General features: G+C 41.5%; 1 protein-coding gene across 1 annotated transcript; it reads right to left on the minus strand.

Annotated features, from left to right (window-relative positions):
• Nucleotides 1-8,912: 8,912 nt before the first annotated feature.
• On the minus strand, nucleotides 8,913-54,770 carry LOC308332164 (uncharacterized protein). The gene is made up of 49 exons (XM_080787837.1): nucleotides 54,552-54,770; nucleotides 54,332-54,403; nucleotides 53,549-53,573; nucleotides 52,164-52,181; nucleotides 49,986-50,030; nucleotides 49,422-49,555; nucleotides 49,201-49,329; nucleotides 48,402-48,459; nucleotides 48,073-48,120; nucleotides 47,901-47,969; nucleotides 46,738-46,877; nucleotides 45,413-45,541; nucleotides 44,970-45,027; nucleotides 43,543-43,623; nucleotides 42,181-42,297; nucleotides 32,421-32,510; nucleotides 32,253-32,290; nucleotides 31,685-31,753; nucleotides 31,551-31,578; nucleotides 31,430-31,453; nucleotides 30,981-31,052; nucleotides 30,642-30,781; nucleotides 29,957-30,076; nucleotides 29,039-29,093; nucleotides 28,434-28,481; nucleotides 28,280-28,339; nucleotides 27,254-27,387; nucleotides 26,985-27,092; nucleotides 26,833-26,881; nucleotides 25,402-25,479; nucleotides 24,477-25,115; nucleotides 23,425-23,730; nucleotides 21,504-21,640; nucleotides 20,679-20,774; nucleotides 18,400-20,032; nucleotides 18,055-18,179; nucleotides 17,821-17,919; nucleotides 16,886-16,946; nucleotides 16,233-16,370; nucleotides 14,748-15,551; nucleotides 14,551-14,616; nucleotides 13,823-13,974; nucleotides 13,394-13,516; nucleotides 12,959-13,016; nucleotides 12,740-12,817; nucleotides 12,567-12,644; nucleotides 12,376-12,465; nucleotides 11,697-11,753; nucleotides 8,913-11,114 (listed from the first exon to the last, which is right to left on the minus strand). The coding sequence occupies exons 1-49, from the start codon at nucleotides 54,576-54,578 to the stop codon at nucleotides 9,589-9,591; spliced, it is 8,529 nt and encodes a 2,842-aa protein (XP_080643963.1). The 5' UTR covers nucleotides 54,579-54,770; the 3' UTR covers nucleotides 8,913-9,588.
• Nucleotides 54,771-57,735: the final 2,965 nt, after the last annotated feature.

The raw sequence follows: 57,735 nt of genomic DNA on the forward strand, positions 1-57,735 counted from the left end.
AAATGACGAAATGACAAAAACGAAAGGTTATAGCCCATGTTTTTTGAAATTTTGAAAAAAAAAGTTAGCCTCGTTTCTCATCATTTTGGACCATAGGCTATAGCCCATATCGTACGGCATACTATAGCGCGCCGTTTTTCATCATTTTTGAAGATTTGAAAAAAATGACAAAATGACAAAAACGAAAGGTTATAGCCCATGTTTTTTGAAATTTTGAAAAAAAAAGTTAGCCTCGTTTCTCATCATTTTGGACCATGGGCTATAGCCCATATCGTACGGCATTCTATAGCGCGCCGTTTTTCATCATTTTTAAAGATTTGAAAAAAATTACGAAATGACAAAAACGAAAGGTTATAGCCCATGTTTTTTGAAATTTTGAAAAAAAAAGTTAGCCTCGTTTCTCATCATTTTGGACCATGGGCTATAGCCCATATCGTACGGCATACTATAGCGCGCCGTTTTTCATCATTTTTGAAGATTTGAAAAAAATGACGAAATGACAAAAACGAAAGGTTATAGCCCATGTTTTTTGAAATTTTGAAAAAAAAAGTTAGCCTCGTTTCTCATCATTTTGGACCATGGGCTATAGCCCATATCGTACGGCATACTATAGCACGCCGTTTTTCATCATTTTTGAAGATTTGAAAAAAATGACGAAATGACAAAAACGAAAGGTTATAGCCCATGTTTTTTGAAATTTTGAAAAAAAAAGTTAGCCTCGTTTCTCATCATTTTGGACCATGGGCTATAGCCCAAATCGTACGGCATACTATAGCGCGCCGTTTTTCATCATTTTTGAAGATTTGAAAAAAATGACGAAATGACAAAAACGAAAGGTTATAGCCCATGTTTTTTGAAATTTTGGAAAAAAAAGTTAGCCTCGTTTCTCATCATTTTGGACCATGGGCTATAGCCCATATCGTACGGCATACTATAGCGCGCCGTTTTTCATCATTTTTGAAGATTTGAAAAAAATGACAAAATGACAAAAACGAAAGGTTATAGCCCATGTTTTTTGAAATTTTGAAAAAAAAAGTTAGCCTCGTTTCTCATCATTTTGGACCATGGGCTATAGCCCATATCGTACGGCATACTATAGCGCGCCGTTTTTCATCATTTTTGAAGATTTGAAAAAAATGACAAAATGACAAAAACGAAAGGTTATAGCCCATGTTTTTTGAAATTTTGAAAAAAAAAGTTAGCCTCGTTTCTCATCATTTTGGACCATGGGCTATAGCCCATATCGTACGGCATACTATAGCACGCCGTTTTTCATCATTTTTGAAGATTTGAAAAAAATGACGAAATGACAAAAACGAAAGGTTATAGCCCATGTTTTTTGAAATTTTGAAAAAAAAAGTTAGCCTCGTTTCTCATCATTTTGGACCATGGGCTATAGCCCATATCGTACGGCATACTATAGCGCGCCGTTTTTCATCATTTTTGAAGATTTGAAAAAAATGACGAAATGACAAAAACGAAAGGTTATAGCCCATGTTTTTTGAAATTTTGAAAAAAAAAGTTAGCCTCGTTTCTCATCATTTTGGACCATAGGCTATAGCCCATATCGTACGGCATACTATAGCGCGCCGTTTTTCATCATTTTTGAAGATTTGAAAAAAATGACAAAATGACAAAAACGAAAGGTTATAGCCCATGTTTTTTGAAATTTTGAAAAAAAAAGTTAGCCTCGTTTCTCATCATTTTGGACCATGGGCTATAGCCCATATCGTACGGCATTCTATAGCGCGCCGTTTTTCATCATTTTTAAAGATTTGAAAAAAATTACGAAATGACAAAAACGAAAGGTTATAGCCCATGTTTTTTGAAAATTTGAAAAAAAAAGTTAGCCTCGTTTCTCATCATTTTGGACCATGGGCTATAGCCCATATCGTACGGCATACTATAGCGCGCCGTTTTTCATCATTTTTGAAGATTTGAAAAAAATGACGAAATGACAAAAACGAAAGGTTATAGCCCATGTTTTTTGAAATTTTGAAAAAAAAAGTTAGCCTCGTTTCTCATCATTTTGGACCATGGGCTATAGCCCATATCGTACGGCATACTATAGCACGCCGTTTTTCATCATTTTTGAAGATTTGAAAAAAATGACGAAATGACAAAAACGAAAGGTTATAGCCCATGTTTTTTGAAATTTTGAAAAAAAAAGTTAGCCTCGTTTCTCATCATTTTGGACCATGGGCTATAGCCCATATCGTACGGCATACTATAGCGCGCCGTTTTTCATCATTTTTGAAGATTTGAAAAAAATGACGAAATGACAAAAACGAAAGGTTATAGCCCATGTTTTTTGAAATTTTGGAAAAAAAAGTTAGCCTCGTTTCTCATCATTTTGGACCATGGGCTATAGCCCATATCGTACGGCATACTATAGCGCGCCGTTTTTCATCATTTTTGAAGATTTGAAAAAAATGACAAAATGACAAAAACGAAAGGTTATAGCCCATGTTTTTTGAAATTTTGAAAAAAAAAGTTAGCCTCGTTTCTCATCATTTTGGACCATGGGCTATAGCCCATATCGTACGGCATACTATAGCGCGCCGTTTTTCATCATTTTTGAAGATTTGAAAAAAATGACAAAATGACAAAAACGAAAGGTTATAGCCCATGTTTTTTGAAATTTTGAAAAAAAAAGTTAGCCTCGTTTCTCATCATTTTGGACCATGGGCTATAGCCCATATCGTACGGCATTCTATAGCGCGCCCTTTTTTCATCATTTTTAAAGATTTGAAAAAAATGACGAAATGACAAAAACGAAAGGTTATAGCCCATGTTTTTTGAAATTTTGAAAAAAAAAGTTAGCCTTGTTTCTCATCATTTTGGACCATGGGCTATAGCCCATATCGTACGGCATACTATAGCGCGCCGTTTTTCATCATTTTTGAAGATTTGAAAAAAATGACGAAATGACAAAAACGAAAGGTTATAGCCCATGTTTTTTGAAATTTTGAAAAAAAAAGTTAGCCTCGTTTCTCATCATTTTGGACCATGGGCTATAGCCCATATCGTACGGCATACTATAGCGCGCCGTTTTTCATCATTTTTGAAGATTTGAAAAAAATGACGAAATGACAAAAACGATGGGTTATAGCCCATGTTTTTTGAAATTTTGAAAAAAAAAGTTAGCCTCGTTTCTCATCATTTTGGACCATGGGCTATAGCCCATATCGTACGGCATACTATAGCGCGCCGTTTTTCATCATTTTTGAAGATTTGAAAAAAATGACAAAATGACAAAAACGAAAGGTTATAGCCCATGTTTTTTGAAATTTTGAAAAAAAAAGTTAGCCTCGTTTCTCATCATTTTGGACCATGGGCTATAGCCCATATCGTACGGCATACTATAGCGCGCCGTTTTTCATCATTTTTGAAGATTTGAAAAAAATGACGAAATGACAAAAACGAAAGGTTATAGCCCATGTTTTTTGAAATTTTGAAAAAAAAAGTTAGCCTCGTTTCTCATCATTTTGGACCATGGGCTATAGCCCATATCGTACGGCATACTATAGCGCGCCGTTTTTCATCATTTTTGAAGATTTGAAAAAAATGACAAAATGACAAAAACGAAAGGTTATAGCCCATGTTTTTTGAAATTTTGAAAAAAAATGTTAGCCTCGTTTCTCATCATTTTGGACCATGGGCTATAGCCCATATCGTACGGCATTCTATAGCGCGCCGTTTTTCATCATTTTTAAAGATTTGAAAAAAATGACGAAATGACAAAAACGAAAGGTTATAGCCCATGTTTTTTGAAATTTTGGAAAAAAAAGTTAGCCTCGTTTCTCATCATTTTGGACCATGGGCTATAGCCCATATCGTACGGCATACTATAGCGCGCCGTTTTTCATCATTTTTGAAGATTTGAAAAAAATGACAAAATGACAAAAACGAAAGGTTATAGCCCATGTTTTTTGAAATTTTGAAAAAAAAAGTTTGCCTCGTTTCTCATCATTTTGGACCATAGGCTATAGCCCATATCGTACGGCATACTATAGCGCGCCGTTTTTCATCATTTTTGAAGATTTGAAAAAAATGACAAAATGACAAAAACGAAAGGTTATAGCCCATGTTTTTTGAAATTTTGAAAAGAAAAGTTAGCCTCGTTTCTCATCATTTTGGACCATGGGCTATAGCCCATATCGTACGGCATACTATAGCGCGCCGTTTTCATCATTTTTGAAGATTTGAAAAAAATGACGAAATGACAAAAACGATGGGTTATAGCCCATGTTTTTTGAAATTTTGAAAAAAAAAGTTAGCCTCGTTTCTCATCATTTTGGACCATGGGCTATAGCCCATATCGTACGGCATACTATAGCGCGCCGTTTTTCATCATTTTTGAAGATTTGAAAAAAATGACAAAATGACAAAAACGAAAGGTTATAGCCCATGTTTTTTGAAATTTTGAAAAAAAAAGTTAGCCTCGTTTCTCATCATTTTGGACCATGGGCTATAGCCCATATCGTACGGCATACTATAGCGCGCCGTTTTTCATCATTTTTGAAGATTTGAAAAAAATGACGAAATGACAAAAACGAAAGGTTATAGCCCATGTTTTTTGAAATTTTGAAAAAAAAAGTTAGCCTCGTTTCTCATCATTTTGGACCATGGGCTATAGCCCATATCGTACGGCATCCTATAGCGCGCCGTTTTTCATCATTTTTGAAGATTTGAAAAAAATGACAAAATGACAAAAACGAAAGGTTATAGCCCATGTTTTTTGAAATTTTGAAAAAAAAAGTTAGCCTCGTTTCTCATCATTTTGGACCATGGGCTATAGCCCATATCGTACGGCATACTATAGCGCGCCGTTTTTCATCATTTTTGAAGATTTGAAAAAAATGACAAAATGACAAAAACGAAAGGTTATAGCCCATGTTTTTTGAAATTTTGAAAAAAAATGTTAGCCTCGTTTCTCATCATTTTGGACCATGGGCTATAGCCCATATCGTACGGCATTCTATAGCGCGCCGTTTTTCATCATTTTTAAAGATTTGAAAAAAATTACGAAATGACAAAAACGAAAGGTTATAGCCCATGTTTTTTGAAATTTTGGAAAAAAAAGTTAGCCTCGTTTCTCATCATTTTGGACCATGGGCTATAGCCCATATCGTACGGCATACTATAGCGCGCCGTTTTTCATCATTTTTGAAGATTTGAAAAAAATGACGAAATGACAAAAACGAAAGGTTATAGCCCATGTTTTTTGAAATTTTGAAAAAAAAAGTTAGCCTCGTTTCTCATTATTTTGGACCATGGGCTATAGCCCATATCGTACGGCATACTATAGCGCGCCGTTTTTCATCATTTTTGAAGATTTGAAAAAAATGACGAAATGACAAAAACGAAAGGTTATATCCCATGTTTTTTGAAATTTTGAAAAAAAAAGTTAGCCTCGTTTCTCATCATTTTGGACCATGGGCTATAGCCCATATCGTACGGCATACTATAGCGCGCCGTTTTTCATCATTTTTGAAGATTTGAAAAAAATGACGAAATGACAAAAACGAAAGGTTATAGCCCATGTTTTTTGAAATTTTGAAAAAAAAAGTTAGCCTCGTTTCTCATCATTTTCGACCATAGGCTATAGCCCATATCGTACGGCATACTATAGCGCGCCGTTTTTCATCATTTTTGAAGATTTGAAAAAAATGACAAAATGACAAAAACGAAAGGTTATAGCCCATGTTTTTTGAAATTTTGAAAAAAAAAGTTTGCCTCGTTTCTCATCATTTTGGACCATAGGCTATAGCCCATATCGTACGGCATACTATAGCGCGCCGTTTTTCATCATTTTTGAAGATTTGAAAAAAATGACAAAATGACAAAAACGAAAGGTTATAGCCCATGTTTTTTGAAATTTTGAAAAAAAAAGTTAGCCTCGTTTCTCATCATTTTGGACCATGGGCTATAGCCCATATCGTACGGCATACTATAGCGCGCCGTTTTTCATCATTTTTGAAGATTTGAAAAAAATGACGAAATGACAAAAACGATGGGTTATAGCCCATGTTTTTTGAAATTTTGAAAAAAAAAGTTAGCCTCGTTTCTCATCATTTTGGACCATGGGCTATAGCCCATATCGTACGGCATACTATAGCGCGCCGTTTTTCATCATTTTTGAAGATTTGAAAAAAATGACAAAATGACAAAAACGAAAGGTTATAGCCCATGTTTTTTGAAATTTTGAAAAAAAAAGTTAGCCTCGTTTCTCATCATTTTGGACCATGGGCTATAGCCCATATCGTACGGCATACTATAGCGCGCCGTTTTTCATCATTTTTGAAGATTTGAAAAAAATGACGAAATGACAAAAACGAAAGGTTATAGCCCATGTTTTTTGAAATTTTGAAAAAAAAAGTTAGCCTCGTTTCTCATCATTTTGGACCATGGGCTATAGCCCATATCGTACGGCATACTATAGCGCGCCGTTTTTCATCATTTTTGAAGATTTGAAAAAAATGACGAAATGACAAAAACGAAAGGTTATAGCCCATGTTTTTTGAAATTTTGAAAAAAAAAGTTAGCCTCGTTTCTCATCATTTTGGACCATGGGCTATAGCCCATATCGTACGGCATACTATAGCGCGCCGTTTTTCATCATTTTTGAAGATTTGAAAAAAATGACAAAATGACAAAAACGAAAGGTTATAGCCCATGTTTTTTGAAATTTTGAAAAAAAATGTTAGCCTCGTTTCTCATCATTTTGGACCATGGGCTATAGCCCATATCGTACGGCATTCTATAGCGCGCCGTTTTTCATCATTTTTAAAGATTTGAAAAAAATTACGAAATGACAAAAACGAAAGGTTATAGCCCATGTTTTTTGAAATTTTGGAAAAAAAAGTTAGCCTCGTTTCTCATCATTTTGGACCATGGGCTATAGCCCATATCGTACGGCATACTATAGCGCGCCGTTTTTCATCATTTTTGAAGATTTGAAAAAAATGACGAAATGACAAAAACGAAAGGTTATAGCCCATGTTTTTTGAAATTTTGAAAAAAAAAGTTAGCCTCGTTTCTCATCATTTTGGACCATGGGCTATAGCCCATATCGTACGGCATACTATAGCGCGCCGTTTTTCATCATTTTTGAAGATTTGAAAAAAATGACGAAATGACAAAAACGAAAGGTTATAGCCCATGTTTTTTGAAATTTTGAAAAAAAAAGTTAGCCTCGTTTCTCATCATTTTGGACCATGGGCTATAGCCCATATCGTACGGCATTCTATAGCGCGCCGTTTTTCATCATTTTTAAAGATTTGAAAAAAATTACGAAATGACAAAAACGAAAGGTTATAGCCCATGTTTTTTGAAATTTTGAAAAAAAAAGTTAGCCTCGTTTCTCATCATTTTGGACCATGGGCTATAGCCCATATCGTACGGCATACTATAGCGCACAGTTTTTCATCATTTTTGAGGATTTAAAAAAAAAAAAAAAAAAAATTCCGCAATTTCCACAATTTCCGCAATTTCTATTTCCGCAATTACCATTTCCGCAATTTCCGCAATTCCGCAATTTGACAAAACAAATCACATGTCTTACTTTTTTCTTTTTAGTAGCAGGGCAAAATACACCATATACACAAATGTACACAATCTCTCAAATTTAGCCGATATAATAGATATATAGGCATAAAAATAAGCTAGAACATATCCAGACATGTGCAAGTGTTGGATTGTACATCAAAGATGATCCTTTTGAAAGTTCTCAAAGGAACTTTCAAAGCCAGTTTTAGTCTGGACTGTAGGTCATTCCACGACCAAGGGCCAAAGAAGGCCAGAAATGTTTTGCCCCCCCTCAGATTTAAATGCTGGTACTACACACCGGTCCGCAGCCAAGCATTTGACCTGAGGTTTAGGCCGTTTTAGACCAGGTCGGATTTGGATGAAATATAAGACGGCAAGTCACCCAGAATGGCTTTATAAATGAAGATATGCCAATGCTGAAGCCTGCGAGCTGCCAATGAGAACCAACCGACTGCAGCATACAACGTGCAGTGATGTGTTCTGAAAGGTGCATTTGTTATGAATCTTAAGTAAGTAAGTTGTCAGCGACGACCAGTCTGCTCTCTGCTGTACTTTTTTCTTCTTCCTGTGACTGCTTGGAGATGCATGATGACTCAGGATCTTTCGTTTTTAGTCTATGGTTATTTTTTTTTATGTATACTATTACGTTTGCAGAATGGGTACATTTCACATGAAAGCACAACTCAATACAAAGACAGTTACTGTGGACGATAAAGCATTAAGCAGAAGCACACTGAAAAAGCATTATGCTCGTTTACAACAGCGCGTCGACCAAGGTCGCCCTCAAGTGGACAAAAGCAGCAAGAGGCGAAACACCATATAGCTTCTAACTGGCGTTAAAGTTGTTTGTTTATTTTCCCCCGACTTAAAATTACTTTCATTTTAGAGGGTTAATGAAATTATATTTTAAAATAGGATTTAATAGCTTTAAAATATCTATACGGTTTAAAGATCACAACCCAAATACCAATTACCCATTGGAATAACTTGAAATGGCACTCTAACCCATGCATCCCTCTTTGGCAGGACACTGCCAAAGACATCAAGAGCTGCATCGGTCACAAAGACGTCCGACACTAACATACGTGGATGTACTCAAAATTCTCAAGAATGATGCAGGAGCACAAAGTACCAATGGACTGGAGAATATGTATGGAGAACCGGTATTAACTGGAAGCGAGGATGGAGGGCTCATCTGAGGACGACCTATAGAGACTCCTACGGTACCTGAGACAGCTGTGTAGGTAATGTAAGCAAAGCCACACATCTGGCCCTCATCAAGTCAGCTTCCATACAATGTGGCCTTCACGAGTAGAACTCAACATTTCGCTTGCACAACAGAAGGGACAACTAAAAAAGCATTAAGGTAGACAATTATACTGCATTTATTCAGAAAAATACAAAAAAAGAAACTAAAAGCTTCACATTATACATTCAAAGATCCTATATGTATAATGTATAGATTATTTAAAAATAAATACCAAAACGATCTATATTATTTTGAAAACTTTTAGTCGTAACCTCGTGATACTTTCTGGCTCAATAAAAAAAAACAAAGCATGTCTCTTTTAAAAAACTGTCGAGGGAATCGAGATGCTGAGGCAACCTCTGACCCAGATTAGCTTAAAAACGTCAAAACATGCATCAATTATACTGTACTGTACATTGGAACATTAATACATTTTTTTATAACAAACATCTTTCTTAAACAAAACAAAGCTTCTTTTTTTAACTCAGCTTCTTCAATGTACAACTTCAGTGAAACATAAGTGGCTTAAGGAAACATGACTGACCTCCGGTAAACAGACACCAACAACAAATTATTAAGAGTCATCATGTCCTTCCCTTACTGTCCTCAATTAATACTGAGTGCAGGACATCTGTTCTTCATTAACCTGAGTGGACTGGTGATGCCAACCTCCTGGACATCGCCAAAAACAAACAAAAACACCTGAGAAACAACAAGAGGTACTAAAGCATAGTGAATCAACTGTGGCTGTAGAACAGTAAATGCCAAAGCACCATAGTGATTGAACATTATTGATGCTGCTGTTGTCTATGCATGATAAGCCAGGCTTCTGCAGTTAGATTTGTGCCTCCAGGAATCGCCTCCTGTCCTGCTCCCTGCTGAGGTGGGGTCTGCATTGGGTAAAATCCTCCAGTAGAGCCATCACTGTAGTTTACATACTGTGAGGACACAGAGTGCTGTCCTGGAAGTTGGTGAATACCTGCAGGTCCAGTTCCGTACGGATACCCATGTGTGAAATAAGGGTTCTGGGGCCCAGTTCCATATGGATATCCATGTGTGAAATAAGGGTTGTAGGTGACTTGACTATAAGGATAAAGTGGTGTGCCATAGCCTGCAGCTGGTAGAGAGTCAGTGGGACTTACCGTTGATACGGTGGGCTGATTGATTCTGTAATCAGAACCAGTAAATTGCTGGCTAGTGGGGTTTGGGTTCACCACAGTCATGGGACTGCCCATGTATGGACCGACCCCGATATTAAAAGGAGAGGCCATGGTGTTATATGCACTAGTAGCCAGAGCTGGAGCAGCGTTTGAATGAATGACTGTGGTTGAAGTGGCACTGGGTTCACCCACACTCATGCCCAGATTGGAGTCCAGTCGTGGGTTGGAGGCAACAGGAAAGTCTTCACCTACAGGGTTGGCTGCTCTGTAGTGGCTTTCCAGAGACTGGACATCATCCATATCATATTCGGCAGCTCTTCTTCCTGGCATGAACTGCCGGTTCTCGTAGTTCCAGACGTCGTCGTCGTCTGCAGGCTTCGGGGCTGCACGTTTACACGAGTTGCGCAGGTTGACATTGGAGTCCAATTGCACCCTGGGCTTCACACGACCTACAATTGCATTTTCGGGGATTTCTTGACTGGAGACATCCCGCCCCGATTGCTTGGTTCGCAACAAAGATGGAAAGTGTTTAAACTTGTTCATGTCGACGATGGATGTTATGGGTTCAATAGAGGGCAGATCTTTGTTAGCTGGAGGGGACAGCGGGTCGGTGGTTACAGAGGTCAACTGTAGTGATGGCGAGGCTTGTTTAGCCTCGGACACGGTGGATGGTGTGGACTGAAGGACGTGCTGTTTAGCCAGTAATGAATCTATGAACCAAGGTGTGGTTGACGGCTCAGTAGATGCAGCTGGATGTGTTGGAGGGCATTCAAGGTTGAAGTTAGAGGACGCTATTGTTTTAAGTGAGTTCAAGACCAGCTCTAATTTTTGCTCAGGCTGCATTTTTAAAGACTCACAGCGCTGCACTAACTGAGAAACCACAGTTGTAGGGACCGATGTGGTTTCTACATTCACTCTGGTCTCATGGATTTGGGGAGAGGGGCTCTGGCTGGGTTCTACTTTCACTCTGGTGTCTTGGTATTGGGGAGAGGGACAGTGGCTGGCAGGCGACAGGACGTTAGAATAAGAACCTGAAGGACCGTCACACTTGCCACCACCATTGGGAGACATTGAAATTCTTCTCCGTTTGACCGTCCCTGCGTCACCAATCCATGACACGCAATCCAAACCATGTTCCAATGGTCTTCCAATTTCTGGGGAGAAAAGTAAAAAGGACATATGTTATGTAACCACATTTTGAGACTAAAGGAGGAAGCAGCTGCTTGATGAAGACCTGAGAGGATAATCTCATCATCTTGCTCTAAATGGACACCCAGCTGCAGATCAAGAGTGTGACTACGAAACGGGCCTCTCCACGGAGCACGATGTGAATTGCTACTATATTATACTACTATATACTATCTAACACTATTGTTATGTCATATTACATTATTATATACTATCCAACACTATTTATTAATTATTTCTACTACTTGTATTTGCTTGTATCTCCCTCTGTCTCTCATTCTCTCTGTCTTTCCCCCCTGACACAGTCGATGCAGATGGCCGTCCACCCTAGAGTCTGGGTCTGCTTGATGTTTCTTCCAGTTAAGGGGGAGATTTACGTTGCTACTACAAACTCCTGCTTATCACCTAGAAGGCTATACCTTTATTGTTTTCGTTTTTTTCTTTATTAAAGTACGTTCCTTCCTTTTCTTTATGTAAAGCGATTTTGGGTACTTAGAAAAGTGATATATAAATCTGAGCTATTATTATTATTATAATAATACATTTACCTGTATATCCGGAGCTGTGGGTGTGGTCTTCCTGTTTCACCTCCTGTTTAATGGGGACTGGAAACAGCAGAGAGACAATTAGACATGATTGGTCTAATAATATATTCAACATTCTATGTGTTGGGAGCATAGACTGTAAAAAATATGGACAAAGCGTTCCGCGGGTCTAACATGAACATAAAATGAAGCCTGTCAGTCCTTGCAATGGACGTCGCCATCTTTCTAGATCCGTTTGGGCCCAGCTGGCCCATTGGCTGGCCCAGACAACGAGGCGGGACTTCCCCCCTTCTTCTTCGTTGGTTTTTATTTTGACTCGAGTGGGTGGGGGATCCCGTTCATAGACTGTAACGGTAGCCACGCCCCTCAGAACATGCGCGACTTTATGGTCATTTTTTTTATAAATGGGACCATAATTTTCCAAAAAGAATATTATGACATTATAAATGAGACTTTAAACTAGTGACTGGAAGCAAAAAGTATTCATGACCATGTTTATTAAGGTAATACAGTCTAGGTGAAGTTGGGCCCAAATACATGGACTTCTATGGGGCTATGGGTTTTTTTGAGCCCAATGACAGCGCCACAACAGGCCATTATATGAACTTTCATTTCCTTAGTGGCTTCACAAAATATCTGTCTGACTGCCGCCCTGGTTGGGAGTCATGTTGACCTCACAAACCTGTTATGTTTGAGTTGTGAGTGTTCAGGGTTGTGAGACACTGTTGTGTCTCAGTCAGACTCCTTTTTGAAGGATTGTTGTCTGCCGCGTCTAAATGTGGAAAAAACAATCATTATGAACTCCAACATGGGTTACTACATAATGGGACATAGTGTATCTGTATTTTGTGTGTGATGTTGGTCCTTGTATACCTTTATCTCTGCTCTTGTTTGCCTCTGTTGACCTGGATGACTCCTCTGTGTGAGGAGGGTCTTGTGAACTCTGCTGGTCTGTTCAACAGAAGGCAGAACAACGACATGTCCATCTCATTCTAACATTGTTTTAGTGGAACATAAAGCTTGTCTGTAGATGGAGAGGTTCTCACCTGGTGGTTGTTGGTCAGCAGGTGGACAGGAGGAGGTCACATTCTGTTGTCTCAAGATGTCCTCCAGTATGTGGATGCCTATAGACAACAATCAAGCCACTACAGTTACAACAGCACACATTCAAGGACCACAGCTGTGAATAGACATGGATATGTAATGACACCGATATGAAGCATAAAGTTGCTGGGGACAGGAAAAAAGGTGAAGAACTACTGTACCTTCACTGTATGGAGCCACTCGCACTCGATGAAATGACATCTTGTCAAGCAGTATAACCTTGTCAAGAGAAAGTTAAACAAAAACATTATACATCAAATTATTTATTTAGGAATGTGACAAAATCAAACAAAAACAAATCTCATGAATTCAAGGCTTCATTGGGTGTGTAACTAATAGAAAATAAGTCTCCTGTAAGGCCAGACTCGACTGAGTTTTAAAACTCACACGGCACATGCTACAGATAAATCACATATTTTCTTCTCTCTATTCTCATGATTAGAAAATAAAGAGAGTTGTCCGTGGTTGCCTCTGGGCGTTCATTTCAGCAGAACATAATGAAGAGAAACGTTTCCCCTCTTCTTCTGAATTCAGGGACATTTAAAAGTTCAGGCGGCTTTTTAGCAAATAACGATCTTTCCAAACTAAATGATTACCTCAGCATCCATTTGGTAAAACTCTTCCCGTTTGGCGACTGCGTTGACGGCCAGCTCAAAGCCGTCCTCGTCCATATTCAACCGATCCCTTATCCCAGCCATTATAGGAGGGAAATTCTCCCACTAAACAACAAACATAGAAGACATTTCAGACTGTAGCTCAACACTGCCACTGCTATATTTGGATATGAAAAGAAATATGCTTATCGGCATATTGGTTAATTTGAATAATAATAAATAAATAAATTTTAAGATTTCGCCGTGCTTCCTGTCAGGCCTCATATGCGTTGACATGCACACGCCGTTGCATTTCAATTATTTGATCATGGGGGGGTAAGGTTAATTTTAGCACATGTCACAATCATAAGAGTTCCTCTGTGTAGTTGGTAAAAATGACAATACGTGAGAAGTACCGGAGAGGCCACTGACCATATAGTTGCGCTGGTGATCAATGCTGATGATGTGTCCACAGATATGTTTCAGTTGGACAGTCGCTTTGCAGCTACGACACATGTAGAATGGGAAGAGCTTCTCACTCTTAGATATCTCTCCACACTGGCACTCCACTACCGACCTCAGACCTGGGATACACAGACACAGACACAGACACAGACACAGACACAGACACAGACACACACACAATGACAACATGCTTCTTTGCTTTACTATTTTAGTAATCTGAAATAGTTTAGTCTTAGTTCAGTTTTAGACGACTAAATCTTAGTCTTTTAGTCGTAGTTTTAGTCAACAAAATTAACACTGCGAGTCAGGTGGCAAAATGCCATTTCTTCTTGCAAATGCTCTGGCAATGAGCAATCCATATTGGCATAATGTGGAGTTGGTTTGTATTTCTGCTTAATTTTGTTTTGTAAAACTCCCTCGATCTCCACCTTTATAATTTACATAACTCTTTCACCTGCAGCTGAAGTCGCAGTGGAAGCATCATATTTCCAACCCATGACGTTCTATGACTCTTGTGCGAGCATTACATACGCTAAAGATAACAATATCTGTAATAGTCATCTAATATCGAAAAAGACACTAGTGTGTAACATCTCCATCAAGGCTGCCAAATGATGTGAATGACTAGCCACTGCCTTTGCTGGATATTTCACAAAGGATATTTAAGTTGTGCATGAAGTCAAAGAAACACTCACCTATGACTCTCTCTCTCTCTGCTTCCGACAGCTTCACATATACGAAACTGGACACGCGGCTTTTCACTGTGAGTGACAGACCAAATAGACCAAAAGATACAAACAAATACACACACACACAGAAATGAAAACATAAAACCTCATGAAATAATTCTAATTGTTTAGAAAATAAAGATGTCGACTCAATTCACACATACCTGCTGAATTGCTTTGGGACAGCGGTTGCAAAAAAGGCTGCTGGTGTCCACTGTCTGTTTCCAAGAACGGCCGTCTGTTTGGACGTTCCAGTGGCTGCTGTGTCTCCTCTAGTTTGATGCTTCTGCTCTGCCTCTGTGCCGTGTCCTGTGGTTGTACACCAGGCTGTTGAGGTTCTTTCTGAGTCGTACCAGAGTACTGAGGAGCCCAGGGTTGTGTGGCAGAACCCAGAGGAGCCTGGTGCCATGTACCAGGGTCTGGAGGAGCCTCCTGCTGTTCCCTGAAAGTCTGAGGAACCCCTTGTGGCTGGATAGAGTCCGCAGGAGCCACTGGCTGTGGCCCGGTGTCACGAGGAGTGACTGGCTGTGTCCTGCTGTCCTCAGGGGCTACTGGTTGTGTTCTGCTGTCTTCAGGGGCTACTGGTTGTGTTCTGGACTGTGTTATGATGTCGTGAAGAGCCACTGGCAGTGTGCTGATGTCCTGAAGAGCCACTGGCCTTGTACTGATGTCCTGAAGAGCCACTGGCTGTGTGCTGATGGCCTGAAGAGCCACTGGATGTGTCCTGCTGTCCTCAAGGGCTACTGGTTGTGTTCTAGACTGCATTCTGATGTCGTGAAGAGCCACTGGCTGTGTGCTGATGTCCTGAAGAGCCACTGGATGTGTCCTGGTGTCATGAGAACTCTCTAGCTGAACATCACAGCTCTGTGGACCTTCTGGCTGGGTGTCAGGGCCCAGGGGTAAGGCATGCACGGGTGAGGATGGTGAGCAAGTGCCCAAAGGATCTGGTCTTTGAGTTGTTTTATTACCTATGGATGGAGGGAAGGAATGGAAGTGATAGTTTGTGGATGAGTGCAAATAAATGGAAATGCTTTGTAACGTGTGCACTGCGCAGGATGCTTGATCCCTGCATGCGTGAATGTATTGCACAATCTATGTAAAGCACCTTGGATGAAGGCGCTATATAAATGCACCATTTATTTTACACCATATCGCACGCAATTCTGAAGGGATGTCTGTCATTCAAACACTCTCTGTATTCTTCAAAGTCTGCTTTTTAATCCGTTGTGCTAATTGTTATCATCCGCCAATAATCAAATTGCAAAACTTTAAATGTAGCCTACATTTACTTCTCTCGCTTTAGCTCTGTTTCTCTTTCTCGCTCTTCGACTCTCTGTGTGTTTCTCAAAGCCGGAGAGATAGATAGAGAGAGAGAGAGAGAGAGAGAGATAGAAAGTGCACCCACTGGTTTGTACAATCTGCGACAAACTGACTAATAGAGGGTATGCACATGCATAAAGTGAGTGTCAAATGAGTTTTAACGTCATTTAACGTTTAATTCCATCAGATTTCTGTTTGGATGTATGGGCTGCCACTCAGTAGGTGTCCCTGCATAACTTCGGGGTATGATGATCGATGATGTCACGCGCATTGTCTTGTTCTGTGCAAGTGATGTTTTAGGAAACAGTGAGGATGGTTGGTGCATTTACCATCAGGGTGATGTGAAGGTTCATGTACACCAGTTGACATGTCCTGGTGTTTCAGGCTCTCTGGTTGAGGATGAGTTGCAGAAGGTGAATCCTGTGACCCTCTCTGCTGTCTCAGGAGGGCTTTTATTCTATCCAGGGCTGAAGGAGAAAAAACACAATCATGTACAAAATATTTAAAAAACACAGCTCTGTGCCGTACACTGTGTCGCACATCAAGGTTATTTATTTTATAAAACTAAACAGGAACTGCGTATCATTTCTGGTGCAGACCCTTATAAAACAGCATCTCACTGCCATTATTGTGTCTTTATCGCACTAGCCATTAAAAAGTGCGATTCCCTACCCTCCCTCAAAAGAGGCCGTAAAAGAGCACCCATCTGCAACAGGACCTAGACAGTAGACACGTCTTCAATGTTTGCCAAAATAAATGACTGGAAAAATACCTTTATCGCTCCTAGTATTGAATTGATGTTGTATTAGTATTATTTATAGTATTGCATGCTTAATATCGTCTTGATGAATTGAATACATAGGACCACAATGTGTTATCCTTTTAGCATTGATTGCATAACTGTACCTCTTTAAAAAAAGTATTGAATCAATCCCTAGATGATATATAGATATCAAGATGGTGTCACCGTGCTGGGATTTACCTTCTGGTACGTCTGCTTTAATCAGCTCTTCATACTCCCCTTTACTATTCATTATCACCGCCTATGCAAAGATAACAGAGACAATCGTATTAAAACAATAAGGCTGTGTGTGTGTGTGTGTGTGTGTGTGTGTGTGTGTGTGTGTGTGTGCGCAATGGACCACAATGGAAACAAGCCACTGGAGCCTTTTCCGTAGCATAACCTTTGACTGTACTACCTGTAGCCTACTGTTAATAATCATGTTAATAAAGTAATCAATCAATCACTCAATCAATCACTTAATCGATCAATCAATGTCTAGAGTGGATACTCTGTAGAAGGGTGATGTTCCGGAACCCCATAGAGAGAGTTCCTGGGGTTCCTTCAGCCAAATGGGGAGTAGTAGTATTTAAACTACAGTTCAATTCACTTGAAATGATCACAACGCAAACATTGCAACAGTGACTATTCTCGCAATATGTTTCAATATCGTACACTATGAATCTATTCCTCGTGTACAATTATGACATTCAGACAGATTTAGTGTGACAGTGGACCCGGCCTCCTCACAGAGCACGATCATGGACTGCTATCATATTATTAGACCACTACACTATATCTTAATATTCTTATACATTATATATTATTATTATTATTATCTGACAACATTGCTATACCATATTATATTATCTTACACTATTACATTCATTATTATTGCTACTACTTGTATTTGCCTGTATCTCTTTCCCTGTCTATCTTTCTTCTATTTTCTTTCTTTTTCTATTCCGCCCCGCCTCCCCCGATGGTCGCCCACCCTAGAGTCGGGTTCTGCCTGACGTTTCTTCCTATAGGTTTTTCGTTACAACTGTCAAAATAATAATGCTTGAAAAATATGGACTAATGAAAATCAGTTTTGGGTACATGACAAAGTTTGTAAAACATCTGGTGTGAGTCACCTGTGGCATGTTGACTATCTCTTGCTTAGCCAAGTCTGTGACAATCGTCTGCAGCTCCGAGTCTGATAGATCTGAGGTCAACTCTGGACACTTCATTCTCTAAATGCAGAGCACACGGCCGGTTAACATGTAGTAAACCACTCCTAAATGCATCATTCATGTACAGTTTACATGCAGAAAACTAACTGGTTTCATAAAACTGTGCAGCATAATATTGATGTTTAAATCACTCACCACGTAGTTTGACTGATGCATGATGCATGCCCTGTGTTGTCTGTAGCCAGTCGGCTTGGTCTTGCACAGTAGACAGAACAACGTGGACCTTTTCTCATGCGTGACCGTAACCATGAACATCACACCTGGAGAGGTTCGCAAGCAAGCACACATTGTTCCAATTAGATAACGCAGAGACAGTAAGTAACTACAGAATTAACAAGTTGTGTGACGTTGTTGTGGGCTTGTAGGTGTAATTTTGAGATTTGGTAAAAGAGTAAAAAAATTGTGGGAAAAGTCATGCCAATAATGACATGCCCAAAATATGGATGGCAGTGTTAAAGTGGTTTGAAAAGTAATACGGACCCACTGCGGTTCCATATGTTTTGGAATCGAATCTCATGCTGGATTCTGACGTTTCCGAAGAAGGGCTGCTCCCACAAGTAGATGCAGGGGACACGGCTCTGTAGAGTGAGAGTAGAGGGTGTGTGTCTCTCTTCCGTGTTGCATCATGACTATTTGACCTCGCATAGGTCTGTATTTGGTCAGTCTTGGAGCCATCTTCATTGGCTTGACAGGTAGTTGAGGTTGTATGGGTTTTGGTGGCAGTCACAGATGACTCTGCAACTTGGTGGTTGGTTGCCATTTTCTGAGCGGTTTCAGAAGGTTTGTAGGTGACTTTGTGTTTAGGGGTAGCAACGGCATCACAGGTCAGTGCGACAGATGGACTGTAGGTAGTGGCAGCTTTACCAGAAGTTCCAGTAGATGAAGAGGGTTTGGGGATGGTTGCAGTGGATGTGGACACTTTGGCGATGGCTGGAGTTGTACTGTTGACTGTTGCACTTGGTTTAGAGGTGGTCTTAGATGTAGGTTTGGAGATGGTTGTGGCGGATTCAGACATGGCTGGAGTTGCACTGGAGATGGTTGCAGTGGGTTTGGAGTTGGCTGTGGTTCTCGAGGTGGCTGGAGTTGCACTGGAGGTAGTCTGGGTCAGGTGTGACTTGGCTCCAGTAGAATTGGAGATGGTGGATGTTGCACTGGACATGGTCGCAGCATGAGACTGGCCTGCAGGTGTAGATGTGGTTGCCGTAGTTTTGGAACTGATGGCATGTTTTGAATTGGTTGCAAGCATATTGGAGGTTATAGTAACTTGTTGGTTGGTTGCAGTTGTCAAAGTGGATGCGGACGTTTTGGAGGGGACTTCGTCTTTGGGGGTAGCTGCAGCATCAAAGGCCTCTGCGACAGTCGGGCTGGAGGTGGTGGTGGAGGAGGCAGCTTCATCTGAAGCTACGGTAGATTTGGCAATGTCTGCGGTGGATTTATCTGGAGTTACACCAGAGATGTGAGCAGTGGGTTTGGAATTGTCTGTTGTTCTTGAGACGGTTGGAGTTGCATTGGAGGTCGTCTGGGTCAGGTGTGACTTGGCTCCAGTAGAATTGGATATGCCAGATGTTGTACTGGAGATGGTTGCAGCTTGAGGTGGGGTTACAGGTTTGGATGTGGTTGCAGTTGTCTTGGAACTGTTGGTTGGTGCCGAGTTGGTTGCGAGCACATTGGAGGCTATCGTAAGTTGTTGGTTGGTTGCTGTTGTATCACAGGCCTGTGCGACAGTTAGGGTGGAGGTGTTGGAAGGTTTTTCTGAAGCAGTCGTAGCTTTGCACAACACAACTCCCATAGATGTAGAAGGTTTGGAGATGGTTTGCAGGTCAAGTTTTGATTTGGCTGCACGCACGTTGGAGGTTGTCGTCGTTTTACCACCAGTGTGTGTGGTGGCTGTGACAACGTTGCTTTTGGAAATAGTCTTGGCTGTATCTTCAACAGCTGCCAAGCTGTTGGACAGTTTTGTTAATTCAGCCACAGTCCTTGATATGTTATTTATTTTGAGGTCTTCATTCGTTTTAAGAGAAGGACTCATAGTTTTGCTTGTGCCATCTGCTGTCCTATGGTATTTGGCAGTAGCTTTCAGGGATTGGCTTGTGGACGACCCCACCACAGTCACCTTTAAAACAGCACACAGTATTATGTTAATATTAAGTGACCAGTTGTTTAACATCTTTGAAATGGCTAAGCAAAAGTTAGAACAATTAGCTTTTCTTTTTTCTTTATTGCTCTGTAAAGCAATAAAAACTCTATAGAGCGTCACAGTCCCGCCCCCTTTCATGACCACGCCAGGCCCAGGAAATGAATCCCAATGCATTTTTCCCATAGACATTTCAAAACGTATTTATTTAAAGACCTTTTAAGCGTCGTACGAAGCCAACTCTTGTCGTGACAAATCATGACAACACACACAATATTTTGGACCAAACAAATAATTACAAAGAAGAAAAACAACAAAAAGTGTTTTTCTACTTTCTAATTCTTTGTTTGGCCCGAAAAATTGTGTTTGTACTTTGTTGTCATGAGTTGTCACGACAAGAGTTGGCTTTGTCCGCGGCGTAAACGTCTTTAAATAAATACTTTCTGAAAAGTCTATGAGGAAAATGAACGCGATTTATTTATTTTCCGGGTTTCTCGAGGGGGAGGGACTGTGAAGCTCTATTTAGGTCATCTCTATGTTATCATAGGATGGAAACGTTCAAAGAAATTCAAATTTATTGGTGGTTAATCTAAGAAGATAAAAACGATAAAAACGAAAAGATTACCTTCAATCTTCCCCAGCCCTCATCTCTCTCCACCTGTTGGGCCAGGTCTCGCACACTGCATGGCCAATCTTTGACCATATGAGGAAGCACCTTTTTCTGCAAAGAAAACAAAAAAATCAAACATGTATTAAGTCAGAGTTCTGTTTGAATCCGTCTCTCTAACTATATGAGCGAAGTGTTTGCTATGAGTTCCACCTTCATGCAGAAAGCATGAAATGCAGTTACTGTCACACTCTACAGTTAACCCATTGACGCCTGGTGCAACGTATACGTTGTTCTACCCTTGATGCCGGCCGTGCTCTCTGTGTCTCATCAGCTATTGCTATACATGTAGCAACATAACTATTTAAAAAAAAATCATCAGAATTTGAAGGTTTTCAGAAACCTTAGGTCAGGCCCTAGAAGGCGTTCCCAGATTCGGCCTCAGGCATCAATGGGTTAAGTATATGTAGTAACAACGGAACATCATAATTCTTGGACAGGTCTATGTCGGGTCAAGTCCAGACACACCGTAGAATACAATGAACAAAGGCGGCACATGCTGCTTATAAGTAGAATACAAATACAAAAAAGCTCACTCAATGCTTTTGCTCCATTGCATAATCAGATAATGCACTGTATCCTGAGCACCTCCTCATGTTTCCATCAGTAGAACATATACAGTACAGCAAACATGGCACGTTTAAACCGATTTATACTCCATCGTTCGATAGTGTTATGAGCTTTTAGAATGGTTATTTTCAGCACACAACACCATTGTATATAAGTACAAATGAATCATTAGTACATAAGGTTTCCTTTGCCACCACAGGCTCACACACTTACAATGTAGTTGTAGCGGTGTTTGGCAGATATGATGTGAGACATGTGCTGGACACCGACGAGGTCTCCGGAACAACAGCGAAAATAGCTGGGCTTGTTGACCTCCGGCGGCCACCGGAACTCTGTCATCATGCTCAGACCTGGAGGACAGTGACACAGAACAGTCACGTAGTGAACAACACGGAGAGTAGAAGATAACTGTGCTTTTATTGGTAGAGACTAGTGTTAGACTGACAGTAAATGGGGAGAGCGAGATGGGGAGTGACACACAGCAAAGGTTGTCAGGATCGGGAGTGGAACCTGGGACACGCTGTCGGGCGGCATCAGCGGCCTCGGTGGCCAAATGGCCACGCCAGCCGTCTGAGGCCTTTTAGTCCCATTTTAGGACTGAAATATCTGAAATTGTCTTAGTCTAGTCTTAGTCCACTAAATAGCAACATATTTTTTGTTTTAGTCTTTTAGCAGAAAGAATCAATAATAAGCAGAATTGGTAACCTGACTGTAGAAAGTAACAGTACAGTAAAGAACCTGGAGGTTATTATTGATTCTGAATTGAATTTTAATTCACACATTAATCATGTTACCAAGATTGCCTTTTTTCACCTTAGAAATATTGCACGAATCAGAGCCTATTTGTCCTTGGACGATGCAAAAACGCTAATCCATGCCTTTGTTTTTTCTCTGCTTGACTACTGCAATGCACTTTTTTCAGGACTGCCTAAGAAAACAACTGACAGATTACAACTTGTCCAAAATGCAGCAGCCAGAGTTTTAACTAGAACTAAGATGAGAGAACATATTACTCCAGTTTTGGCATCACTGCACTGGCTTCCGGTTGTTTTTAGGATTGATTTTAAAATTATTTTACTTGTCTATAAAGCTCTCAATGGTCTCGCACCTTCCTACCTACATGACTGCCTGCCTAAATATGTCCCAAACCGACCCCTAAGGTCTTCCACTGCTGGCCTGCTCGCTTTGCCAAAAAAAATGGCAACTAAAAAATACGGGGAAGCAGCTTTTTGCTTCTACGGGCCGTCGGCATGGAACAAGCTCCCACTGTACCTTCGTCAGGCAGCCTCTGTAGACATTTTTAAAGCTCAGCTCAAGACCTGTTATTCATGTCCTCACTGTATTGCATTACTGCTTGTTTTTTAATGTCGTTGCCTTGCTTTTCTTTTATTCTCCATTGTTCTGTAAAGCACTTTGAGCTGCATTTCAAGTCATGAAAGGTGCTATACAAATAAAGTTTTATTATTATTATTATTTTAGTCAAATAAATGTTTGGTTTGAATGTGCAATACAGACAAATTTAGAGTAGTAATATAGTTTTCAGTTTAGTATCAAATGACAAGAAATAAGTTGGCTACATCAGTACATGACCTTGATCCAGTGTTGATGTTGACAGAAAATGTAGTCTTAGAATAACACACCACTTTTAGTTTTAGTCCTATTTTTTTTAATTTTATATATTCTTTATCCCACGATTTTGTAACCCATTTTTCACCCCTGTGTCAATCATCTAATGAGATCCTGGGAGAGCAACGGACTTGAACTCATGCTTCCTTCATGCCTGAGTGTCCAAGTTGCTCCTTTACACCTGACAGGGAGGAGTTTCCCTGGTTGGACGTAGCGCGTGGAAGGAACACGTTATTCCAACCAGTTCCTTTCCCCTCCATCAGGCGCCCCGGCTGGCCGGAGGGAGGCAGTTTAGTATTTTTACTTTTTAGTCCTATTTAATCATCTGACATTGTTTAGTCTTAGTCTAGTCTTAGTCAACTAATATCAAAATATTTAGTCGTTTAGTCTTAGTCAACTAAATTAACACTGGTGGCATGTTGCTATGTTAGCAATGTTTGCATGTTGCGACAGGAAAAATAATTAGTAAGAACATTAAGAAAACACAAAAATGAGAGTGTAAGCTGACCAATGACTGGCTCCGTTCTGTCAGTGTCGTTGAGGTAGTGCCACAGGGCTGTGTTTGTAACTGCAGGGTCCATGGTGTCCTCTGGAGTGACCTGGGGGTGACACCTGTCGGTTGGTGACTGAACACTGAATGGCTTGTCCTGGACAGCAGAGATGAGTGTACTTGGCCGGGGTTGACCGTCAGATGTGGACGGAAGGGTTTGAAGGCCCTGGGGATGTGTGGGGCTGACCTGGATGTTGTTGGACACTTGAGAAGCAGCCAGGGTGTCTGTAGCTGATTCAAGTCCCTCAGCAACGAGGCTCAAGTCTGTAAACACACACACACACAACATAATTGGACAAGTTCAAACACCTGGACTGACTGGTTAACATGGGTTAGTGGGAAAAGACAAATGTCTTAGATGTTCTGAGCTGTGAAGAGGTTGTATTGAAGCTACACATCCTTTAATATGATTTATGATAAATGTCTTGTTATCTCAATGCCTGCCAATGATGAGATTTCTTACCCTATTCATATTCAAGTGTACACCCAGAAATCACGTGATAACGTCATTTTCCAGCTGGTTTAGGATAATGCTAAAAGATCTGCTTTCTGGTGATTTTCGGCGAAAACAAGAAGCTGCGACAAGCAACCCATAACTATGGAATAGATTATCGCAGCAGCACAGCCTCCCTTCAAAACGATCGGTGGGTGGATCGTTGTGGAGAATAATATTCTATAATTTTTCAAAGGTTAGTGAAAACGCTCTGAATCGCTGGCAAGGGCAGCTATACTGTATAGACAATGTTTTAAATCTGGCATTCAATGAATACAAAGTTATACAACATTAACCACATGAACGCTAGCATCCCATGACATATTCTGGGGCAAAGAGATTTAGTGGAGAAGGGGGGGAAAGGGGGTCTACTAACAGAATGACAGGACACTGACTGACCATAGGCCCTCGATTTAATTCTGATCAGACACAAGATGCTTAAACGAAGCCCCACCACCAGAGAAGACCAACTGACTAACTGATGAACAAAAAAATAACTTAGCAGATAGATACAAACCTTTACATGTCACACATGGATCACGTGTGTTTGTCTCTGCTGCCATGTCACTCAAAGCCTCCGCTGTTTGACTAATACTGCTCACGTCTCCTGCTCGGACTCCTCCTTCTTCGCAAGTCTCACGGGCCGACCTTTCCACCACGTCGCAGAGTCTTTGCCTTTTACACTCCGCCTCTGGCCTGACGGCAGTTTCACTCCTCTGTTTTTTGCTCTCCTTTTCGACATCCGCGTCGCCCAACACCCTAGGCGTTGTGTCCTCGCCAGTCGCACCCCTTTCTGTTCCGGCCACTTCTACCGCATCATACTTTCGTTTCCGGGTCGTCTCCTGACTCTCAGAACTCAGCCCTGTCACCTTCACAGCCACCCCCGTCGCTTGGTCTTTTTCAGTCTTTTGTCCTTCTGTACTTTGTTTCAGAGTGTCTCGGTCCACACTGATGCCTGGATCTCCTCTACGTTCCACAGAGGAGTTCTGAGTGGGACACTTCTTCTCATCAGGTTTATGGACACTGGAATCCTTCTCAGGCACTGCTTCCCTTTCCACTGGAACGGGCTGTGGAGTGAGATCCTTCACATCTGGAGGCTGTGGAGTGGCAGCATCTCCCTCAGGTTTCTTGGTCATTTCGGGACTTTCTTTAGGGACTGAGGAACAAAAAGAGTTAATACAGGCAACTGACAAAATATACTCAGGGGTTAAACAAATGCATACAAGACAAGAGTCAGGGGTTGACACTAACAGCAAGTAAATAAAACGTTCGGCGTGGAGTTTTCTTTCAGGTTGCCCAACGGGCAAGTGCGTTTGAGTGGGAAGCAACCGTTTTTAGTTTGCTATAAACACAATGCAAGATGTCGACCAAATACGCACAAGAGTACAGTACACCACAAGAGTTTTTACTGTTGCTACACTTAACTTCGATAAGTGACTTACCCAATTTCTGTCTCACTCGTAAATAAGGAAAAAGCTTTCCACCATCCATCTTCTTTTGACTGTTCAGGGCGCTGACAGCTGAAACAGACATATGTGCAGCTAAATCATTAACTGTACTTCCACCATAAATTACATTAATGTACATACATCTTTAATCGAGAACCCATAATAAAACTGACCGTGACCCACAAATGAGTCCCAACTCTAAAGCAAAAGGTTCTCCACCAGTAGCTAAACAGATGGTGGCGATTGGCGATATCAAACCCAATCAATAAAAGCCCCAAAAGTCGTCTTTTATAGTGTTTCAGCTCCAATTTTGTCTGCAAATTCTTCAATTACACTTTCACTTGTTTATCCTGTTACCCAGTTAATCATTAGTCACGTTTAACTTGTTACATTTTATGGGTTAAAAAAATGTTGATAATATGTCGATATTATCGCATCATATGGTGACGTATTGTAGTGCAGGTAATTGCAACAACCACCGATGTTGTGAAAAATGAAAACTGGACAAATATTCTAAACAATCTGCGATATAATAATCATATTCTTTGAGCCACACATCCAGGTTGTTGCGGGCCAAAGAATCACGTAACGTTGATCCCCTTCCCCTTTTCACTCATACTAGGACATGATGCATGTGTAGTCAGAAGAATAGATGAAAGGGTTCAGGAAGAAGTGATTAACTGGTCAAATGGGGACATCATGGTCTGCAACTTCTTATAGACACATTCAGAGACGGGTCCCCTGGTCGCAGCCAACACATTTCCTGTAGGCGGAGACAAGATATCTGTGGGGTACACCATCAGCTCTTCTACTACATTGAATGGGAAAGTGACTGATGTTAGTCTGCTCAGACGTTACTCTTTTACCTGATTTTTACTAACACTGACTTTACAAAGGTGCCCAGAACATCGGGATGAACCCGTGTAGTTTATGGCTGGAGAGAAACGGATTGTCATATACGAGTGTTCGTCCGAACTTCGTTGCGCATTTAGTAGTGGCTGAGACGAAGCAGTGAAAAGCTCCTGAACCACCGCTGAGGGGTGCCATAATTACACTGCTAAATGCAGGCGGGCACTCGTATTTGAGTTGAATTTTGCCACTACTGCGCAGCCATAAACTACACAGGTTCATCCCGAGGTTCTGGGCATCTTTGTAACGTTAGTGTCAGTAACGTTTGAGCAGACTAACATCAGTCACTTTCCCATTCAATGTAGTAGAAGAGCCGACTGTGTACGCCGCAGATATTCGCCTACAGGAAAAAGGTTGCCTGCGTCTCTGAATTTGTCTATAGACAAGGTGCCTCCTACCTAGCTGGAGGTCAGTGCTGTGCTGAGAACATTTTTCTTTTTAACAAATGTTTTGAAAGCAAACACCAACGTGAACGATCTGATGACTTTCTCTCCTTCTGCCCACAACCACACTCACCATTGCTATAAGTAGCTTGTCCATGGATGCGGATGGTCAGTGTCACTTTCTGTAAGATAGAACATACAGAGATTAATCGTATGTTGAAATGGAAACAGATTTCTGCTAGTTCATGACATGTAGAAGAGTGTACGTGATGTGTAGAGTGTTACCTGTATGCTACTGGGTAAGTGGATGTCCGCTGCCTGCTTTGCTATGTCCAGCAACTTGTCAGGAGCTCTCTTAGGTTCAGAATCCAGGGAGCCCGGGTGGGCTTTTTTCTACAACATGCATGTGCACGGGCACACAAATGAAGGTTTATTTATTATTTATTTATTGAATTATTATTATTAATTATTATTATCAGTATAGGCGGTAGAGTCAAAGGTTATGCTAGAACACAAAAGGCCCCAGTCAGGACCTTGTTTCCATTAATACTCACCAGAAACCTTTTGACGTGTTCAAGACTGAACACGTGTGAGCAGAACTCAAGCGATTCCAGGTACCTCTCACAGAGTAAACACAAGGAGTCCCACTGTCCAGCTTTAGATTTGAACTGAACTAGAAACTGAAGACCTGACAGGGGAAAGAAGACATGTTGTAGATATCATCAGTGCTGAGAGTTGGAAAGCGTCTGTCTGCCGTAAAATCTGCTGTTTAATGGTCGTGGGTACACTTAGTCAGGTGATAGACCCGAGGCCGATTCTAAACACGCCTTCTAAAGCATAACCTAAGGTTTCGGAAAACCTCCAAATTCTTATAAATAAAATATATATATGTTGGTACTTGATACATGTATAGCAATAAGACACAGAGATATCAACCAGATTCAAAGTAAAACAACATATAGGGTGCACCAGGTCAAAATGGGTTAATACAATCTGGGAATAAATTCCTTACCAATACATTTCTTCACCAATGTGTCTGTAAAGGTGTCTAGTAACACATCTCACAAAGATTGAAATTCAGTTTCCCTAGGAGAATCTGTGACAGATGCTGAAAGTTGGGGTATAACAACCTACTGTATATGTAGGCAAACATTTGCTTTAACTTAAGTAGCACGCGAGGGGTCAAACTAAGGGCCGATTCATACTCCTATTTTAGAGCCGAATAAAAGTCAGCCTACAATTTGACGTCATTTGAGGTTCGGGGGGGCGGGTACCGTCCTAAAGTCGTCATAATTATATATGAACTGTATAATAACCAGTAAGACGCGCAAACGCGGGAGGCGAACGCAGCTCATACATATTTGGGTTTTTTTAAGATTTATTTTTAAGTTATTATTTTTTTATTTGGGGACTCCTTATATGGTTATGGCTAAGTTAAAAACTTAACTTAAAAATAACTTAACTTAAAAAAATAATAACTTAAAAATAAATCTTAAAAAAACCCAAATATGTATGAGCTGCGTTCGCTTCCCGCGTTTGCGCGTCTTATTGGTTATAGTTATGGATGTGGTGGTACTCACCTAGCTGAGGATATTTGTGGCGGCTCTGCAGCCCATCGAGTGTGGTGAATCTCTTTGGAGCTATGCGTACGCACACAAAAACAGAAAATCAAATTAAATTATATAAAACACAAACATTATTTAGATAATGAACTGCTATATTAAAATCACTAACCCTGTAGCCAGCCACTTTGGAAGTACTGATGATCAAGAATCTCGCAGACTGTAAGAAAAAACCCAGAACACGTATTTGTTTTGTTACAAGGCATTCATTTTGGTACAGGTGTGTTACCATCGATAAGTGACTCAAGTGACTAGTGGCCAATCACAGCACGTCTTTTCCGGGATCTTCCATTTACATTGCCAAAGCAAGTGCCACTGGGAAATAGGGAGTCGCGCCTACGATTGCCCTACCGAACGTCCCCTTCCGTTCTTCCACTATGCTTCGCAAGGAATCTCGAGAAAGCTTGCCTCCATGTTGCCTTCCCTCGAGATACAGATGCCCCAGAGCCAGAAGAGGCTGTATACTTTATACTTTGTACTGTCTATGGGGAATAATCGTCCTCCCGGTGAGGGCTCCGTAGGGAGTAGGCTACAACAACAACAGTGACAACACAAATATGTGTGTGTTGAGGAATCAATTGCCATAACGACTAAATTGGGGAGAAAAAAATATTGGCCATTCAAAATGGGAAAAAAAGGAGAAGAAATAAATAAACAATTGGATAAAGTAGGAAGTGCGTTCAGGTGGGCCAATATGTTTGATTGGCCAGTACTCACCATGCTGATAGCTCTTGCCGAGCATGTTAAAAACCCTGCATGGAAGGTCAATTATCTGAAAAACATGTAACATAACCAGGTTTATTGCAATAAAGTGGTGTAAAGTAACTAGTAAGTACATTAAATCAAGCATTGTACTTTAGTAAAAAAGGTATTTCTTACTTTACTGGATTATTTCCATGTTTCCGCACTTTTACTTCTACTCCACTACATCTCAGAGGCAAATATTGTACTTTTACTAAACTACAATTATTTGAAAACTTGAGTTACTAGTTACTTTGTAGATATTTCTTATTATTACGAAACATACATTAACCACTTCAGCCCTATATACATTTCGGCCATTTGAAAATAGCTGATCTACAATCTGTGAGTCTTGTCGATCTGCTATTTTCAAAAGATTTTAAGTCATTTTATACATTCTGCATAATGAGCTACTTTTCTAATTTAGAATTATGGACTTTTACTTGTAAGTTGTAACAGAGTATATGTACATTACAGTACACAAAAAAGTCCACCGCGAAAGGCCCTTTCTGTGTGGAGTTTGCATCTTTTCTCAGTGTCCCCTAGGGCAGGTACCCTAAAAAAAAACATGCAGTAATCCTGGTCTATAAACCGCCTCCCCCTGGCCAGCCGGGGCGCCTGGTGGGGGGGAAAGGAACTGGTTGGAATAACGTATTCCTTCCACGCGCTACGTCCAACCAGGGAAACTCCCCCCTGTCAGGTGTAAAGGAGCAACTTGGACACTCAGGCATGAAGGAAGCATGAGTTCAAGTCCGTTGCTCTCCCCAATATATGGGTACTAGGTTGGCGGAGGGTGTGTAGAGCCCAGGATCACATTAGATGATTGACACAGAGGTGAAAAATGGGTTACAAAATCATGGGATAAAAAATTATAAAAATTGTTTGCCATTTCACCTGGAGCACCATGTGTCCAGGTCCTTGAGCGTTCTCCTCCTCCCAGGCCGATGATGTCAGGACCTCCTTACGCTCCGTATTTATCCAGGCAAATGGTAACTGTGTAGGATTCTGGTGCATCTATAGCACACATCGAAACAAAGAGAGTACAAACAGAAAGCTTTAGTCGCCTCAGGTGGAGGCTTAGCCGCCGTAATAAGCCCTCCGTCTTTTCTGTAGCAGTCGCTGCTCAGACGTGGTAGGTTGGTCAGTCAGTCATTAACACTCTAATTGCCCGGGGTTATTTAAACCATTAAATGATAGCACCCAATCGATTTATAGCAACAGAGCACTTTTACCGACGGACCGGATGTTATGCCGGATGTGGCGGTAGCAGCTAAATGTAGCCAAAACACACTCGATGCGATCGACAACAATGGGAGGCGACTAGCGACTGGACAGCGGAGGGCCGTCTAACACAGGATCTTTTCTTAGAATTGGACGGGATGATTTAGATCGCGAGTTATTAACGTTTTAAGATTTTCGTTGTCGTCGGCTAAACATAGGACCATCGGAATTGACAATTCCAGACAAATTCCGGCAAAAGTTTAAACTCAAATAAGTGATGATGTGGTCTCTTTACCACCTAGATAACCAAATCAAAACGTACTAGGCCACAAATAATTTACAAAACCGAATAACTCACCAGAGTCTGTTTGATGTGTTGATCACTTCCCAGATGGTTTCTTAATTGGGAGGCAAAGATCAACCTCTGGCAAATCCGGCACATGCAAAAAGCTTCAAACTTAGCTGTGGTGCTGACACACATCACAATATGAAGTAGACCTAGCCAAAAGAAAATGCTCCATTCATTATTATTGAAGGACAAGAGTCAAGTGTGATAAAGCAGTGGTTCTCAACCTTTTCAGGCTGCGACCCCCAAAAATAATCATATTTGGCTTGGGGACCCCCCCAAAATAATCACATTTATAACTGGGGGCCCGCCAAGTTATATTGAGATGACAAATAATGCAGTCCAACTCACCGATGACTGGATCAGCACGCTGTTTATCCTTGATGTAGTTGATGAATGCAGTGAAGACAGGAATGTTGAACACTAAGATAATAGCAAGCTTCAGTTAGAGTATGCATACTTTTTGCAGGTTTTATAAAAAAATTGTTTTATGTTATTCGTCATGTTCATTCAAACTCTGTGTTCTGAGGTTGCAGTTGGTTGAGGCGCTTTTGAGTGAAGGCATTTTGCCTCATTGTAGAAAAAGCTTCACTATGTGCCTTCATGCAATTTTCTTATGGCAAAAGGATTAGCCGCAGCATGAAGTTGATTTCATTAACTAACACTGGAAAGCCTGTTTTCTATTGTGCTCAGATCCGATCTATATCCCGCATAATACATCCGGCCATTTCCCCACATACGCACGAACGCTGATAGCACGTGATAGCATGTAGAACAAGTATAATAATAATAAACCATACCTTGTCCTTGCTCCACTTCACCTCCTGTGATTGTAGAACAGAGGGTTAAGAAGATGCATTAATGCAACATACTTTACATGTGGTTAACATCAGACAAGAGTATATAATACTGTAGTAGTACCTTCTGTATTAAAGATTGTCTTCATTTTCTGTGGACAGACAGACAGACCTTTTATAGGGACACAACTAGTAACTTCTGAGCAAGTCAATTAATTACTTGTGAATAATATTATATAATATGAAAATATGGCTCACCATCTTGTGAAGATATCCTTTCACGTGAGAATGATATTTTCTTTGCGTCTCACATTTCACATTGCAGTCCTGAATGATACAGTCAAACATAAATTCATCATCTGTAGTCTACCATTGTACTTTATAGCTGTGGTTCCAGCCTGAATCGCTGCATTCCGTGATTCTGAATTATTCATAAAGTTTGGAACCCAATGGACCCTTATGGGTCTGTAACTCTGAGAGTGTACAAATGGACCTTAACGGGCCCATTTGGTTTTACAATATAAATTGAGGTCCCAGAGATAGAAATGCCATTGAATGGTGGTCTGTAGACTAATATGCATGTCGAACTGGGGATCCTTGAAATGAAACGCGTTGAGAATGACTGTGTTCTGTAAAACTCTCCTCTTAAGGGCGTCCCTGACTCCCTGGCATATCTTTTCAAATGGGGGTCCGCGGGCTAATTAGTGCCAATTAGGGTACTTGACGTGAAAAAGTTTGGGAACCACTGCTTTATAGAATTATAGAAAGAGGCAAGCAAGCACAGTGTGGCGATGATTATGGTGGTGAGAACAGGGTTCATGTTTACCTGACAGCGCAGAACGCAAGACGTGACTGGATGCTTTGCTGTGAAAAACAAAATGCAAAGAAAGAAAGACAAATGATTATGCAAATATTAACACAGGACAAATTAAAAGTGATGCCCCCCCCCCACACACACACACACACACACACACACACACACACACACACACACCTTCCAGCTTGGAGACTGTAGTTGAAGACTCTGTATTGGAGGGATGCTGTGCTGTCATTGCACCACCAGGCGGCTCAACGGCTGCAGTAGCTGTAAAATGATAAAAAGAAAACAAATCAATTATTATTATCATTATTATTAACTACGGTAATGCTAATTTACCGCCAAGATCGTCTTTTGACGCCTTCTGATCCAAACGCCCACAGCGGTTTCTTAATGTAGTACACCGTGATCAGAATGACATAAATGATTATTGTATCTACATTGTAACTGTAATCTACATTGTATGAACTCATACTGTATCCATGTGTTCAGGCTGTATACTTGTACATCACAGGCCTTGCTTGACCTCTTACAATTACCAAGTCTGTAATCATATTTTCCTGTGTACGTGACTGGCTGCATGACTCAATGGGCTGTATTTTGCGTGTCTTAAGTACCAGGTCTTATTACCTAACTTGAGTAAACTAAAGACCTGGAGGCGTGATCAATGCTCTTTGGCCAATCAGAATAGCCAAATGGCATTGATCACGCCTCCAAGTCTTTAGTTTACTCAAGTTAGGTAATAAGACCTGGTACTTAAGACACGCAAAATACAGCCCATTGACTCCAGTTCATGACTCCAGTTCAATATGTACTGATATGGTGATGTTGTGGTTGAGAAAGAAACCACGGGATGGGAAAGGCATCCTATTTGGTACGGTAGAGAAGACAAGAAGGTGTTAATTCTGGTAAACAATGTAGTTGGCAAAGGACAATGTTTAGCTAACGGCTGTCTAACTCCCCGGGAACACATAACAGCTTTGTATGGCTACCATGTATTCACTCAGATGTACTTGATTTCAATAAACACAACTGCTCGAGACCAAACCATGTCTACGGTTCTGGATAACGGTCAAATCCTGAATATATTGGGCCGGAGGCTCCCTGGGCGCATTCCTGGGGGTCTGGATGTTCCCGGGGACCCCCCGGGAAACCCCCACACGGTAACTCTGTCATTTCTCAAAGATGTTTTCCAAACAATCAGAGCACAGTCAGCTTGGGTTCCAGCCTGATTCGCTGCGTTCCGCGGATCTGAAAATGTCACTGCGCTGCTAAGTCTGGAGAGTCTCCTATTATCCACAGGTAGGCGGGACATATGAAGGTTGAAATGGAGCCGAGGCTTCTGATTGGTCTGTGGTGCTGGATGAGGAAAAACACCAGTTTGACGTTGTATCAATGTACACTGCGCAGCTACTGCTGTTGTCCTGCAACGTCCCCTTCTCATTCACTAAACTCACCCCACACAGCCGTCATTTGTTTTTGTACTACTGAATCTGACAGTGGACTACTGAATCGTTTACTTTTTACCGTAAACTGTGTTCTGTACTCACTCGTAACGCAGTGCAATGAAGAAAAAAAGGAGAAAATAAATAAAATAAAAACTGGACTACGTGCTCAGGAAGGCCATCAGTGGACGAGAGCAGGATCTTGGCCTCACTCTTACACCAAGGAGGTCAAGAAGACACCCTGCAGTAGTCCTGAGTGACAAACCTAGACTATGTGGATGACATCAGCCTGCTCTCCAACCACATGGAGCAAGCACAGGAGCTCTTGAGCAAAGTGGAGTGTGCCAAGGTTGGCCTTCGGCTGAATGCCAAGAAAACTGAGGTGATCAGCTATCTGTCAATACCCCCACCCCCCACCAGTGCCTTACCCTGCCCCCCCTCCCTCGCCTTTCTTTTATTTTCTGATGCGAGTGGAAATCAGTGGCGGCGCGCATAGTCGCAGCGGCTCAGTGCACGCCCAGCACATCATAATTTTGTTGTACTTGTACCTGTTACAATGACAATAAAAAGCTATCTCTATCTATCTATCTATAACATCCAAACGGAACATCCACCTCCCACAACAACAGGAGGCAATGTCTGCTCTGAAGGAAGTCAAGGACTTCAAGTATCCATGGGCTCATGGTTCAACTCAACAGAGCAAGATCTAAAAGTGAGGAAGGCACTTGCATGGAGGTCCCTGAATGGCATGGCCAGTGTATGGAACTCCAACCTCCCCCAACAAATCAAACTCAGCTTCTTCTATGCGACGGTAGACTGGAAGCAACGATGGAAGGTTCGTCTGAGGACGACCTAGAGAGATTTGCGGCTCATTCCTCAGTCTATACGATATGATCCTCGGTTACAAAATGTATGTTTTGGGTGAATAAAATAACATTTGCGTGACATATCGCTTTTTCACTTCCTGACTCGCAGTTTCTGGCAAAAACACCTTTCAAACTAAGACACTCTAACGTTGAAGTCAACGGGTGGCAATCCGTGAGTTCCTTTTCAGCCCCTAGATGGTAATGTTGGTGGTAAATGAGTTATTAAGGCTGTCCTTGTCCATACAGTATACTGAATGTACAGTAGATCCCTGACATAATCGTCATGCCTTCACAGTACATGGGCATATCGGTCGATCAGTGGTTCTGGACAACCAGTTATCCGACCAACTTGATGCCCGGGCACAGGGCACTCTCTCTGGTCTTCAGCGACACACATGGCCGAGTTTGAAGTTCTCGAGATAAATGAAAAACCAGACAGAGTACAGCACAGTCCGAACCAGGCCAGGTTTAACCAATCCTGATGTCTTTACTGTTCATTAAGCAGTCAATCTTTTTATTAGTCTGCACTAAAACATTACATACTGTAGGTACACATTTCCATTAACAATCTTCCAGACCACCGCACCTGATCTGCTCCCCTTTATCACCACCATGCCCGTTAAGAGGCTTGAGGCCTTCATATTTAGTTTTGACACTTGAAAATACAATAATGTCACCGCTCGCCGCCCCAAAGGTAATGAGTAGCGACCTATTACACAATATACAGGACGGAATCTCCCCGATTATCCTCCATAACCGGCACCATCAAGACGCACTCCGCGTCCCCATTATCACCCAAAACACAATAATAGGCTTGCGGACGTCACATGCACTCAACCATCGCCTGCTACACCAGTTCATTGCACAGTATAAATGAAGTGGCTAAAAACATATAAAAACTAATAAACAACCAGCCTCAAACGCACCACCCACACATTACTTATACATGTTGCGGCCATATGAAGAATCCAAGTAGTCCGTTCCAGCTGGTCTTTTTGTGGACCAAAGGGTGCGGTCCCCCCAGACTAGACTGTATAACCAACATAGGTTTGCAGCAGACATTCACCGTTACGACTTAGGGAATTCATTGACTTCAGCTCTCGCCATAAAAACTCTGTGCACGGCCCAACCTCACCAAGTCCAGTGAAACCCCGGCTGTGCTCATGCACGGCCCCCTCCAATCACATCAGTCTTTTTTTTCTAATTTCTAATTTAGAGTTTATTTCAAGAACACCAATGAGCTTGCCACAATCATGACTATACAGGAAAATATTCTCTGAGAAGTGAGGTCCAACTAACACGAGGTGCCTATTTTATGGAGTGTCTATTCACATGCACTAAATGCATGTGAACCATGTGCGTGTGTGCATGTGAGTGAGTGAATGACTGAAAGTGTGTGTGTGTGTGTGTGTGTGTGTGTGTGTGTGTGTGTGTGTGTGTGTGTGTGTGTGTGTGTTTCTCGCCAATATGATGTGTGAATAATCCATTTCAATAGTATAAAAGAACAGACAATGGCAGTGAGATGCCAAGTCTGGGAACCGTATGACCCCTTTGACCTGTTAACTCTGGGTCCCGCAATATTGACCACTCAAAGCCAAGCCACGTCTTAAGAACATGGCCTTACTTTTAAAAATTATATATGTAAACCTACATCTGCACAACAACTCATTACATTGATGTGTTTCTATATGTGTATTTATGACTTATTGGGAACAGAAACATCTTAAGAGACATGATACTAAATTCTGTTCTCCCTCTGAGGGTGGCACTGGACGGTGGGTCTCCATTTAGGCAGCTGCATGCATAATTTGAGTACCTACGTGTATAAGTTTGGGCAATTTACTACACCCGCAAAGCCCCAAGTCCCGTCCGATTTCCGGAGGACGTCTTATATACAATCGGCCAGCCGCAGAAGGCTCGGTTTATAGTTCAGACCAGATTCAGGGATGACATCATTCACATGTTCACGTGTCAGGCTTCACATGACACATGAGGCATCGGTCTGTCTCCAACACACACACCTACAGTGGTCACGTGTGTGAGATGACATCGCCATATAAATAAATAGAACTCTCAGCCTCCCTCTACTGTCCATGCATTTTTACTGCAAGTACTTTCAAAAGATTATAATTATACACTGAATATGTCGAAAATGCTCCCAAGCTGCTCACCGTGGTAAACGAACTGTGCAAAGTGACGGGGAACCTGTCTGTGGCTATGGCTGAGCTTAATCGGAAGATGGACAACAACATGCAAAGACTTTCTGAAAGACTCAATGGCCTGGAGCAGAGATTGGAAATCAGCTTGGAACGTCAGACTGCAATACAGGGAATTTTACTGTGGGCTAAATTCGACAAAAGAGAGGATGATTAAAAATCTTTCTCTCGCCATAATCTGGAAAAGTCGGCTCATGGTGAAGACAAACACTCTGCCTTCCCCTTTCCTTTTTCTCTTCTTCTGATGTAAAGAGAAGTTTGGGGCGGTGCGACCCATGTTGCTGCGGCCCGTGCACGTCGCAATTTCGTTGTACTTCATTGAACAATGACAATAAACTTGATTCTGATTTCTGGATACAAGGATAAATATCAAGTATAATAATTATAATCAAGACCATACAATATTACCCCATAAAAAAAGGATTTTACTGAGCAAACAGTAGTATGTTTACCTCTCTCCATCTGTGTGTGTGTGTGTGTGTGTGTGTGTGTGTGTGTGTGTGTGTGTGTGTGTGTGTGTGTGTGTGTGTGTGTGTGTGTGTGATTAAACTACAATTCACAGGATCGTTAAAAACCCATTTGAGAGCAACAGACAGGGTGCAGACTGTGTGTGTGTGTGCAGGCCTGCAGGGTCCTGCCCCCTCCCAACCCTTTCTCTGTTTCTCTGTTCCACTCTGTCCACAAGAAACCTCATATCTCAAGTTTCAAAGCTTTGTTTTAGCTTATTTGATTCCAAATGCAACATTAATAAAGCATAGATTATATATAATAATAATTATGCTCCACTGCATGGTCTACTGAGGAAAAACATGCACGTGCATTCAGCCAGGGTGTATGATCCTGGCTTGACAAATCCGCCCCTTCTCAGCCTCGTTTGGCTTTAGTGGGATGGAATAAACCAGTCTGTACGGACTAGGCTTCAACAAGCCTGGTTTTCAATCACTGTTGCGTCTCCGCGTGAGCACAGGATTAAAAGTGATAACGCAGCGGCACGCTTTCTGCTCTGATTGTTACTGTGTAAACATGGCCAGAGTCTCGCGCAGGTGACTTATGCCTTGTTTCCTCTGAACTCTGCGTGATGTCCGCAATTCCATTTCGTCCATTAATTCCTATGGGAACCTCCGTGATCTCTGATGTGTGCAAATAAAAGTCCCTCCGCTAGCAAATAACGAAATAATTAATTTTTTCAATTCTCTTCAGATCCTGTATTTAGTTCTCTTTTTTTACGTGCCTTCTGGTGTTTGCATCACGATTCAAATTGCGATTTATTGTGCAATTAATTTAGATTCTCACCAGTTTTAATCAATTCTAATTGATTTACGATATATCAGGGGTTGACACTAAGGTCTCAGAGGCACTTGCCCGTCGGGCAAGTAAGGGTCATGTTCCACTTGCCCTCAGCTCATGGCCACTTGCCCCCCAAAATATATTGTAGGCCTACATTTTGTATTACTGTTTATTTTAACGTATTTTTTACTTTCTACTTGCTTGAAACGTTTCCTTTCCCAGTTGAAAACTTTTAAAACTGTTTTTTTAAGTCAGTCACAATAGGCTACAGTAAACAATCAAGTTATGTAAATACTATATTTTATTTTAACAATACGAGGTTTATTTTAACATTAGAGGTAGCTCTCTTCATAGTTGTTCTTCCATTGGGAGGACACCTCATTACTGGAGGTTTCACTTTCACACAACCATTAGCATACATACTATCAGTATCAACGTGAGATGAGTGTTGAATGACTAGCAACCATTAAACAACGACGTTCTGAAAACACAATAAACCAACCAGTGATGGTATTGTTGACAAGTGACCTGCCCGTGGTCCACCGGCCTCCCAGAAGCAGGTCCTCCCTTAACTCCCTGATTGGCCAACCAAACCCATCGGATTCACAGATTGGCCGAGCCTTGCATCACGTTTAGAATCTCATTTGATTTGTTACTGTAACCAACAAACAAAAGAAAAGCAATTTTCTTTGCTTGACTCATCAATCATCATAGTGTCTGTGGCAAAACAGCGTAGTGGCTGTTTTTGCCACTTCCGTAATTCTCTATAATTCTTAAGGCCCCTAACTCACTCGGCCTTTTGACACCTCCTGTACAAACGCCATCTTCATACCGGCTTTGTCGTGGACCTGGTGACGAGGCCGACGCTTTATGATGACATAACCGGAAATCAACGTATCGCCAGCTTGCAAGGGCTTCTGGGAAACTGAGTCCAATGCAAAGTGAACGAGGGTGCGAGGGACAATCTTGGCTGGCTAGCCTCTGTTGATCGCATCGAGGAAGTGAGTTATGTGTCGACTGGGGAACAAACAATGGGACTATTTTCAGCTGGATAATCATCATAAGGAGGTAGAATTACGACGCTTTGACGCCTCAAAGGTAACTGTAAACAAAAACATCGGCAGTCAACGTAATTTCTTATAATATGAATTACAGCAATAAAGGTGTCACTTTTCCGTCTTCACTTTTCTGTCTTCACTTTTTATCCTCAATATATACTTTGCTCAGCCAATCAAATCATCTGCAAGATGGCTGCGGTCTGAATATGACCCATACTGGGCAACTGCCAACGACTCTCGGCTCCACCCATACCTTGCTACTACACTTTTCTCAGAGTTCACGAAGAGCTCCTTCACCGCTATCCCTAGAATGGCAGTGATATTACATCATAAATACATTCACACCATTTCCACGTCCCCATATTCCGTAGCATTGCACTAGGTCAACACTGACTGCTCCCACTTCTATATCCAAACGTGAGGGCGCTCTGCGTGCCTCCAAGCCCCTCGCGCGACATTGGACTGTGCTCTGGCATCAATGTAAGCATATTTCACTACCTCCAATGTGCTTGCATATTTTTATTTACTTTTTTTCGCCAATATTACACGGCAAATTCCTTCGTCCGATTGGCTTGTTGGGTTACAAGTGCATGATGGGAAGCCGGACTGCCATTACTTAATTTCATGGGTCACAGTGTTTTATGTAACACCATTTCTTTCCTATTAACTTTTTTGGCGTTAAACTTGAGCGCGGCGGAGGCTCGCAACAATTCTAGTACAGTACATTTTCTGCATGCGATGGGTCCTGCTCCCTTGTTTCTTGCTCCCTGTTCAAGGGCCTGCCATCTACAGTAGGAAAGCCCCTATATTCTCCCTGTTCAAGGGCCTGCCATCTACAGTAGGAAAGCCCCTGTATTCTCCCTGTCCAAGGGCCTGCCATCTACAGTAGGAAAGCCCCTATATTCCCTGTTCAAGGGCCTGTCATCTACAGTAGGAAAGCCCCTATATTCCCTGTTCAAGGGCCTGCCAACTACAGTAGGAAAGCCCCTATATTCTCCCTGTTCAAGGGCCTGTCATCTACAGTAGGAAAGCCCCTATATTCCCTGTTCAAGGGCCTGCCAACTACAGTAGGAAAGCCCCTATATTCCCTGTTCAAGGGCCTGTCATCTACAGTAGGAAAGCCCCTATATTCCCTGTTCAAGGGCCTGTCATCTACAGTAGGAAAGCCCCTATATTCCCTGTTCAAGGGCCTGCCATCTACAGTAGGAAAGCCCCTATATTCTCCCTGTTCAAGGGCCTGCCATCTACAGTAGGAAAGCCCCTATATTCCCTGTTCAAGGGCCTGTCATCTACAGTAGGAAAGCCCCTATATTCCCTGTTCAAAGGCCTGCCATCTACAGTAGGAAAGCCCCTATATTCGACTAAACAGTCGAGTCCAGCCGACGTGTCATTTCAGATTGAAAACCTGAACTCGGCCTGCATTTTTCACTCAATTCACAATATTCACATGACGGCCATTTTGCCATAACTATAGACCGGTGCCCGGCTGTAGAGCACCGAGTCGATAACGATGGAATTTGGAGATCCATGCCCCACCCGGCTATGAAATACCCGTTGTACCCGTGTCAGAGTACCCATCCACACATCTGTCTGTGTCCCATTTATGCCCATATATGGAGATTTCTGGATATCTCTCTCTGCAGCCGGTTATTCCTATATATGGAGTTCTGCGCCAGGCATGCCCAAATATGGTTCTGCGCCAGGCATGCCCAAATATGGAGTGTTGTGATGTGACATGTCAGAACAGGGCAGGCCAGCAACCCTATATGGACCCTGGGCAGGGGCCCTGTCAAGAGCCCGGGCAGAGGCCTTTTGTGGTGGGTCTGGACAACCGTGGGTCCGACACTGGGGGTGTGGAACGTGTGTGTCGAATTTGTCCGTGGGGCGAACGGTTCTCGAGTTACAGTACATGGATTACATTTTTGGGCTATCTTCTTTTCAAAATGCTAAACCTCTTGGAGCTGGATTGCTGAGGTGGAACACAGTTACGTATTTTGGTCACCCAAGATGCGTTACTCTGCGTTACTATACGTTGGATAGTAACAGCAGTGACAACACAGAAATGTGTGGGGGGAATCATGACTAAATTGGGGAGAAGTGGTAAAAAGACCCCCAACATTTAAATAAATGTTCATGTACAGTACGTATGCGTGTGCAATCAATGAAGCATGGAAGCTTTAATTACAAAGCCGGATGCATCTCATCAATTGTGTTTTGGTACCTCCCACTCCCAAAAACTCACCCGTCTCAGTGTCAGGGCACTCTGTTGACACTTTCTTCTCTGTAGCAACTTTACTTTCTTTACCGGACACTGGCTCTTTAGAGGCGTTGCTGGTGGTTATCGTGTCGGGGACAGGAACGGAAAAGGCAAGCAACATTGAAAAGAAAATATATAACGTATATATAACGTGTCGAAGTGTCCTTGAGCAAGACACTGAACCCCTAATTGCTCCTGATGTGCTGGCTAGTGCCCTGCATGGTTTCCGCCTCCATCGGTGTATGAATGTGTGTGTGAATGGGTGAATTTACCATTTAAAAGACAGCAATGCATACTCCCTTGCTGATCCAGAATTCCTCAGCACACCTCATCTTCAACCTCCCTAGATGTTCATCTCTCTCTCTACCCGCCTTTTTTCACTGGATTCCGGTTACTGCCTGAATCTAATTCAAACCCTTCCCAGCAATCAAGGGCATGGCTGTGTCCTTCAGGACACAATCAAGCCCTACACCGCTTCCTCCAGACTTACAGTAGATGAGCTAACACAGGACATCTGTCCATCTATTTCCAACGTACCCTGGCCAAGGGTCATTTTGATGACATTCTCCCTCCCGTCTCCCAGGCCCAGTCAGGTCTGATAACTTCTAAATTCACTCAGCCAATTTCTTTAAAATGTCCTCATTTTCCGAGGACAATGTCCAAGGTAGAAATGTGTGGGGAATCAAATAAAACTTATGGGAACTCAGATTAGGGGAATCATGACCTAATTGGGGAGAAAAAGTGGTAAAAGGCCGGATGCATCTCATCAATTGCACCTCACAAAACGTTTCGTCTCAATGGTTCTCACCCGTCTCAGTGTCAGGGCACTCCGTTGACACTTTCTTCTCTGTAGCAACTTTACTTTCTTTACCGGACACTGGCTCTTTAGAGGCAACGGTGGTTGTCGTCTTGTCAGCAACAGGAACTGAAAAGGCAAGCAACATTGAAAAAATATATACTGTGTAACAAAAAAGAAAAGAAAAATATTCCAAATATCACTTGGTTATCTGTTGCTCTTTGCCCTCGTCTTCTCATCATTGCATAATATTTAATAATCAGCACAAGCCATCTTTACATCCATCGGGCTCACAGAGATATAATAATAATAATAAGACAGCAATGCATACTCCCTTGCTGATGCAGAATTCCTCAGCACACCTCATCTTCAACCTCCCTAGATGTTCATCTCTCTCTCTACCCGCCATTCGCCATTTTATTTTATTGTGTCAACTAAATCCTCATTAATGCAAACTAGATTCAACATACTCAAGCCTGCAGGCCCTGCACACATTCTAAATATGCCCCCGAAATATTTTACCGATATTTTGGTAATATTCGGTATCATTATTATGATAATAATAGTCTTTATCGTCTCCACATCATATATTTTTGTTGTCATGGACACTTGTACAAAACATCGTCAGACTTAAATACTGAATAAGACACACGCACTATGGAGTTCTATCCAATGATTATCCACACAGCACATGGGGCGGGCTATACGTTGACTAATAAGACACACACATTTGCGGCATTCAACCAGCTGAAAAAAGAGGCATGGATTTCACACTGGTATAGAGGTTATGTTCTTAGCTTACGCATGTTTCATGACAACTACTTTTTATGTACAGTATGTGATGTATTGCCATGCTTTTTGTTCTTGCTTAATGTAAATCGCTCTGGATTAAGAGCATCTGCTAAATGCCTAAATTGTAAATGCACATGCGTAAAGTGAGTGGCAAAATCTAGTGGCAAGGTGAGTTTAATGTCGTTTAATGCAATCAGATAGGACTTTTCTGTTCGGATGTATGGGCTGTTCAGGCCAGTAAGTAGTTTTTGCCACTCGGCAGGCGTTCCCGCATAACTTCCAGGTATGATAACATAACACGCATACCCTCTATTGCAAAGCCATGGTGGGGCCTGCATCCCATTCCTTTAAGAGTAACATTTTCCTGTGGGAGCTACTCAACAGTGTGCAGACATTTTCTCCTTCTCCTGTACGTATATTTTTTGTTCAGCACCTGGACGTTTTTTAGAGATGTGCATACTTTCCTTTGGATTCCGTTGCATGCAATCCCAACCCAGTAGGCCACAAAAGTATAAACAATAATAATAATAATCTGAGCCTTAAACATGACATGGAACACATGAGACAAACCCTAATATTTACCCAGCTTGTCTCCTGGTGTGATGGTAGTTATCAAGCTGCTCTCCTTGCGTTCCGTCCTCCAGTCTTCCAGCTTCTTCAAGGCTAAAGATTGTCAGTCAAGCAATAAGTATACAATTAAACCTTTATCTGGACAATAGACATCTACAGACATATAAGCTTTACTATATGTAAGACATGTAAGCTTTACTATAATTCTATTCCCATATATTCACCATTGTACCCTATTCTATGACCACCCCATTCAGAAAATGTTCGTAATCAGAACCTTAGAAATACCCCCAGTATGTGATAATCAACAAACTGGGAAATCCGGAAGAGAAACTATGGGAGCGTTTGCTTTTTGGGACAATTATGTCAATGACGAAGGCGTGCCGTGTCTGGTGGCCTTGAGCCACGTTGCGAAGGCCACCAGACCCGACTCAACGTCCTGATAACGGTTGATTTTATATATTTAATACAGTGATAACGGGTGAATCGCCTGCTATGACAGGGTAGGTTGGTCTTCCCTCTCTGAGGGGAGATCCAGGCACTGGCATCAGTTTATTTTTGAAGCTATTGATGGGAAGTTACCACCCTACATCACGTTGCTGCTAAACTGGGAAAGAAATACTCGTCAGACACGTTCAAGTGAATGTCTTACACTAGAGGTCCCATCTCTGCAGTCTGAACTGGCTTACACTAGAGGTCCCATAATATGTGCAGTCTGAACTGGGAAAATCTGCTTTGATGGAACACTGAAAATGAATACCCCAATATCCTACGGACAATTTAATAACCTGCTTTTAGACCTCCCTACCTCAATATGTAACTGTTTTTAACTTACTTACTTGTAGATTTGTTTTGTGTTTTATATCTGTCGAAATTGTTTTTTATACATGTGATCTCGTCAGCATTGCAAATGAGGGGGAACCTCAATGCTCCTTTCGAGAATAAATAAAGGTTTCAATCAATCAATTTCCATTTTATATTAGCGTTGCCTTATTTGTAATTGAACTGTATTTAAATGGGCTTTTAAAATATTGAATTATAAATTATAAGCCAATTGGAAATCTGCCTCTTATAGCACCACCATGAGGCAGATTTAGAAAATTGCAGGGTGGCATTTCTTCCTTGGCCAAAAGTGCAAAGTTTCAGGGCAATCGGGACTCTGCATGCATGATTTGAGGCATTTGTTTAAAACGGGCCACTCATACTAGCCAATCAGGATGGAATATGGAAATATGACAGTCCGTCTTTATCACATTATAATTTTCTTTATCGTCCTTCTGGTGGCACTATAACAGGCCAATAATGAGACATTTGGAGCAGGTTTGAATTTGGCCTCCAATGACTATGCGTGTACAATTTCACGCTGATGGGTCCAACGGTTCCGAAGGCGTGGCGCACGCACGCACAACGCACACACGGCGGAGACAATAAAAACGTACCCTCTACGTAGGCAGACCTTTCCACTGATGAGAAGAAAGCAGGCTCCAAGGTCACTTTCTATAACAGAAGGTCTTACAATTATTAAAACTATATGAGACACCAATAGAGCATCTTAGGAAATGTGTTCTAATGATAGTTTACTTCTAGAGCAGTGGTTCTCAAACCTTGTCATCTCAGGATACCCCTGTAAGTAACATTTTCATCCACGGCACCCCCTGAATTACATTGTTTTTATAGAACCTGATATTTATTTCATATTATAGTACGTAAATATGCAAATCTTTTCCCGTAAGATACAGTATGTCATGAGGAAAGTATGAGAGGATATCAATCTCCATTTAGGATATAATCTCCTATTCTGGGGGGAACATTAATCAAATCCCTTCACCAAAAATATCTACATGGGAGAAACCCTGTTCTGGAGTGTACTGCACTTCATTACCTTCATATCAGTGATGGTCGTTCCATGGATTTCTTCCATCTGTTTCGCTAAATCCTGCATCATGCTGTGAAACCTACGGTTTTCTCTATAGAAGCTGTGTGTCATCAGAGTAGAGGGATGCCATGCATTCTGGGAAACACAAACAACACTCAAGTCAACTTAGAATTTGTCCTGATTTGTCTGAAGGGAAAAAAATGCAATTGTAAAAAATCTTGGGAATATTGTTTGGCGATCGGGTCCAATATTTAGTTCAGTGAACTAAAGAATGAGCTAAAGAATGGATTCCTAAAAGGAATCCGATACAGGGATACAGAGTAAAACGGAGATGGTATGTCTTGCTATTTCCATCTTGGATAGTAGTCAACTTTTGTAGATTCGTACTTCCCCTTCTTGTGGTATTTCTTGCCCATGTGTTTCTAAAGTTCCACAATGTTAACCAAGTATAAACAATCATCCAACAGTTATTTTAGGTGACACAAAGCCATTTAGTAGCCGAGCCATGCGGCCCATACAGAGGTACTGAGGTATCCAGTTACAGACAGTATTTAGTATTTTAGAATTTCTTAATAACGTTTATAATTTCACTCTTCCGTTTAATGTTTTACTTCTGTTTTTAAAAGGTTTTACTCTCTGTACTGTAGCTCTACAGGTATATTCTGATACTGATAGTACTCATTGCTAAAGAGTGTTTGTTCAGTAGCCTAACAGGGTCATCCCGCTCGGACATTGCATTCACTTTGTTTACTAAAGAGCTGGAGAGAGAGGGGGGTGCTGACATTATCAGTTGTGTAAATCTGTAAGTCAGGAGCCTACTGACTGCGTCTGCCGTTTCCATAGTGTGAGGCAGCTTGACGTACAAGCACACCTCATGGACATAAGGACACACAATATACCACCCAATCCAACCTAGCCTCGCATAGCGATACTAATATCACTGGGTGGATATTAATCTGTCCACTCTCAGTGTTAGATTTTTATTTTTATTTTCTCCGCAATGTACCGACCCATATTGGAATACTGGGCCCTTGTTGGTTATCTGGTTGGCCATCACCATTTCGCCGTGAAGTCCTCCCACAATTGAGACGGGCCAGACTTAATCTGCCTGGGGCAATACATTGCAAAAGCAGATGAAGGCTGGCAGCGGCTACGCAAGGCTAAATCCAACTCTGCTGTGTCAAACAGGGAGGCTACACCTACACCATTGTTATAGACGTGATACATAATAAATTAGGCTGATAATTATCATCCAATACTATAAAACTATATATTGAGCATGCTGACTGGAGCGTTTCCATTTCATGCAACAGTGCGAGTCAGCAAATTACAATGTAGCAGCGGATGTGATGAAAGCTGAGGAGATGGCAGATGATCTTGTGGTCGGTTAGAGTGAGTTTGCAGATGGTGCAGAGATATACGAGTCTATCAGTCTGCTCCTCACAGCTGCATTCCACCAGGTGCTCCAGACCTGCAGGGATCAAAAGGTACAACAGAGTGCAATAATTAAGCAGCATGTGGTTCTATTCTACCAGTTAGTTGCAGAAAGAAGCTGCATTTACTCTGATGAGCTAGGTAGGTCTGACCCTGACATTTCAGATCAACAGAATCGTTCTTCTGCCTTGAAGACATTTTTATTCCACAGACTGTGCGTGTACTTATTTTGTCCTCAGAATAATAGGTCATGCTGGCAGGAAGAACGCAAAGCAAAGCAAAGTTACTATGTTCACCCAGGGTAACTGGACTAAGCTCAATAACTCGTTTACAGCCAGGCCCTGCTCATAGAACATTTCATGGTAGGGGTTCAAATGCCTTGCTCAAGGACACTTCAGCGGTGGTAATTTTAACGTGCCGGTCCGGGGATACGAACAAGCGACCTTTCCGATAACAAGACCGCTCCGCAAACCGTTCGGCCACCGCTGCCCACGAGTCTGAGATAGAACTGGCTCTCACAGAGTCAAGGCTCATACATACTCACCAGTTTTTGGTGATCGCTTATCACCGCGGTGTAGTTTTTAAAGGGTTGGAAAACTACACCATTACGTCAGTCGCGGTGATGATCAGCTATTACCGCGGACACAGACCCATCTCTCTGTTTTTACTATCAAACAAGTCTTTTCACTCTGGAGCTATCACCCCGTTCACTGATTGGTCTAGAAGTTGGGTAAACCACAGGGAGTCATCACCACGAGTATGATGGCCTCAACTCTTATCACCGATTTAGGTGATAAGCTGATAACCTATCACCAAAAACTGGAGCATGTATGAGCCTTAAGGGTCCACTCCAGGGACCCCCAGGGGTCCTTGAGGGGGTTCCACGGCCCAGGGGGGTCCCCAATAAATTGAGGGAAACATATGAAATACGTAAGCCCTATTTGACTTTTTGACCATTTACAAAACATGGACAAATCTTTTCAAATAGGGGTCCATAGCCAAATATACACATCAGATTGGGCATCCTTGACAGGAAGGAAAATGTTTGTGATCCACTGACCTAGAAAAGGATGCTTCCTGTTGGGGGTTTCCAGGTATGTCTGTATAGTCATCTTTGTTGGTGTTGCAGCTGTTGAGGAGAGATGGACCACACATATTGGCACACATTGATTGGAAGAAGGATCTCTTACTGAAGGGTTCAGTCAAACAGCATAAGTGACTTATCAACTGACCTGTGGTCAGCTTCAGAAGGTTGCCATTCTGACTCAGAGCGTCCCTTGCTGTCAAACAGTGAGGAGAATGATGAGTTCAGTTTACCACTCAAGAATAATAAGTGTTAGTGAAATATTATATTTTTTACAATTGTATAATTAATGCGTTGTTGCAGAAATTCAATGAAAATGTGTTCTCGTTAGCCAATGGATAACTGGAGTGGAGGTCTGTGACCATGTGTCCTAAATCAAAAACGACTTGACCGCATGGTGCTGTCAATCTAACTGATAATCTTCAGGATTAACATTTAAAAAGAATATTATAAAACAGAAGGGCAGCATCACTGTACCTTTCCTATAACTGGTACCTTTCACCGTTTCAAACACATCTGGAGGCAGGTCCACAACCTGCACACAACAAGAACAAAACAGCTTATCTACATGTCTACATATATTGAAAGCATCATGCATCCTGTTTCTTCTGTTCAAAACATCAAAGGCATTTTATGAAAATGGTAAACTAAAGGTAAAGTCTATTTTTTGTTTGTATCACTGCACCTAACAAATACCAAACACGTTGAAAGGTTGCAATTAAAAACAAAATTATATATATATATATATATATAATCTCTCTCCGTGGCCCCATGAACCTTATCCCAGAGAACTGTAAGATCGTTCTGATCTTGTCGATTTGCCGCTAGTATTAGGTTCTATATTTATTACCCTGAGTTCAGTGCTGATTTGTTTCCTACGTATTCTCTCCTAAAAAGGCGATAAAGGGACTCCCTTGTAAAAAAAAAAGAGAGCTTGTATCTCGATTGGACTTCACCTGTACAATCATGTGTCTAGGAGAGACTAACCTTTGTGACACAATCTAAATGTGTCAATAGAAGGAGCAGAGAGACAAAAATACAACCACCCCAATTGTATAAATAATATTGGTGCGTTGCATTATGTTATGCATTAAAAAAGGGGGAAAAAATTGAGTGAGTGAGTGAGTGAGTGAGTGAGTGAGTGAGCGAGTGTGTGTGCTGGATATTTTCTAATTTTCATTTGAGTTCATTCCCAAACAAAAAAAGGGGGAATAAAGTAGTCATTATCACAATTTCACTGTGATCAAGTCCAAGTGTTCTGTGCATGCCAACTGACCTGCAGGTCCCCAGGCTGTTGTTGTTTCCACTTGTTCTTGATGTTGCGGTGGACCTCAGGATCCACCATAGTGTCATTCTTTGGGCCGGGAATCCAGGAGAACTTCAGAATGTCTGGGTTGGTGTAGATCTGGGACAACACAGGAATGACAAATCTCAAGCACAAAGAGCCTTTATCCAAGCTGATGTGCATCTCTGTATAAGGTGGTGGTGAACACTTACATAGTAATTGCGACAGTGGTCAGGAGAGTGGAGATGGTTGGCGACTCTGCCCGAAATCAAGAGCTCACACACATGACACAGGTAAAACAGCGAGCCATCCTCTGAATCCAAGCACAGTGTCACCAGAGACAAGCCTAGGAGGGAAGCAAATACAAAAAACACGTCAACTACACACAAGATAATCTCAGCCTAATATAATAGGCAGATTTTGTCCATTGTAAATTCAATTCAAGATCAAGAGTATCATGTATGTCCTTTTTGTAATCGATTATCGATGTATAGAAAGGCCTAACCAGGGACTCAGCGTGCAAATTAGCCTCGGCTATCAACCCCACATGCAATGAAACAGTTTTTTATAACTTAATGCACTGATATTTTATTGCCACCTTCAAATAAATATATAAATAGATATGTTTGTGGTCATCGTTTACCTCAGATTCTGGTTTAGGTACAGTGAAAAACTGTCCTGTAACCACTACTTTTTGCACAATGGGTTTTTGATTGTTTGTTCCCATAAGTATAGGACTTATGAATTTATAACACACGCATACACACTTTACTAACCTAATTGCGGGTCCCTTCCCAGAATGTCAATGTGGTTCACAATAACTGTAAGAGAGAGTCAGTCATGGAAAACATCAACAATGCACAATATTGAAAAACAATTTTCATACAACATTAAGTATTAGTAGTATTATGTATTGAAGAATTAAAATTTTAATACATAGCAGTATAGAGAAAACGTAAAAGTCAGGGGAAAAAAACGTAAAATCTTTGCATGTCTGCACATAATGTACTGGCAATGATTTTGAATTTAGGAATTTGGCAGACACTCTTAATCCAGAGCGAGATCCAGTAAGCAAGAACAAAAAATCGTCATCATGAATCATACGTAAGCTAAACAGTGGATGTATATAATGTAACTATGCATATATACTATATAGTGCTATGTCTACATAAAATGCTATCTTTAAGTTAGATAAGTTGAGTCTTTGCATACGCCTGTAAGGTTGTCGGGCTAGGGCAAGTGCTACGGTAAGTGCTACAGGCCAAGATGGAGTCTGAAGAGGTGGGTCTTCAATGATGTACAATTACAATACACATGTTATGTACCGTTAAGTACACAGCGTACACAGCAACGATATGTGCACAAAGGCAGAGAGAAAGAGAAAACCAAGGGCTCACCGGAGACTTACAAGTCAAAAAAGTTAAAATAGTAAAAGGTGCTGCTAGATCAGACGGGATAAGACATTAGATTAAAGAAAAGGGAGATCCGGGCACTCAGTGTTAAAAAGAGGGAACAACCAACATGTTTCGACCTAAACGGTCTTCATCAGGGCTGAACGATACGTGCATGTTTGCTTATCTTGCCCATCCATACAAGGCCTGCCCTTCCCTGACCGCACACATACACACACAAAAGCAGGGTGAGGTGACCGTGCACTGGGTGAAGTTGGAACACTCGAGTGACAGTTTGGGTTTGTCTTTAGGTTTCACAATCATCATGTTTAAGTATTATGCTTCCACTCTTGCTTCTACACACTGAGACAAATAATAAAGATAACAGAGCGGGTTGACAAACAGATGTGGTATGTGATGTTTGCATCTCTCTGTTTGCATACTCAGGGTTTCTACTAGGTTATCATCTGCAACTGTGTAGCCACAAAACGCACACACGTGTGTAACCCTATGCTGTATACACAGGTTGGCTGGAAGGAGTTATGGGATTGTTCTCTTGTTTCCTTTCTGTTCTGGTGTAGAGGGAAAGTGGTCGTGCTAAAACAGCAAGTGATATTTTTTCTTACTACAGGTGATACAAAAGTCTAACCCTTGGCCATTCACATGGATTTATTTAATCTATTTTTGTTATTACATCACCAGTTCTCCAGCACGGTATCGTTCTTTCTTTAGGATAAGGATTATTCCGGAAAGGAAGAGGTTACACGTGTGTAGCTCTGTCTCTCTCTTTCTCCGAGTGAAGACAGTCACATTCCCCATGCATTTTGGATTGATTGAGCAGTTTATTTGAAAATAAATTATAAGGATAAATACACAAGTAAGACCGTAGGCTTGTTTCCATTGTGGTCCCACTGCTTGACTACGGTACTCACTGATTGTCCATGCAAAGGAAGTGCACCCCATCCTGCCCTCCCCCCATTATCTTGGGATGTCGGTTTTTCTATTTTAATATTATGACTCGCCCTTTTGTGAGTGCATCTTTTTGCGCCCTTCATGCGAGTGCATTTGGGTAAATTAGAAATTAAACTAAGTAATACTGTAATTAAACTATCTCTCTCTCTTGTGTCTGATATTGTTATGGAATTGATATACTATACGGTGATATGCAAGATTCATAATTGCACATTTCGTTATTATATTTGAGTGAATACTCAGACATATGGTTATTAGACAAATAGACAGATTAGTTAGTCAGGCTGTTTGCTCCATGTCATGAAAGAGGCTAGTTTTTAAAACAACAAATGGTTGTCAATTGTCATGTGAGTTTGCCTATATAAGCAAGGGTAGTTGTCGATCTCACACTCCAACCGTCCATGGAACGGAAGTCCATGGACAGTTGGCTTTTGCATGGCCCATCTTCTCAATAAAGGACCACTATTTATATACTTCTGTCTGTCATCATTGCGATATAAACATTATCTCTCTAATCTATCTAGCCCTCTATTATACTCCTTCTCATGGCTTTCCAAAATAAAGCAGAAAATGACAAACAAAAGATCTTACCTGGGCCATAGGACACTTCTGAAAACCAGAGGAAGAGAGCATCCAGAAAGAAAAAGAAGAAAACAGAACAGAGGTTACAGGTTAATGAATACAGTAACTGTTGTAAACTCTAAGTACTGGACCCTCGTCTGGTTTGACAGACAGGTAGTGTGTGCAGGCTGGGGTGGTGTGTGATAATCCGGTTGAAGTATTCATTTGGTACGGCGACTGCGGCGGCGGGCCCCGGGAGAACAATAACGCGACGCGAGACAGCATCAAGCTAAAGGTTCACAAAGTTTATTGCACACACAGGAAACATATATAGTGCTGGATCCCAAATGACGTGACAACAAGATATGAGACATAATAAGCGCCAACTGCAGCAAGGCTGACCTTGCTGTCTGAGATGTCTCTCGCAGCCCAACTATAAAGTATGCTACAGATCAGTCAGTACACAATGCATAACAAGTACACTGTGTCTCACGTTAAAGTACACAGCCATGGGCGATCATGATTATAACAGTAACTACTTTGTGTTGAAATCTCATGCGAGATATACATTGTAGCTGTGTAGAGGAACTTGGAAGTAATGTTGTTACAATACCATGTGTGCGATTTAATGACTCTTTTGTATTATCACTTCGCAAAGTGACAATACAAATTCACGGAAAGCTGTGAATCAGGCTGTAACCCAGGCTATTAACTAATCCCATCACAAGTCATTTTAAATAATCAGATTCAAGTTAAAAGTGTCTTTGACGTTTATCACATACCAAACCTTTATTTGCCCTGGGTGAGAGGAGTGATACAAGCCTGAATTTTCCCTGGGTGAGGGGTAGTGCTGCACGATCCTTGCTCAAATTTGAATTTCGATTTTCCTCCACAAGAAATAAGATCACGATTCTCACACGATTCAAAAACATTTTCTATGAAAGTATTGATTGTCTTTGGTCTGTAGTTGCTAAACATTACTACGTTCAAAATGTGGTACCTGGAGCCAACTAATGTGGCTTTAACCAGACAACATCAAAGTGCTTGACTTAAACCTCTCTTAAAGTATCTCTTTTGCAGCAAAAACACAAGAGTAACTAAAATAAATTGGACAGCCAACAAGTGCTGCACCATTCTTGCTCAAATTTAGGAAGAAATTAGAGATTGTGTAGGTGTCTGAATCTAGATCTTGATCATTTTTAGATGAATTGTGCAGCTGAGTGAGGAGAGTGATAAAAGCCTGTATTTGCCCTGGGTAAAAATAACTATGAATAGATAAATCATCACCTACTGTAGGTTATATGGCTCAAACCGAAAGGTCCGATAACCATGGCCAAATATTGAATGCCCTGAATTGCTCTATATATTTTTTTTAAATCTGAAAAGATTTTTTACTAAATAAGAGAGGGCCTTACCTTTCTGAAACAGTTCTGCTCTTTTCTGTGGGTATAGAACACAAGAGACAGGTTTAGTAATGATACATTTAGACACCGGACGGTGGTACAGAATAACTCAGACTTACTGTATTTCACAGCATTATTGACTGGGTCAACAACATGACCCAGGTGCTATAAATACACAGCATTTATAAATACACTGTATTTACAGAGGCAGAGTACAACATTGGTACCCATGTTCAGGTCATGGACCAATTTTTATGGAAGGGTTGTGTGAAATATCCCCCTTTTTTGTTTCCTTACATTTTTATTTATCATTTTAAAACATTTCACCTCACCACCGCTCTGGTGGTGAGGTGACCACCGCTCTGGTGGTGAGGTGACCACCAGTCAAGTCTTATAACTGAATCATACTTTGCCTACTTTTGTATTTATTTACACTGTTGTAATTCAATTCTAATAGTACTGAATTTCAACAGTGTAAATACATAGATAGAAAGGGGAATAGGAAACATGTGCTTTTTGTGTTATCCTATTCCTTTTAGCATTCTTACAGTATACCTCTGATTGTCTGCTTCTCTCTGCTTCTCAGCTCATTTCAACTGGTCAGAGACTCAGAGGAGCTGGCCTGCAGGGGGTCTTAACAACTTTTAACAACTTTTAACAGTGTTGTGTAAGTTAACACAAGTTACATAACACTGTTAAAAGTTGCTGCTTGCAAACTCTGTCTAGGTTTCCAGGGATAATGAAGCTACTTTTCTTTAGTATCCCTTCGCTGTTGTTTATTATTACTAGACACACCTGTCGATGTTCCTTAGTTCTCAGATGTGGCTTGAATTGGGCGATTGATCGACATTTCCCATTAAGGCAGACCTGACAGAAGAAAATAAAACATAAACAACGCTCTTTCTACATCAGTTATACTGTCATTTAAGAATAAGAGCGCATGTAACATTTACAAACATTTAAACGTGAGGAAAAACAACAACAACAAAGCGAAAAGTCTATTTGTTTACTATACCTGACAGAATAGCCCTGGTGGAGCCATGCTGGTTCAAGTAAACTGACCCGGAAAAGATTACGTTCTGAACGGATCCGAAATGGAAGCCCTGGTCCGGCCGGAGGAAACTGCATTCCCTGGAGAGAAACTGGTCCGTGCGCGTCTGAACCTCTAAGGTCTGAGCCTACTACCACTACCAGTGTTCAAAACAGGTTGTTTTGCGCTGAACGTGATCATGGGTTTCTCAGGTTCCTCTCAGTAAAAGTTGTGAAATGAAATGAAAGGAAATGCAGTGTTGCCAGATTTTGTGAGAAATAAGCAACCAGGTCATAGTGAAAGTGATAGTGAAAGCCCAGTGCAGGTTCCCAAAGTGGGATCCGGGGACCCCCAGGGGTCCTTGAGGGAGTTCCAGGGGGTCCCCAGCTAAATGATAGTTTGGAACCAAATGGACCCTTATGGGTCTGTAACTCAAAGAGTGTAACGGGTCCATTTGGTTCCATTTGTACACTCTTAGAGTTACATTAACATTGATTTTACAATAAATTGGAGTCTCAGAGATAGAAATGCCATTAAATTGGGGTCTGTAGACTAATGCATGTCAAACTGAGGATCCTGAGAGCCGTTAAAATATTCTCTTATGGGGGTCCTTGGTATATCTTTTCAAATGGGGTCCACATGATAATTAGTGTCAATTTGGGGGTCCTTGACATGAAAAAGTTTGGGAACCACTGCTCTATAGCCCCCTTTTTGAACTATAGATCCTCGCCTCCTCACCACTCGTCCTACACACTTCCACTTGGTTTGAGCATAGATATAAATAATAGAGACGGCACTGGATGGGAGGGGAATCCTGGTGCCGTCTCTATTGGCGACTGTGGCTCAGGAGGTAGAGCAGGTCATCCAATGATCCGTGGGTCGGCGGCTCGAAGCTCCTCCTGTCTACATGTCGAAGTGTCCAAGGGGCAAGACACTGAACTGAACCCCAAATTGCTCCCGATGTGCTGGTTGATGCCTTGCATGCCTTTCGCCGCAATGGGTGAATGTAATGCACTATAAAGCGCCTTGGATAAAGGCGCTATATAAATGCACCATTTTATTTATCTATGCTCAAACCGAGTGGAAGTGTGTAGTGGGCAGGGTGAGTGGTGAGGAGCTAGTTTCTAAAAGAGCCTAGTCTACTGTCTAGGGCAGGCCTAGGAGTAGTAGGAGGGTCTAACCTAGGTCTACATTGGCTATTTGAAAATAGATTGATCTACAAGTTCACAAGCTTTTTTGTAAGATTCTACAACACAAATCTGGTGAGGGCCCCTGGCACAAAATATTATTGATGGGGGTCGATCTGTGTGGAAAAATAAATCTTTGGGGGTCCTTGGCATGACAACATTTAGGAAAGAAACAATTTCAAATAGGCAACTATACACAAGATGTAACACTTTAGAAGAAGCAAGCCATCAAACAACACATTACGAGGAACTTTACAGGAAAAGAAAACCAACGTCGCTTATAACAAGCAGACATGGCAGCACTGTAGGAAAGGGAGGAGTGATGTATCATAGAGGACTGTTTGGCGCGGCAGTCAACTTCTAGCCTGGATCCAGCCCAAAGACCCCGCCCACTCTCTGAGTGGACTGCAGAAAGCTACAGTCTGATAATCAGGCTAGTCAACTTCACTGTCACTGATGTTTCCTCCCTGCAGTGAACCATCTAGTCCACAATCGACAACAATGCAACTTGCCAACTACTTGTTACACAACGACATACTGTGGCTATGGAATACTGTGGCTATGGAAGATGACAGCAGGTTTCATGGTGTTGGAAGAGGAGCCACCAAGATTAAATTATCCGTTTTAATAATTTACTGTAAATGCATGCCCAGTACCATGTTGATCTACACTTCTGTTGTACAGGATAATGCACGCTTTATCATCTTTTTAAATCTGCAATTGTTCAAGACTGTTAACCAACAGCAGCATTCATTTTTCAATGTTCACACACTCATTTAAGATTTCCATAGCTGACACTGACCTAACACTGACCAGCCCCCTTCTCCCCTCTTTGGCAATGGCATACACTAGGTATCAGTGTTGTTCTATCATCCAGTGGCCTACAGACCAAGTAGTCAAAGCATAAAGTCAAAGTAAAACTAGTTCACTTTGACCTGAAAGTAAATGTAACTGATTTTTGATTCCCTTACAGAGCTGTGTGTGGCTGGCTGGCTGCCTGGGTCTGAGCAAGAAAACAGCATGGTTGTTTTCCACCACCTGTGCGCATCCTAACTCACACACAAGCACATATAACTGTATATATGATGATTTTGGGTGTGCCAGTACAGTACAGTACAGTAGAGGGACCCCCACACGGTAACTGTCATTTCTCGGCCGTTTCAGACACAGGGCGGCTTGCCGGAACCGGGCCAGCACCCTGGGTGCGTTCCTGTGGTATACTCACTTCACACAGGTGTGATTTTTTCTTTCACATACAGTACCATTTCTATGAAGTCACCAAACTGAGCACCATACTAAAAGTCTTAATAAATCCTAGTTGCAGAATTATGTTGAATTGGCATCAATCCAAGATGTCCGTCCGAGTAATTCAGATAAAGGTTAAAAATAAAAAAGAAATCAGTATAGAAATACAGGCTGGCCTCCCCCTGGCCAGCCGGGGTGCCTGATGGAGGGGAAAGGAACAGGTTGGAATAACGTGTTCCTTCCACGCGCTACGTCCAACTAGGGAAACTCCCCCCTGTCAGGTGTAAAGGAGCAACTTGGACACTCAGGCATGAAGGAAGCATGAGTTCAAGTCCGTTGCTCTCCCCATGTCCCCCATATGGGGACTAGGTTGGTGGAGGGTGTGTAGAGCCCAGGATCACATTAGATGATTGACACAGGGGTGAAAAATGGGTTACAAAATCGTGGGATAAAAAATATATTTAAAAAAAGAAATACAGGCTGTATGGCATGTTCATAAATATTTCCGCAACTAGGATTTATTTAGACTTTTAGTAGGCTATAGTGTTCTGGAGAGTGGACACCTAATCAAATTGATGCATGGTGAATTATGTTACAATTAGGCTATTTTGATGTGAAACAGTAGTTTGCCTTGACTATAGCCTATAATGGTAAGCCAATTTGAACATCAGACACATATCTCCAAAACTGTTACTTTTCAGGATTCAAATTCAAAAGTAGCAGATCTACAGGCAGAT

The sequence above is a fragment of the Protomyctophum bolini genome, assembly GCF_963924005.1.
Source record: "Protomyctophum bolini genome assembly, chromosome: 17".
Taxonomy (NCBI): Eukaryota; Metazoa; Chordata; class Actinopteri; order Myctophiformes; family Myctophidae; genus Protomyctophum; species Protomyctophum bolini.

Bases quoted from the DNA above. Each gene is read 5' to 3' on its own strand.
- LOC308332164 (XM_080787837.1), bottom strand. From the start codon at position 54,578: ATGGCTCCACCAGGGCTATTCTGTCAG. The intron at 32,291-32,420 runs GTGTGTGTGTGT...TGTTTTTCACAG, and splicing joins TACAGTCTCCAAGCTGGAAG to CAAAGCATCCAGTCACGTCT. The intron at 25,116-25,401 runs GTAAGTCACTTA...TTTGTTCCTCAG, and splicing joins ACGAGTGAGACAGAAATTGG to TCCCTAAAGAAAGTCCCGAA.